General features: G+C 39.1%; 1 protein-coding gene across 2 annotated transcripts; it reads left to right on the top strand.

The window, feature by feature from the left end:
• The first annotated feature begins 15363 nt into the window (after nucleotides 1-15363).
• DNAJC12 (DnaJ heat shock protein family (Hsp40) member C12) lies at nucleotides 15364-56295 on the top strand. 2 transcript variants are annotated; one of them, XM_065922425.1, is made up of 6 exons: nucleotides 15364-15525; nucleotides 24126-24230; nucleotides 31102-31180; nucleotides 40435-40574; nucleotides 49281-49482; nucleotides 55753-56295. In XM_065922425.1, the coding sequence occupies exons 2-6, from the start codon at nucleotides 24153-24155 to the stop codon at nucleotides 55845-55847; spliced, it is 594 nt and encodes a 197-aa protein (XP_065778497.1). In that variant the 5' UTR covers nucleotides 15364-15525; nucleotides 24126-24152; the 3' UTR covers nucleotides 55848-56295. The 2 variants fall into 2 exon arrangements, with proteins under 2 accessions (XP_065778497.1, XP_065778496.1); XM_065922424.1 differs by having other exon boundaries at nucleotides 24131-24230; nucleotides 55753-56294.
• Nucleotides 56296-72089: the final 15794 nt, after the last annotated feature.

The raw sequence follows: 72089 nt of genomic DNA, 5'->3' as shown, positions 1-72089 counted from the left end.
GCATTCTCTTGGCAAAACTGTTAGCTTTTGCCCTCCTTCATTTTGAACTCCAAGACCAAATTTGCTTGTTACTCCAGGTATCTCTTGACTTCCCATTTTTTCATTCCAGTCCCCTATGATGATGAAAAGGATATCTTTTTTGGGTGTTAGTTCTAGAAGGTCTTGTAAGTCTTCATTGAACCGTTTAACTTCAGCTTCTTCAGCATTAGTGATTGGGGCATAGACTTGGATTACTGTGATACTGAAAGGTTTGCCTTGGAAACGAACAGTGATCATTCAGTCATTTTTGAGATTGCATCCAAGTACTGCATTTTGGACTCTTTGTTGACTATGATGGCTACTCCATTTCTTCTAAGGGATTCTTGCCCACAATAGTAGATATAATGGTTATCTGTGTTAAATTCGCCAATTCCAGTCCATTTTAGTTCACTGATTCCTAAAATGTCAATGTTCACTGTTGCCATCTCCTGTTTGACCACTTAGAGTTTACTTTGATTAATGGACCTAACATTCCAGGTTAGGTCCATGCCTGTGGGATGCAAAATACTTGTTCTTCTAAATGTTAGCATCCACGTGATCAGCTTGTGATCAGAGTCATCGGGTTTCTCCCTCCCTGGGCACAGGATTAGCGAGAGTGATGCAGATTCCTGTGGTGGGTCTAGAGCCCTGGGGACAGCATTAAGTGCTCCCTGGTGTTGGTTCCAGCCGAGGCGAGGCGGGGTAGGCCAGTCTAATCTGGGGGCAGTGTGCAGCAGTAACACCCTGCCACCAGTGATGGCGCTGTCCAGCAGGGAGAATCCAGTGCCTCTCAAAGGGTCCCAGCTTCATTACTGTGAGAATGAAATGTCAGGACATCTCAGCTACTTAGAAAAATGCTGGCACACAGCACAATTTCCCTAAGACTCATTTACTAGAACTTCAGTTGCATGATGCCAAGGTAGGTTTCTGGCCAGCTTTCCTCTTAAATCCTCAGTTCCTACAGTAGAACATGGAACACAACAGCTGTTCAGTAAATATTTGAGAAATGAAAAAATGGTGCTGTCCTTGTAGTGGTTCAACATCTGTTGGTTTCCATTAAGTTACCATGGCTCAGTCTCCAGGCGTTTATAATTCTGTGCATCTCTTTGCTCTTTCTGATAAATTTGTAGTCTGCTTAAATTAACCAAAGCTACTTTCAGTTATCTGCAAGCAAGACTATATATTTTTGGTCATAATAGATTTCAGACTTCCAATTAATAAAATCCTGGATAATGAACCTGCCCCAGGAGACCTCACATCATGACACAGGGCAACATGAAAGGTCTTTGTGAATTAAACTCCTGACCTGACTGTGAAATTATTAGGCTGTCTGGAGCTCCTAGTTAATTTCAGTTATTTGCCTATGTTTTAATAATTTAGAGACTAACACATGCACATGTTATTAATTTAAATGGTATAAGTAGATGTAGAAATAAATATAAAGATGATGGAAACAAAGGGTCACCCCTTGCCCTTTGTACTAGTGTTCCTCTTGATGATTAACAAGTTCTTCGGTTTTGCTTTTGTTTGAGCTTTAGCGTCCTTCACACAATGTACCTATATTCAGTTCAGTTCACTTGTGTCCGACTCTTTGTGACCCCATCGACTGCAGCATGCTAGGCCTCCCTGTCCATCACCAGCTCCCAGAGTTTATTCAGACTCATGTCCATAGAGTCGGTGATGCCACACAACCATCTCATCCTCTGTCATCCTCTTCTCTTCCCGCCTTCAATCTTTTCCAGCTTCAGGGTCTTTTCCAATGAGTCAGTTCTTTGCATTAGGTGGCCAAAATATTAGAGTTGCAGTTTCAGCATCAGTCCTTCCAATGAATATTCAGGACTGATTTCCTTTAGGATGGACAGGTTGGATCTCCTTGCAGTTCAAGGGACTCTCAAGAGTCTTCTCTAACACCACAGTTCAAAAGCATCGATTTCTGGGGGCTCAACTTTCTTTATAGTCCAACTCTCATTCATCCATGACACTGTAAAAACCATAGCTTTGACCAGATGGACCTCTGTCAGCAAATTTTTAATATGCTGTCTAGGTTGGTCATAACTTTTCTTCCAAGGAGCAAGTGTCTTAGTTTCAAGGCTGCAGTCACCATCTACAGTGGTTTTGGAGCCCACCCAAAATAAACACTCTCACTGTTTCCATTGTTTCCCTACCTATTTGCCATGGAGTGATGGGACTGGATGCCATGATCTTAGTTTCCTGAATGTTGAATTTTAAGCCAACGTTTTCACTTTCCTCTTTCACTTTCACCAAGAGGCTCTTTAGTTCTACTTCACTTTCTGCCATAAGGGTGGTGTCATCTGCATATCTGAGGTTATTGATATTTCTCCTGGCAATCTTGATTCCAGCTTGTGCTTCTTCCAGTCCAGCGTTTCTCAGGATATACTCTGCATGTAAGTTAAATAAGCAGGGTGACAATAGCCTTGATGAACTCCTTTCCAAATTTGGAACCAGTCTGTTGTTCCATGTCCAGTTCTAACTGTTGCTTCTTGACCTGCATAAAGATTTCTCAGGAGGCAGGTCAGGTAGTCTGGTATTCCCATCTCTTGAAGAATTTCCCACAGTTTGTTGTGTTCCACACAGTCAAAGGCTTTGGTGTAGTCAATAAAGCAGAAGGAGATGTTTTTCTGGAATCTCTTGCTTTTTTGATGATCCAACGGATGTTGGCAATTTGATCTCTTGTTTCTCTGTCTCTTCTAAATCCAGCTTGAACATCTGGAAGTTCTTGATTCATGTACTGTTGAAGCCTGGCTTGGAGAATTTTGAGCATTACCTTGCTAGTGTGTGAGATGAGTGCAACTGTGTGGTAGTTTGAACATTCTTTGGCATTGCCTTTCTTTGGAATTGGAATGAAAACTGGCCTTTTCCAGTCCTGTGGCCACTGCTGAGTTTTCCAAGTTTGCTGGCATATGGAGGGCAGCACTTCCACAGTATCATCTTTTAGGATTTGAAATAGCTCAACTGGAATTCCATCACCTCCACTAGCTTTGTTCGTAGTGATGCTTCCTAAGGCCCACTTGACTTTGCATTCCAGGATGTCTGGCTTTAGGTGAGTATCATATCATCATGATTATCTGAGTCATGAAGATCCATTTTGTATAGTATTTCTGTTCTTAATATCTTCTGCTTCTGTTAGGTCCATACCTTTTCTGCCCTTTACTGTGCCCATCTTGGCATGAAATGTTCCCTTGGTATCTCTTATTTTCTTGAAAAGATCTCCAGTCTTTCCCATTCTATTGTTCTCCTCTATTTCTTTGCATTGATCACTGAGGAAAGTTTTCTTATCTCTTTGTGCTATTCTTTGGAACTCTGCTTTCAAATGGGTATATCTTTCCTTTTCTGCTTTGCCTTTAGCTTCTCTTCTTTTCTCAGCTATTTGTAAGGCCTTCTCAGTCAACCATTTTGCCTTTTTGCATTTTTTTTTCTCGGGGATGGTTTTGATCACTGCCTCCTGTACAATGTCATGAACCTCTGTCCATAGTTCTTCAGGCACTCTGTCTATCAGATCTAATCCCTTGAATCTATTTGTCACTTCCACTGTATAATCGTAAGGGATTTGACTTAGGTCATACCTGAATGATCTAGTGGTTTCCCTTACTTTCTTTAAGTCTGTATTTGGCAATAAGATCAGTTCATGATCTGAGCCACAGTCAGCTCCCAGTCTTGTTTTTGCTGATTGTATAGAGCTTTTCCATCTTTGGCTGCAAAGAATATAATCGATCTGATTTCAGTATTGACCATCTGGTGATGTCCACGTGTAGAGTTTTCGCTTGTGGTTTTGGAAGAGGGTGTTTGCTATGATCAGTGCATTCTCTTGGCAAAACTGTTAGCCTTCGCCCTCCTTCATTTTGAATTCCAAGACCAAATTTGCTTGTTACTCCAGGTATCTCTTGACTTCCCATTTTTTCATTCCAGTCCCCTATGATGATGAAAAGGATATCTTTTTTGGGTGTTAGTTCTAGAAGGTCTTGTAGGTCTTTGTAGAATCGTTCAAGTTCAGCTTCTTCAGCATTAGTGGTTGGGGCATAGACTTGGATTACTGTGATACTGAAAGGTTTGCCTTGGAAACGAACAGAGACCATTTGGTCATTTTTTGAGACTGCATCCAAGTACTGCATTTCGAACTCTTTTGTTGACTATGATGGTTACTCCATTTCTTCTAAGGGATTCTTGCCCACAATAGTAGATATAATGGTCATCTGAGTTAAATTCGCCAATTCCAGTCCATTTTAGTTCACTGATTCCTAAAATGTCAATGTTCACTGTTGCCATCTCCTGTTTGACCACTTAGAATTTACTTTGATTCATGGACCTAACATTCTAGGTTTCTATGCAATATTTTTCTTTACAGCATCGGACTTTTCCCATCACCTGGCACATCCACAACTGGGTGTTGTTTTTGCTTTGGCTCCATCTCTTCATTCTTTCTGGTGTTATTTCTCCAGTGATCTTCAGTGGCATATTGGGCACCTACCGATCTGGGGAGTTCATCTTTCGGTGTCCTATCTTTTTGCCTTTTCATACTGTTCATGGGGTTCTCAAGGCAAGAATACTGAAGTGGTGTGCCATTCCCTTCTCCAGTGGACCACATTTTGTCAGAACTTTCCACCATGACCCGTCCGTCTTGGGTGGCTCTACACGTCATGGCTCATTTTTTCCTTTGAGTTATACAAGGCTGTGGTTCATGTGATCAGTTTGATTAGTTTTCAGTTATTGTGGTTTTCATGCTGTCTGACAGGATAAGGTTAACAAGCTTATGGAAGCTTCTTATGGATGGGAGAGACTGACTGAGGGGGAAACTGGGTCTCATTCTGATGATTGGGGCCATACTCAGTAAATCTTTAATCCAATTTTCTGTTGATGGGCGGGTCTGTATTCCCTCCCTGTTGTTTGACCTGAGGCCTAACTATGGTGGAGGTAATGAAGATAAAGGCAATCTCCTTCAAAAGGCCCCATGCATGCACTGCTGCACTGAGTGCCCCACCCTGCAGCAGGCCACCGCTGACCCACACCTCTGCCACAGACTCATGGACACTCACGGGCAAGTCCAAGTCAGCCTCTTTTGGGGCCACTGCTCCTTTCTCCTGGGTCCTGGTGTGCACAAGGTTTTATTTGTGCCCTCCAAGAGTCTGTTTCCCCAGTCCTGTGTAAGTTCTGGTGGGGTTAATGGTGACTTCCTCCAAGAGGGCTTATGTCATACCCAGGTCTGCTGCACCCAGAGCTCTTACCCTGCAGCAGGCCACTGCTGACCCATACCTCCGCAGGAGACTCTCAAACACAGTTCTCCTCAGTCTCTGTGGGGTCTCTGGGTCCTGGTGCATGGAAGGTTTGTTTGGGCCCTCCGAGTGTCTCTGGCGGGTATGGGGTTTGATTTTAAACGTGATTTTGCCCCTCCTACCATCTTACTGGGGCTTCTCCTTTGTCCTTGGACGTGGCATATCTTTTTGGTGGGATCCAACATTTTCCTGTCAACAGTTGCTCAGCAGTGAGTTGTAATTTTGGCATCCTCACAGGAGAAGATGAGCGAATGTCCTTCTACTCTGCCATCTTGCTCCGCCATACTTAAATATATTTGTTTTTATTTATTTGGCTGCACTGGGTCTTAGTTGCAGCACGCAGGATCTAGTTCCCTGATGAGAAATGGAACTAGGCCCCCAGCATTGGGAGTGTGGAGTCTTAGCCAGTGGACCACCAGGAAAGTTCCCACTGTACTATTAACACACATGATTGTTTCTCTGTTCTTACTTTCCTAAAATATGGGGATACTAGTTACATTTTTTTTATTTGTCTTTTTAAACTTAACCATATATTTGTGAGTTTCTTCCATCTGCACATGTGAATGTAATTGGCCTTAGGTGTGCAGTATTCTATTAATTGGCTAAGCCAGAATTTATTTAGCCAGTCTGCTGTTGAGGAAGGTTTGGGCCATTTCTAGTCTTCCTCTATGACGCCACCATGAAATCCTCTTTCTACAGTGATGCATCAGCCAGTGTCTGAATATACAGGATTAATTTTAAGAAGTAGAAGCACTGCCTAACAGAATATGTACCTTGTAGCATTGATAAGTCTTACCTAATCGCTCTCTGAAGTGGCCTCCCGATTTCCTCCCAACCCACCTCCAGAGAGACCTCAGCTGTGTCCTGTCTCCCTCCCCCACAATCCCTGACCTCCATCCTTGCCTCTCACTGCCCATTTTCTGAACATTATTATCACTGCTGCTGCCCTAGGAAACCAGATGCAGTGTGCAGTTATTTTCTCAGTTATGCTTCTAAAGAATGAAGGTGAGATAGAATTCATCCTTTTAATGCATACATATAAGTCAAGGGTTTTCTTTTTTACTATTAAAAATGTGGGGGTTTGATGCTGAAGTGATCACCACAGTCTATGTTAGAACACTGCAGTTGTCTCTAAAATTGAACGGGGCCCCTCAGTAGTCACTGCTTCTCCTCACCCCAGCCTCCAGCTTCAGTTCAGTTCAGTTGCTCAGTTGTATCCAACTCTTTGTGACCCCATGGACTGCAGCATGCCAGTTTCCCTGTCCATCATTAACTTCCAGAGCTTGCTCAAACTCATGTCCATAGAGTTGGTGATGCCATCCAACCATCTCATCCTCTGTCGTCCCCTTCTCCTCCAGCCTTCAATCTTTCCCAGCATCAGGGTCTTTTCCAGTGAGTCAGTTCTTTGCATCAGGTGCCCAAAGTACTGGAACTTCTGTATCAGCATTAGTCCTTCCAATGAATATTCAGGACTGATTTCCTTTAGGATGGACAGGTTGGATCTCCTTGCAGTTCAAGGGACTCTCAAGAGTCTTCTCCAACACCACAATTCCAAAGCATCAGTTCTTCAGTGCTCAGTTTTCTTTATGGTCCAAGTCTCACACCCATATGTGACTATTTGAAAAACCATAGCTTTGACTAGGTGGACTTTTGTTGGCAAAGTAATGTCTCTGCTTTTTAATATGATGTCTAGGTTGATCATAACTTTTCTTCCAAGAAGCAAGTGTCTTTCTCTATTTGTACACATTTGGCTGGCTGCTCTGGATATTCCATATAAGTATGATCATACAATATGTGTTTTTCGGTGAATAGCTTCTTATATTTAGCATAATGTTTTCAAAATAATATTTTATTGTATGGATGCATCACAGTTTGTTGATCTCTTCACTAGTTGATGGACATTAGATTTGTCTACACATTTGGACAATTGGGAATTATGCTGGTATAAACATTTATGTACAGATTTATGTGTGAACCTATGTTTTTTAGTTCTGTGGCCCATATGTGTTGGGGTGGAGTTGCTGAACCTTGTGGTAACCCATGTTTCAATTAACTGATGAACGACTGCCAGGCTGTTTCTCACAGCAGCCTTAACATCATTACTTCCCCATCAACACTTCCCCATCAACACAGTATGAGTGTTCCAATTCCTACACATTTTTGCCTCCACTTGTCTTCTTGTCACTATGGTCTGAGAGTCACCCTAGAGGGTGTGAAGTGGTTTTGATTTGTGTTTCCCTAGTGATTAATGATGTTGAACATTTTTTCAATGAATGAATATCTTTTCACTGAACATCATTTATTTCCTTGTTGGTCATTTTTATGTCTTTGGAGAAATGCGTATTCAAACTGGTTGCCAGTGTTTTAGTTAGGTTATCTGCCTACATACTTTTTAGCCATAAGGGTTTACATATTCTGGATACAATTCCCTGAGTAGATACAAGGCTTGCACTTTCTCCCATTCTGATTGGGGGAGGGAGTGGGGGAAGGTGGCTTCGATTTTCTCAGTATTTATTTATTTTTAATTATATGTTTGGCTGCACTGGGTCTTAGCTGTGCCATGTGGGATCTAGTTCCCTGACCAGGGATCAAACCTTGGCTCCCATTGGAGCCACTGGACCACCAGGTAAGTCCTGGGGACTTCGATTTTAATGCAAAAACCAATTTATTTTCGTTTCTTACACATTTTGCATTAAAGTTGCCTTTCAACTAACTTGATTTAGTATCCGTTTAAAGATAATCACTTTTCTTTCAGTTTATCTACTGACTACAGACAATTAAGAGATGCTTATTTTTATCCATAAAAATAGAGTGTAGCCAAAACTCTGAAAATAATGTTGTTGAAGCATTACTTACATGTAGACTTTTCTCATTAGTTGAATGGCAGACTTGCTTGTGATTAAAATTATTTTGTGAGGCAAATTGTTTTTCCTGACAATAAGCTCATCATCACAAGAAGAAATATTATTTGTCAAAGCAAGCTGTTATTTTGTTAGATTACAAAGAACTGGGGCTGTGCAAAGAAAATTAAAAGAAATTAAAAGATGCTTGCTCCTTGGAAGAAAAGCTATGACCAACCTAGACAGCATATTAAAAAGCAGAGACATTACTTTGCCAACAAAAGTCCACCTAGTCAAAGCTATGGTGTTTCCAGTAGTCATGTATGGATGTGAGAGTTGGACCATAAAGAAAGCTAAGCACCAAAGAATTGATGCTTTTGAACTGTTGTGTTGTAGAAGACTCTTGAGAGTCCCTTGGACTGCAAGGAGATCCAACCTGTCAATCCTAAAGGAAATCAGTCCTGACTATTCATTGGAAGGATTGATGCTGAAGCTGAAACTCCAGTACTTTGGCCACCTGATGCAAAGAACTGACTCATTGGAAAAGACCCTGATGCTGGGAAACATTGAAGGCAGGAGGAGAAGGGGACGACAGATGATGAGGTGGTTGGATGGCATCACTGGTGTGAAGGACATGACTTTGAGTCGGCTCTGGGAGTGGGTGATGGACAGGGAAGCCTGGCATGCTGCAGTCCATGGTGTTGCAAAGAGTCAGACATGACTGACCTACTGGTCTCAACTGAACTGACTGAACTGAAAAATAAAGTCTCTCACTGTTTCCACTGTTTCCCCATCTATTTGCCATGAAGTGATGGGACTGGATGCCATCATCTTAGTTTTCTGAATGTTGAGTTTTAAGCCAACTTTTTCACTCTCCTCTTTCACTTTCATCAAGAGGCTCTTTAGTTCTCTTTCACTTTCTGCTATAAGGGTAGTATCATCTGCATGTCTGAGGTTATTGATATTTCTCCTGGCAATCTTGATTCCAGCTTGTGCTTTATCCAGCCTGACATTTTGCATGATATACTCTGCATGTAAGTTAAATAAGCAGGGTGACAGTATACAGCCTTGATGAACTCCTTTCCCAATTTGGAACCAGCCTGTTGTTCATGTATAGTTCTAATTGTTGCTTCTTGACCTGCATAAAGATTTCTCAGGAGGCAGGTCAGGTAGTCTGGTATTCCCATCTCTTGAAGAATTTTCCACAGTTTTTGTGATCCACACAGTCAAAGGCTTTGGCATAGTCAATAAAGCTGAAGTAGATGTTTTGTTTTTTCTGGAACTCTCTTGCTTTTTCAATGATAGAATATGGGCTTCTATTTGAAGTGATGCAAATGTGCTAAAATTGACCTTGATGATGGTTGCACCTATGTGCAACTGCATCGATACTTGTGAGTATACTAAAAAACATTCAACTGTACACTTTGAATGAGTAAATTTTACGGAATGTGAAGTACATATCAATAAATCTATTTTAAAAATATGAAAAGATATTCAACTTCACTCATACTTAGAGAAAAGAAAGTTAAAAACAACAGTGAGCCACCATTTTTCATTCATCAGAGTTGCAGATATTTTCAGTCTATAACATTTAGGACTTGGGGAGGGTGTGGGGAAACTGTGCTCTTGTACACTGTGGTGGGAGCAGAAACTGCGGCAACTTTCTTGGAAGGAAATCTGGTAAGATCTTTCATGATTTAATATATATATATAGATCTTTTGATTAAGTCATTCCACTCCCAGAAATTTATTCCTCTGTACAGTTATCAAGTATAAAAATGATTACTGAACCATCAATTACAATAATAAAAATCAGAAACAACCAAAAGTCAATTAATAGAGAACTGAGCAAAATAACTGATAGATCCGTATAAATTATGAATACTATGAAGCATAAGAAGAATAAAGGAATAGAACCTTATACACATATATTATGCTTCTGTTTTATGAAAAAAGGGAAGAAAATAAGAATAAAAAATACACATTTGTGTGTTTGACATAGGAAGGATACACAATAAACTAATATAAATGTTTACCTGGTTGACTGGGGACTAAGTATATGGTAGACAGACGTGGATGTGAGACTTTTCACTGAATACCTTTTTACATTGTTCTACTTTTGAGGTTTTTGCATATCTAACTTAAAAGAAATTGAATTAAAAATTAAGACTATGACTGAAATAAAAGAATAAGGCTTATCTACAATAAGTAAATTACAACTTGTACAAGATACGTTAAGTGACAAAAAAGTCTCAGAATAATATGTACAACAGTCTTTTCATTTATTTATTTAACTAAGAAATATTTTTAGGTCCCTAATTTAGGTCCCTAATTTCTGGATACTAGTGATATGGAAGTACATCAGGCAGCCAAAGTTCCTGCTATCATGGAGGTTACATTTTAGTAGTGCATAAAGCCTCACAGATGGCTCAGTTCTAAAGAATCAGCCTGCCAGTGCAGGAGACGGGTTTGATCCCTGCGTCAGGAAGATCCCCTGGAGAAGGAAATGGCAATCCACTCCAGTATTCTTACCTGGGAAATCCTATGGACTGAGAAGGCTGTTGGGCTACTGTCTATGGGGTCACAAAGAGTCAGACATGACTGAGTAACTAAACAACAATACAGTAGGCAAACATCTAAATAAACAAGGTTAATTTCAAACAGTGATAGAAGCAGAGAGTAAACCTAATGGTGATGGAGAGTGACGTGGGATGGGGAATAGTTACTTGATGGGTATCACAAAGACCTCTCTGAGGAAATGATATATGAACTGAGTCCTGAATGAGGATAACCTGGGAGAAGTAAATGGTTCAAGAAGATAATGTAGTGAGTGCAAAGGTCCTGAGGCTGGAGCAGGTTGGCAAGCTTGAAGATCTAGAATATTGTCTGTACAGCAGGCAGAGCATGGTAGGGGGTGAAATCAAAATGCAAGTCAGGGGAAAAATCATGGGTTTAAATAAAAGAATAATACATATGTTTGTATACAAATTGAAAACATCTGGAAAGAGACACAAAATCTTATTAACATTATTAAGTGGCTATTTTGTGGGGATGATGGTTAGTAGGACTCTTTAATTTTCTATACCCCAGCAGGATCTGGATTTTTTTTTTTAGGGGGAGGTGGTATTCCAGCTTTTTAATTTTCCCCCTTTTACACAGAACAAAGTAGAAGAAATAATACAGGAGAATTTGCATTGTTAAAAGTATTTTAAAGTGCAAAAAAAAAATATGTTTCAAGGGAAAAAAAGTTAATAAGAGTATTGAGTAAGAATCTAGAAAGGTGAAAATTGTACCTAGAAGCTTGATGATTCCTTTGGTTCTAGTCCCTCTAGTGGCAGGGATGGGGCAGTCCTGGTGACTGAGTACAAGCACAAACATTCCATTTCCAGCTAACGTATCCTGAATGGAACTCTGAAACACTCAGACGTTTGAATTCTTGAAATCCTTGCCAAAGGGAAAGGATCCCTTTTGGGAAAGATCCCAAAATCTCTACAGTGATTGTTACAGTCACCTACTGTATATCATAAAGCAAGGGACCAGTAGTCTTTAGAGTTCAAAAGTAAACCATGAGGAAAACACTCAAGTGCAGCAGTCTTACAATGGTGTGGCTTAAATATTCAGGCCCTGATCACCATTTCTTCTGAGTCTCTGCTCAGGCCTATCCTGCTCTGTCTTTTCTCCATGTGAACAATCTATATCTTCCACCCATCTTGGCCAGCTCATCCTTCTACAAAGCTTCCCCAACAACTCACTTTGTGTGTGTGTTAGTTGCTTAGTTGTGTCTGACTTTGTGACCCCATGGACTATAGCCTGCCAAACTTGTCTGTCCACGGGATTTTCCAGGCAAGAGTACTAGAGTGAGTTGCCATTCCCTTCTGTGCCCCATCCTTAACTCATCCCTTGGCATTTCCTAACCAGGATAAAAATAACTGATGTTTAGGGAGTTGTCACTGGGTACCAGATACCATGTTAATTAATGTTACCCTGTTCAACCCTCAAATCAACCCTAGGAGGTGGTGCTATGATTGCTTCCCTTGTACAGATGGAGAAGGTAGACCTGAGATATTGGGCCATACGCCTACATATGGCTGGTTAAATGGTAGCTTGGAACTGAATCCCTGTCTGACTTGAGACCACAAGCATTTAGCCAGTACTTGAATATACTTAAATATAGTTTTTTATTTGGATACTGAACATATAATCAGTGTAGCTCATGGGGCATAAACTCAGATGTGTTAATAGGGACCAGGATGTGAAATATGGGGCCTTCTTGCTCTATTTTTTTGTTGCTCTACATTTGATAAAATGGGGATCAAAAATATTTCACTTTCCTCTTAACTTTATCATAAAAATATGTGATAACACCTGGCAACTGATTATTAGCTTCAGTATCAGAAAGCAACAGAGAGTTTGGAGACTGGCAAACTCAGCAACACGGGCCTCACATAAAGGAGGTATTTATTCCCAGCTCAGCTTCAGAAAAATGCTGCTATTGGGAATGATAAGTGAAGTGAAGGTCTCTCAGCTGTGTCTGACTCTTTGTGACCGCACAGACTATACAGCCCACGGAATTCTCCAGGCTAGAACACTGGAGTGGGTAGCTTTTCCCTTCTCCAGGGGATCTTTCTAAACCAGAGATCGAACCCAGGTCTCCTGCATTGCAGGTGGATTCTTTACCATCTGAGCCATGAAGGAAGCCCAAGAATACTGGAGTGGGTAGCCTATCCCTTCTCCAGCAGATCTCCTGATCCAGGAATCAAACTGGGGTCTTCTGCATTGCAGGTGGGTTCTTCACTAGTTGAGCTACCAGGGAAGCAAGTAAATCCCAAATCATCAGATCTTCCAATTTTTTAAGAGGAGATAGGATCCTGGAGTTTTATGCAAAATCCCCCAATTTTAAAATGTTGGCAATGAATTCACAACATTTTAAGAACATGGTTTGGCAGGACTGATTTGATCAGTGGATCACAAGTCCAATCTTGTCTCCTTAATTGCAATGCAAGTTCCTTGTGAGAAACTGCAAAAGCAGATTTCTTTTCTATCTCTTACAGTGGTAGGCACCAGTCAAGTACTCAAAAGATTTTTGCTGAGCTTTGAAACTGTTCATGAGTATTATTCTATATTTAGATTTCAGTTACTTTTGGCAAACAATACACTGTACTGTGAATTTATCAGAGCCAATGGATTCTTTGAATTTACTAAAGAGGATGATGGGGCCTAGGATACAGAAAGTATTCATTAGAAGTTTCTTGTTTTTATTCCATTTGTACTTGGAATAATCCTGGTATCAGATTGATATCCTTGGTCTAGGTCATACCTTGATGCACATTTTAATCTCTGGTGATAGCCTTAAAAAAATACCCATGCCTCAACCCCAGGAAGTCCATTTTAATTCCTCTAAAGGAGGGTCTTGGCACTGTTGTGTATGTAAATGTATATAAACATATGCATATAAATATGTGTGTGTTATATATGTATATTCACCAAGTGATTATTTTTGGCCAGGTCACATGGCTTATGGGATTGAACCCAGGCCCCCTGCAGTGGAAGCCCAGAATCGTAACCACTGGACCACCAGGAACTTCCCCACCAAGTGATTTTAATGTGCAGTCAGACTAGAGAGAGTCACTGGTCTGGTATCTGGGAATCAGAACTCATAAGACCAGATAATCTTGATCTTACTGCCAGAAGTTATCTCATGAGTTATCAGGCCCAGTTTCATGTCCTTAAGTCACTATTTTCCTAAAATTGCCATTATATCTTATTTGACTACTATACTGGTAATATAGCTTCCCTTGTGGCTCAGATGGTAAAGAATCTGCCTGCAATGCACGAGACCCGGGTCAGGAAGATCCCCTGGAGAAGGGAATGGTTAACCACTCCAGTATTCTTGCCTGGAGAATTCCATGGACATAGAGACTGGCAGGCTATAGTCCATGGGGTCGCAAAGAGTTGGACACAAGTGAGAGACTAACACTTTCACCTTACCAATATACTTGTCTGTAGTTCTATTTGAGAAGAGGGGGGGAAGGCTGAAACGTCAGGGAGATATTTAAGTGCTTGTTTCCCAAACATAATTGAGTGACTGTTCAAGGAATTTCTGTTTAAAAGAAATCTGTGATAATAACAGGAGGCCTAAACTAAAAACCTGGTGATTTCTGCCTTACTAACAAGTGACATATTAACCATTTTTCAATGATAATTAAAAATGAATGAAAAAATTAAAAATGAATTAATCATTTTTTAAAAAGAGAAAGCACACACACAGTGAAATTACGAAAGTTAGAAAAGTATAACTTTTACCTTCCATTCCTGTGTTTGGATCATCAAGTCTGCTCCCCTGAAGATAACTACTCTTAAGGGTTTCTTGTGTATTTTTCCAGAGACACTAGAGTCTACAGTTATTTTTAATTTTCACATTTTGGCTTCAGATAGGAATCTGTACTTCAGTCATTCTCCTTTTTGACATATCCTTCCATATTTCCTTAAGAGTAAAGGTGCTAAGATTAGAGGGGGAAAAAATGATCCATGATGAGTGTTAGAACTTAAAAGGATCTCAGAGGTCATCCCATCCTTTGCTATTTCTGGTTTAACAGGGACTTCAGCTGAGGACGTGTCAGAAATGCAGAATCTCAGACCTCCCCCAGACATCCTGAAGCAGAAGTAGTAGCATCTTCACCAAATCCACGTGATTCATGTGCACTTTTAAGTTTGAGAATCATTGCTCTGGTCTTGAATTCTCCTTCACAAATCGAGGCAGTGTGGCTCAACTACTAGAAATCAGGTTTCCTAACAGCCTTGTCAAGTGCGTTTTCTGAAATGCTGAAATTCTGGCCAAATAATCTGATGCAGTGCTTTTATGCATTATGTTCACTAACAGCTTTGGAGTCAGACACAGCATAGTTCAAATGCTAGCTTTATCCATGGCATATAGTAGGAGCTCAATAATGGTGATTATTCTTTCTGTTGTTACTGTTATTTTATTTTTAAAATTAATAAATAACTTTGAAGAGCAGTTTTAGGTTCACAGCCAAATTAAGCAGAGTTCCCTTTTATCCTCTGTCCCCCACTATCAATATCTGCACACATTAACAAGGGGATTACTAGCATTTGTCACTGCACTTTGCACTTGACTGAAGCTTCAAAGCAATGTTTCAACAGCCTTTAACGAATCATTTACAGATTCTATTTTATGTCTGATTTAACAGAAAGACTTTCTCTTTTCTTTTTTAAAAAAACATATCCTGTCTCAGAATGTTCTTTTGCCCTGGCAGCCAGGCCTGAAAGAGTGAGGTTAAGGTCTTGGCAGAATCCGTTTTCTTTCCACAGGATATTACGCTGGAACGGAGCAGCAGATTCTGAAGAAAAGACATTGAGAGGTACGAGCTAAATCAGAAATGAGATTCCGTTTTTAATCACAGCTCTCAGCTGATGTCCAAACCCCAGCTTGAGCAGGGAGGGGGGGGCCCGTGTTGTGGGAAATCAGAACGAATGATTGCAGGCACTTTCTGGAATTTGGGCTTTGGCGTCTTGGAAATTCGGGTTCCGAAGGACCGCAAGGGGAAGGTACCGATTTCGTTCTGCATAGCAGAACTTGGCGCGAGACTGGAAGGAAAAGGGAGTAGCTGCCAAGAGAGCTGCTGGTCTAAGAACGACTCTGAGAGTTGTCCGCGTGGAGCCCAGCTAATTTCTATGGGCTGCCTAATTTCTGTTCTCGCTCGGAGCTCCTGGGGCTTGGAAACTTTTCTAGACTTTCCGTTTGAGCTCTTATAGCTCTCCCCTTCCCCCCCTCCACTTAAAAGCCTTTGAAATCTGTTTAAAAAAAAAAACCAAAAAACTCCGGAGGGATATTTCTGGGAGACCGGAAGTAACTGGGCTTTCCTTTGTCGCTCCATTTATACGCCAATTTCCGCGGTGTCTTGTGGGAGCTGTAGTCCTGGGACGGCAATTGCCGCCTGGATCGTAGAAGACCCGGAGGTTTTTCTGGTTCCGAGGCTGGGCCTCTGACGGGCCTCATGCAAAGAGCTTTCGCTAAGTTGAAAAGCTCTGTGTGATTTCTATCTTTGGTATATGTATTTTTTCTAAGTTAAATTTTTTCTTTCTTTTTAACCAGCATGTGTAAATTAAATTATATTTGTTCTTTTAAAAAGCATCCCAAGGGAATTCCCTGCGAGTGCAGTGGGTGGGGCTCCCTGCTCCCACTGTAGGCGGCCTGGGTTCCATTCCTGGTGTGGGGACTAAGATCTCGAAAGCCGGGCCAGTAAGTAAATAGATACAAGTTATTAAATAGAATAAAAAGCATACAGAAAACAAAAGTGGTAGGATGTCTATATTAACTTCACACTAACAGTTCAGAAAGATGTAAACTGAAATTAAAGGCTTTCTGTACCTGTTCAGCTCCCTCCCTTAAAAGGAATCCGTATATTCGATTTTTAAAGAAAAAAATCAGGTGCAAATGTACATGTAGTTGACCCTTGAACAAAATGGACTTTGAAATGCAGGGGTCCACTTATACAGGGAATTTTTTTTTTTGTCAACAAATATATGAATTATGAAAGAGTAGGCAAAAGAGGTAATGACATCATACTCTTCTTAAACTTTCTTTTTCATTTGATAATTCATCTTAGAGATCTTTCCATAGTGCACAAAAAGAGCTATCTAACTCTTTTTTTGATGGTTGTATGGTATTTCATAACAGAAATACCATAAGTTATTCATTCATTGATCTCTCCTTCACCATCCCATTGAGGGACATTTTGATTGTTTCCAGCTTTTTTCTGTTGCAAACAATTTTGCAATGACTGCCTGAACATATTTTGGTGTAAATCCACAGGGTAAATTTGTAGAGGAAAATTATCCAGCCAAGGAGATATATGCTTTATAAAAGTTGAGAACTATCAACAAATTGCTAAACTGTACCAGTTTACACTGGAATTCCCAGTGGCTCAGTGGTAAAGAATTCACCTGACAATGCAGTAGACACAAGTTCGATCTCTGGGTAGGGAAGATTCCCTGGAGGAGGGCATGGTAAGCCACTGCAGTATTCTTGCCTGGAGAATCCCAGGGACAGAGATGCCTGGTGGGCTACAGTCCATAGGGTTGCAAAGTCAGACACAATTGAGCACACACACACCAATTTATAGTAGTACCCAGCGATGTATGAAGGTGTTTGCTTCCCCCGTTCTATTCTAGCTTTGGGTATCAACAACTTTAGAAATTTTGCCTCTCTGAGAAGTAAACAATATATCTTCCTTTGAGTGATTAGCAGTTTCATAATTATGAATGAGGCTGCACTTTTCTTGATACATTTAATGGCTATTTATATTTCTGAAAGTAATCATATCCTTAATCCAGTTTTCTATTGTGTTGTTAATCTTTTTCTTACTGATTTTTTTTTGTACTTTTTGTAAACTGGGGAACTCAGCCTTTTGTCTGTTATGGGAATTGTGAAATTTTTTTCCTTGTACATTGTTTGCCTACTTTCTGATTTTGCTTTTGTATTTTTTTTTTTGCCACTACACATCTGTGTAAATTTTGTACAGTCATGTTTATTAATTTTATCCTATGGTTTCTGGGTTATTTGGTTATCTGTAACTTACTTTCATTTAAGGAGGAACAGCTCTAGCTTCATCATTTTTTCAAAATACTAGCCAATGGCCCCAACGTGATTTTTATTACTTTTATCATTAGAGAGAAAAACCCAGTGACCATTAAAAATATACCCTACCATAAGATGCTGCTGCAAGTTTAAAGGTTAGTTTTGGGGAAAAGAGTAGAAATAAATAAGTGGTATTCTACTTTTCTCCAAATACATGCTTACCTTATATTATTGCTTTTTCAAACAATACCCCCAAAAGGTTGCTATTATTTATGTGTTTATACTATATTTATACGAAGTATTATTTATTTAATATTTATTAAGGTAATGAAGACTTCTAATCATTATACAACTTAAAAAATAAAAAAGTATGAAAATGATTTTTAAAATTATGAACGATAGAAGTAGAATTCCCTAATTGAGAGAGGGTTGTGTATGTTCAAATATAAAGCAAACTTTTCCCCCAAATCATCCTTTAGAAGAAAATGTTGGTACCTTGTACTTGTAACCTTACAGAGTTTCTCATACAGTGGAAGAACAGCACTCTTCTTAAATTAATACAGTTTTTCAAAATATAGTATTTTAAATATATAGGTTTAAGTAAATTTAAAAAGCTGAATATTATAGATCATTGGATCATTTTATATATAGCTAAATAATGAAAGTTAAGTATTACATGTAAGCATTTGTCTATTTTATATATAATATATACACTATATTGGAGAAGGAAATGGCAACCCACTATAGTACTCTTGCCTGGGAAATCCCATGGACGGGGGAGGCTGGGGGCTACAGTTCATGGGGTCTAAAGACTCGGACACAACTGGGTGACTAAGCCGCCACCACCACCACATATACTACATTCACGTGTAATATATACAAGTATGACCTCGAAGTCATGTTTTGGCGGGGGGCGGATTGTCTCACTGGTGAAACTTAGGCTTTTATTCAGGCCTGGATAATGTATTCTTGTCATTTTGGTATTGTTTGATCTTAGTGTGGATACAGTGGTACAATATGAAGAAATGCTGAAGTATAAGCATCATTTAAAAACATGGTGAAAAATACAAGAAGAAATAGCTAAATGTTTTACCATATTTGCCTCTAGGCAGAGGGAGATAGGAGGCAAGTTTTCTACTTTTCTGTTAAAACCTTAGAATACCATGTCCTGAGGCATGTGGGCTCAGAAGTTGTGGTTCTCGGGCTCGAGAGCACAGGCTCGATTGTCGTGGAACACGGGCTTGGTGCTCCGTGGCACGTGGGAGCTTCCCAGACCGCAGGTCAAACCGGCGTCTCTGCATTGGCCCACTGAGCCACCAGGGAAGCCCGTTTTTATAACAAGAAAAACATGAGGATGTATGATTGGGCGCTTCCTTTTAAGATTTTCTTTTTCTCTGATTATAAAATCACATTGTATTCATTTTCATCAAGACTTATCAAACTCAATATTTTATGTAAAAATATATAGGTGGCGCTGGTGGTAAAGAACCTGTCTGCCAATGCAGGAGACATAAGAGACGAGGGTTTGATCCCTTGGTCAGGAACATTCCCTGGAGGAGGGTATAGCAACCCACTCCAGTATTCTTGCCTGGGGAATCTCATGGACAAAGGAGCCTGGTGGGCCACAGTCCATGGGGTCACTAAGAGTTGGACACGACTGAAGCAACTAAGAACGCATATAAATATACTAATATATATTTAAATATATACAACTAAGTTATTTTACTAATATATATTTAAATATATACAGCTAAGTTATTTGTGACATGCAGTAATATATTAGTTTCAAGTGTGCAACAGTGATTTGACTTTTTTTTCTTTACCATACTGTGTGGTTTGTGGCATCTCAGTTCCCCAGTCAGGACTGAACCTGGGCCAAGGCAGTGAGAGCACTGAATTCTAACCGCTAGGCCACCAGGAAACTCCCAAGATTTGATATTTTTATATAATCACCACAGTAATCTGCTGCTGCTGCTGCTGCTAAGTCGCTTCAGTCGTGTCCGACTCTGTGCGACCCCATAGACGGCAGCCCACCAGGCTCCCCCGTCCCTGGGATTCTCCAGGCAAGAACACTGGAGTGGGCTGCCATTTCCTTCTCCAATGTGTGAAAGTGAAAAGTGAAAGTGAAGTCGCTCAGTTGTGACCGACTCTTCGCGACCCCATGGACCATAGACTACCAGGCTCCTCCGTCCATGGGGTTTTCCAGGCAAGAGTGCTGGAGTGGCGTGTCATTGCCTTCTCCGCCAGTAAGTCTAGTTACCGTCTATTGCCATGCAAAGTTGTTGCAATCAATATTTTTATTTTTGGGATATGATCTTGTAACCAAGTCATTCAGTACTACTATTAATAAAAATAGCAAAACCTCAGAGGCTTAAAACAAGATGGGAAGGAGCTTTGTACTGAATTCTGACAGTGAAAATAAATGTGGAAATATCCAAATGAGGAAAATAACCAGTAATGCCATGTAAAACTGTAACCTCACAACATAAAGAACACCTTCAGCTGGGTACTTATTGAATTATGAGCTCTTTCTTTTTAATCCTTACCTTTATCCTGAGGGGTGCTGTGAGTTGAGGGCACTAAGGAGGGAACCATTCAGAGCCAAGGTGTCAAACATGTAGGCCACAGTTTAGTAAATAATATGATAAATAACACAATGCAGGTGTATTCTATTTGTAGAACTGCTTAATTTTAGGTTATTAAAGAAAGGAATGAAAACCTTTAGTTGATTTTATTCTGCCACATACATTATGTTTACATGAAATAAAAATTTTGGTAAAACTCAGTTATAGGATGTAGGGTGAGTAAAAGAAATTATCAGAATTCTTTAAAAAAAAAAAGCAAAAACTACAGGTACTGTGTAAGTATATAGCTAAAAGGCTCTCAGTAAATCCCTACTGACTTACATATGTTAGCTTTCTTTTCTAAAAGATGTGCCAACATGAGTGAAAGAACCTAAGAACAAGAGTATTCGTTGCAGTATTTTTTTTATTAGAGCTGAAGATTTGAAGTGTCTGACACCAAGGAACTGAGATTAAAAAAAGAAATAAATACACACATACACACACACACACACATACATATATGTAACTGCATATAATGAATGCAAAAAAGACAGCTGGCAGTGGTTATCTTGGGTACCTCCAGGGAATAGAACTGGTGGCTGGAAGACCCGAGGAGGGAGGGACCCCCACCTTTCACGCCTACCCTTTTATAGCTTTAAAATTCTGTTGTATGTGCGTGTAGTGGTCATTAAGGGCTTCCCACGTGGCTCAGTGGCAAAGAGTCTGCCTGCCGAGCAGAGACGTGGGTTCAGTCTCTGGGTCGAAAAGATCCCCTGGAGATTAACCTTAAACCTTCACTTTTAACATGGCACATGCTTAAGAAGCTACAGCAGTTCGCTGTTGCCTTCACACTTGTTCAGTGTCCTCTGCCTGATCCTCAGGGCTCTCCATGTTCTGGCCCTCATCTTCAGGACTGGTCTCAAATGTTATTCTCTTTAACACACTCCACTGTAAAGTTGCTTTCTTCACTTTTCTCTGAATATTTTTCCTACAACAGCTTATGCATTTTGTCCCTTCCTCCTTCTCTTCATTTATTCTGTAAATGCTTCTATGGATTTCTTTAAAATTTCCCTCTAAACCGCACAGTTTAGCATTTGATTACGTAATATGCTGGGCTTCACTTGTGGCTCAGCTGGTAAAGAATCCACCTGCAATGTGGGAGACCTGGGTTCGATCCCTGGGTTGGGAAGATCCCCTGGAGAAGGGAAAGGCTACCCACTCCAGTATTCTGGTCTGGAGAATTGCATGGACTGTATAGTCCATGGGGTCGCAAAGAGTCAGACATGACTGAGCGACTTTTACATCACAGGTAACATGCTAAAGCTTAGTTTGAGTTAATCTTGCATTCTCAACCAAATAATTTTCTGATATGAAAGGTGTTGTCATTAGAGCATAGTTCTATTCAAGGAGTAAGGAGCAGGGTTCAGCAATGTCTTCATTGCACTGTGACTCCTGTAAGGAAAGGATCACTTGAGACAACAGTTGACCTACAGTGAGCAAGACACACGTGGCGGGGGAGTTCTTCGATGGCCGGATTAATTTCCTTCTTTGTCCAACTGCAGCACAGTGTAGGGTGCTTCGGAGGGTGAATTGTTCTTGCTGTTTTAGTTGCTAGTCGTGTCTGACTCTTTTGCGACCCCATGGACTGTAGACTGCCAGGCTCCTCTGTCCATGGGGTTTCCAGGCAAGAATACTAGAGTGAGTGGCCATTTCTTTCTCCAGGGAAACTTCCTGACCCAGGGATCAAACCTGGGTCTCCTGCATTGGCAGGCAGATTCATTGCCATTGAGCCACCAGGGAGGCCCTCTTGAAGAGTGAATAAATTGGCTTACAACATGCAGTAGAGCATGCAGCAAACCGAACCAACTGAAAAACAGATTCTTGAATAAGGCCCTCTGAATTGTCACCCTTTCTAAGTCAGAAAATAATAGCTATGTGATATTTGGCATTTTGCAGTTTTTACTGACTTATTTTTTGTTGCTTTGTTCTTATTACTAGAATAATATGTTTATCTTAGAAACCGTAGATGAGGAAAAAGAATAAAATATAAATCACCTGTGACTCCAATACCTGGTGTATATGGTTTTGCAAGTTTCATAAATATACATACCACATACAGATAGTCCCTAATATATAATAGTTCAATTTAGGATTTTTCAATTTTATGATAGTGCAAAAGAAATATGAGTACAGTAAAAATGGTTCTCTGAATTCTGAATTTGGATCTTTTCCTGGGCCAGGAACTTGTGGTATGATACTCAGGTATTTAATAAGTTATATGAAATATTCAACACTTCATTATTAAATAGGCTTGTTTTAGATGCTATTTCCTACTTGTAGGCTAATGTAAGTGTTTTGAGCACATTTAAGGTAGGCTAGGCTCAGGTATGATATTCAGTAGGATACTTGGGTTAAATGCATTTTTGATTTAGGATGAGTTTATGGTGTCAAAACCCCATGCTAAATTGAGGAAGAGCTGTATATTTATAAAAGAGGAATCATACCATACTTCTAAAACTTAAATTTTGTATTTCTTCCTTTTTAAATTGAGATATAACTTATGCCCAGTAATGTGCATGAGTCTCAATGCTCAGTGAATGTTTACATAATATGTATTGGTTGTTACTTTTTTTTCACCTAACAATGTGTGAACATTTCTCAGCTATTAAATATCTTTCTACATCTTTAAAATGACTACATGATATACTACTGTATGTGGATCATTATTTAAATGACTGTTGTTGAGTTAATTTTTCTACAAAACTTTCATTATTGTTAATTGGTAATGAGAACTATCATTATTGCTGTATCTTTGTACACATTCTTTTTTTTTGGCTCCACCATGCAGTATGTGGGATCTTAGTTTGTGGAGCAGGGATCAAACTCTCTTCCTCTGCATTGCAAGTGCAGTCTTAACCACTGGACTGCCAGGGAAGTCCCACAAGTCACTGTTTTAAATAATCCTGTTTGTTTGCATGTGTCTTGTCTGCCTCCCTCCGTTACACTGTAAGCTCCCTAAGAACTGTTTACCACATCTTTTTCTACAATCGTGCTAAGCACAAACTATGTCCTCAGTAAATATTTGTTGAATGAATGGATGATCAAATGAATTATCATATGATCTCTTAGTCTATTTCTTTCTACTCTTGTGTGTGTTAGTTGCTCAGTCGTGTCTGATTCTTTGTGACCCCATGGACTGTAGCCCTCCAGGCTCCTCTGTCCTTGGGATTTTCCAGGCAAGAATACTGAAATGGATTGCCATTTCCTTTTCCAGGGGATCTTCCTGGCCCTGGAATTGAACCCTGGTCTCCTACATTACAGGCAGATTCTTTACTGTCTGAGCCACCATGGAAGCCTGTCTACTCTTAAACTGTTTTAAAAATTATGAAATATTCTTAACACTCAGAAAAGTGTTCACTACTCCTATTTAACAAACGCTAAGATTTTACCATAATGCTTCAAATTTTTTTCTGTCCCTTAAGAAGAAAAAGGTGAAAATATATCAGAGGTGAAAAAATGGTCAATTTGAGGAGTATGTAAAAATGGATAGTGTTTATCAACTTCTAAAAGGAATGGTTCGTTTGCATCACTTACATAAACTCAAACTACAGATCCCAGCCAGCACTGCAACAGTTCGGCACGTGGGCTATTCTTTTCTCTTGTATAAACAGCCAATGAAAGCCAGAGTTAACAAAGGTTTCGGATGACAGCTGGCGTGCTGACTGTGGCCAGCCTTAAATCTAGTTAACTGCTGTAAACCAGATCTCAAAAGGCGTTTCCTGTTAATTCTCAGTTCATTGTGCCTCTTGTTTCAAAGGGAAGAAAAACGGGTTTAGTCATCTCAATGGATGCGATACTGAATTACAAGTCGGAAGATACTGAAGATTACTACACGTTACTGGGATGTGATGAACTGTCTTCGGTAAGCAATGAATAATGCTATTCTTTTTCACAACAGTATTTCAAGTTTTATTTAAGGTTTTAAAATTTTGAACTTTTAGTCACGTTGCCTAAAAATCTAATCATGTATTATTTTAAAGCTCTTTTTGGCTCAGAGAAATAAAATAGTGTTGGGTCTTTACTTGAATAGTGTCCTCTTTCAATTTTCTGGACTTTTCTGATTGAATATGTGTATTCTGACACATGGTCATAGACTCTTTTTCAAATATACTAAAAATATATATTTGAAATTTTATTGTAATTGCTATTGGCAGTGTTTCATAGTATATACATAAGCTATATCTTTATTATGGTAATTTACACTGTAATCGAGATGAAATTTAATTTTCTAGTAATGATTTTAAAACATTTCATTAAAATATGTAGTCTTACATGAGCAGTTAAATTATTTAAACCAAGAAATATCCTTTTGTGTTAATAATTCAAATTGTGTAAGAGGAATTACTTCTTTAAACTGTGGCTTCTGAAACAAAATATGTGACAACTCTGTAATTGTTCATTTGATCTATAATGGAACAATGTTTTAAAGGTCCCTATGGATAATTATAAGGTCGTAAAAGTTTTTCACATTATGGAAAGTTCATTTATAATTTTACCTCCCAAAGGTAACATTCTTAATGTTTGCAAATTAGTCTCCAGACTCTTTCCTATGTATGTATTTTTGAAGAATGTGTTTACTTTTTACCCATTAACATTATAATACGGATTTCTCCATGCTACTAAAGGTTCTTCATACATGGGTTAATGATTGCATAATATTTTATTTTACTATTGTACCCAAACTGATTATTCTCTTATTGTTAAACATTTCATTTACAGTTTTTTAAGCATTTTAAATGTTGTTTAGATGAGTATGAAATATATTTTATTACATTATTAAATATATTCACATTGTTTTATATTTATATAAGTATTAAAATATTTATTTTATTACTAAAATGTAGCTATTAATATTAAATACTTTAAAGCAAATTAGTTTTCTACTTATCTTTGTTTTATAAGGCTGGAGTTAAGTAATAAAATGCACTTAGTTTTGTTTGGCAAATAGAATGCGGTATTGGACACAAAGATTAAAATCTCTATCTTCATCACCCTGAGGAAGTTAGTTTAGGTACCTTGTAGTTAAACACCCACACACAAAAGAGGTTATAATATTCTCTTAATTACATATTTCTTCTTTAGGGTAATATGTTACTTTTGTTTTCTTTAGGTGTGGCTTACTTATATTAATTGAGAAAGCTTATCATGTGTTATTCATACTTTGAATTATACTCTTGCCGAATAATTTTTGAAGGAACTATTTAAATCAAAGGAACATACTTTAATTTGAACAGTTTCACAATTTGGATTTTTAAAAAATATTGTCATGCTAGGTTATAAAGTAAAGGTTGTAATATCCCCTAAGTAAATCTCTTTAGTCAGGCTTTTGTAGTTATGTTATTGTCTTTTCAGTTTACAAAGAAAGATTAGCTTTGAATAGACTAAAAAAATGATCCCATTGTTTATTCATAATGTTTATAACAGTTTCATTTTGTCATGACCAGTTATAGTCATACTTCTCTGTGTATACTGTGGCATATATTAAAAGGAGAATATGTAAAAAATAGGTGAATAAGAGCGTGGTCTTGAGATTTCTTCTTCTGGGTATATTTTACCAATTCTGTCATTGGTATAGCATGTGTAGCTAACAGGTACTTACTGTCACAATTTTATCAATCCCTTTTATACATTATCTTTCTCCTCTTTTTATATGCATCCTTCTCATTTACAAACATCTTCATGCTTTTTAAAACTATTATTGTGACATTTTCTTTACTTGATTTGCATTGCCTGAATTTTCTTTACTTCACATATTCCTTTTTTTGATACTCTAAAAAATTAACCAGAACTGTTTCTATCCAAAAGCAATTTAGTAGTTATAATTTCAAAGCAACTTGATATTTTGACACTACTTAAAACAACTGAGACACACACATAATTCTTTTGCTTAGTATACAGTTCTTACACTTTAAAGCTTGTGTTGGAAATTAATAAATGACACATGTAAGGCCATGGGAGATTTCCATGCTGTTGAGTAGAAAACAAATACTCCCTGTTCAGAAACATTTACCAAAGTTTAAGGAAAGAATGTCTGACAAGACTTCGGAGAATAGATGGCGTGTGAAGTGATTCTGCATCAAAATTTAGATGCATGGAGGGAGACACAGAGGGCATTTGTGTGGCCAGGGGAAAGCTAAAGATCCCTTCAACTGGGAATCAAATTAGTCCCTATTGCACATGAGTATTTCCTGGCACAGAGCAAAATACTGTGCTTTTAGGATAGGTAAAAGATAAGCTTTTAAGTTTTAAAATTTAATTTCTAAAGTTATATATGTTCAATCAGGAAATGAGGAGTATAAAGAGAGCATAGGGAAAAATGCCAACCCAAACACTTAATGTTTGGGACTATGATATATGCATGGAATTTATGCATGTATATATGTATAATTTTGTATAAATAACTACATGTATGTATGTATGCATATTTATACATTTATCTTTATATGTGTCTGGAGTCAGACTGCCTGAGGTGAAATCCTGGCTCTGCAACTTACTAGCTCTGAGACTGGGAAAATTACTTTCCTATGTTTTGTTTCCCTAATCTGCAAAATGGGAATATAATAGTACCCACCTTATAGAGTTGCTGTGGGAATTGAAAGACATGCTATATTTAAAGTACTTAGAACAGTGCCTGGCACACAATAGGTCTCAATAAATCTTGGCTATTATTTATAATTATTTTATTTATTTGGTGTAGCCTACAGAATCCTAGTTCCCCAAGCAGGGACTGAACCCAGGCCCATGGCAGTGAAAGCATGGAGGCCTAATCACTGGACTGCTAGAGAATTTCCTCATTATTTTGCATATACACACATATACATATATGTTACATAATTCCTTTTGAGTAAAACATTAATATTTTATACCTCACACAATGCTTTGTAGCTTACCTTTTTCTCATAGAATGTTTTATATAAAATTTCTCAGATTATTAAAAATCTACTACAAGAAGATTTTTTTAATGACTGCAAAATATGCCATCCTATAGCCCTATTACAATTAACTTCAACAAATATCCTATTACTAGCCACACAAGTTTTTGTTTAAGATGTATAACTTTTTATTCGTTGAACCTTCTTCCTATAACTAAATCCATTCCCTACCTTCAATTATCCTCTTAGCCAAATTCCTAGAATTGAAATGGTTGGATTGAAAAGTATGAAAAAAATTAAAGGATTTATATATTTTGTTGTTGTTGTTCAGTCACTAAGTCATGTCTGACTCTCTGTGACCTCATGGGCTGTAGCATGCCAAGCTCCTCTGTCCTTCACTATTTCCTGGAGTTTGCTCAAACTCATGTCTGTTGAGCAAATGATGCTAACTAACCATCTCATCCTTTGCTGCCTCCTTCTCCTTTTGCCTTCAGTCTTTCCCAGCATCAGGGTCTTTTCCAGTGAGTTGGTTCTTTGCATCAGGAGGCCAACGTATTGGAGCTTTAGCATCAATCTTCCAATGAATATTCAGGGTTGATTTCCTTTAGGATTGACTGGTTTGATCTCCTTGCTGTCCAAGGGACTCTCAAGAATCTTCTCTAGGACCATAATTAGAAAGCATCCATTCTTTGGTCCTCAGCTTTCTTTATGGTCCTTCTGTCACATCTGTACATGACTGCTGGAAAAACCATAGCTTTGAGTATATGAACCTTTGTCAGCAAAGTGATGTCTCTGCTTTTTAATATCCTGTCTGGGTTTTTCATAGCTTTATATATGTATATCTCAATTGATTTACAGAAAATTTGCTAAAATTTGCTAAAAATGTGAAAAGAACATTTAAACTCTTACCAGGAAAGCACAGGTGAGTTCATTTCCTTGTACCCTCAGTGACACTGGTTATAATAATCCATGGATGTTTTGACTTTTTGATTATGAGTAAAGTTGATATTTATTGTAGATTTATTGGCTAGTAGAATAGACAGCTTTCCAGACCATTGGACATTGTGTCAGAAATGCACAATTTGGTGGACTTTGACATGAAGGGCCTCAGTTATCCATGAGCTGCACGTGGCACCAGGAACATGAGGTGGTGATGCCAGGAGATAAATAGAATGTGCCCAGGACAAACTAAGCCACTTTATTGGTTGGTTTTCCCAGAATCAGCCCTACACAGGAGATCTGTGATAAATTTTGTGGTAGTAAAATATGAAAAGTAATGCTAGACTGATATGCACAATTCTTAATTTTTAAAAATTGGATAGGAATGAAATAAACAACAGCAAAACCTCCAAGCTCTCTACTTTTGATATATAGGTATAGTTTTTATCTATTTGTGCTATTAATGTCCCCAAGACATATACATAAGTATGTGTATAAAAATGTGTCTTGAAGGATTCTGTCATCTTAGGGGAAAAGGAGTAGAAGTTTTTTTAAAATTGTATTACATTATGTTTGGCTGCACTAGATCTTCGTTGCTTTTTGGGGTCTTTCTCCAGCTGCGGTGAGCGGGGTCTACTCTTTGCTGTGGTTCAAGGACTTCTCATCACTGGGGCTGCTCCCGTCGAGAAGCACAGGCTCCCGGCGTGCGGGCCTCAGTGTGTGGGGCACAGAGGCTCAGTAGCTGTGGCTCGCAGGCCCTCGGGCATGCACCGGCTGGTACACCGGCTTGGTTGGTCTGAGGCATGTGGAATCTTCTCCGATCAGATATCGAACTGGCAGGCAGATTCTTATCCATTGCACCACCAGGAAAGTCCAGGAATAAAGGTTTCTTTTAAAAAATATTCTGTATTGATGGAAATCTTTTCAAAGAGAGTTTGTGAGTACTTGTAAATTACTTGTTAATTAAAACATGCTTACTATTAGATTCTTTAAAATATTTAATATTTAAAAATTTAAAAACAAGTCCCAATCTCAATTTTCTTTGTTCTATTAGCAGGTCATGGTGACAGTTATAGGGAGCACCCAGCAAGAGGAAACATAACTATAGTTCTTACTAGGAAATCTATCTCTTCCTGTTACTCCAAGGGTCTCCCAGGACATAAACATATAAGAGAATAGAGATATCAATCTGGGCTTTAAACATACTCATAACTAACACTGTCTTTGATTGTAAAAGTGAAGATTTTTTTATGAGAGTTGATTAAGGATGCTATGGAGCTGATAAAAATATTTCTCCCATGATTCTTCTGACAATATTGAACTGAACTGCTTCAGAATTTAATTCTCAAACGAGGTAATTTGCTTTCATGAATTCGTGCATAGTAAATGTGGAACTTGTTAATAGGTCCTAAGCCTGAAGAGCTGGCCCGTGTAAAAGAGTGGTTAAGATGATGGGATTTGGGGATTTCCCTGGCAGTTCAATGGTTAGGACTCCTCACTTTCACTGTTGAGGGCCATGGTTTGATCCTTGGTTGAGGAACTAAGATCCCACAAGCTGTGCAGCCAGCCAAAACACTAAAAGAATGATTGGATTTGAATTCCAACTGCTTAGTTAACAAAAAACTCAGCTTTTTTTCCAGTAACAAGTTAAATGAGTTCAAGGAACTTAACAACTAATGTTTAATTAATAGCTATTAAGTTCTTACTCTGATCAGGCTTTGTGTTAAGTGCTGGAGTTACATTATTCATGAAATGTAAAGATGAGGAAATCTAGGTACATGGAAATTATATAACTTGCCTACACTGACAGGGCAGTACTGGGATTTAAAACAAAGCAATCAGATAGTCGGACATGACTTAGCGACTAAACAACAACAAAAAGTCAGATACTAAGAGCCACATAACCACTTTTACATTATGCTGTTGACATTACAATTATAATTAATAAAGCCAAGTCTTGATAATTCATGATAATAAGGATTAGATGGGTGAGTGAAACCCAATAAAATCATAGATGGCCTTCAAACCTCATTTTAGTTTGGGCAGAAGTCTCTGTTTATTCAATCAAAATCTCTAACCAAACTGTTCACTGGTAACAAAATGATCAAGTTTATCCTTTTTTTGTCTAAATTGTGAAAAAATTTTTTCTTTCCAACTTTATGGAGATATAATTGACATACAGTACTGTAAGTTTGAAGTACAGATTGCCACAAATTTACTGAACATTCATCATCTATATAAATACCAAATTAAGAAATAGAAATTTTTTCCTTGTGATGAGAACTCTTAGGATTTACTCTTTTAACACCCTTCATGTACTACATATAGTAGTGTTAATTATATGTATCATTTTTTACATTATATCACTAATACTTATTTAACTGGAAATTTGTGTCTTTTGACTACATTTATTTAACCCCTCCATCCCCAATTGTGAAATTCTTTTTGTGTGTGTGTGTGAAATTCCTAATAAAAAAGAAAAGGACAAAAAAAGAAGAAAGAACTTTATAATGGGTTATTTATAAACTGGACAATCATCTTGAGTAACAGAGGTGGCTAAACAGCCTTTGAAGAACTCAGATGTGTAAACACACCTTTTATAATTGTTAGGATAAACCTATATGACCACTTTTAATGTTTAAATATACTGAACTCATAGGTGTCTTGGGCCATCGTCTAAATACAGTAGCAAGTTCAATTGTCCTTACATACTACTATTTGAATAGGAATGTTTATTGGATACTTTCTGAATTTTGTGATTGAGAAAATAATTTCTTAGAGTAAAAAGTCAAAATACAAATAGGAATCAAAATAAAAAGGTGGGTGTTCATGGTGGCTTTTTTGGGAAGGACTGACACCCTAGTTTTCCCTTTATGCCATTCAAGTTGGATTCCTCATTTTAAACATTAATTTCTGTTTTAGGTTGAACAAATCCTCGCAGAATTTAAGGTCAGGGCCCTGGAATGTCACCCTGACAAGCATCCTGAAAATTCCAAAGCTGGTAAGTATTTAATAATGGTTGTTTTTCATGAAAATGTATAGCATATAGACCTAAAAAGCCAGTGAATAATAGCTTCATTTTCTTTTATCTATTTACACTCAAAATTATTCTTTCATTTAATGCTGAAGAGTGCTTTTGCGCTATTGAATGGAGGCTGAAGAGGAAACTGGGTAGGGTCTTTTTTCTAATAGCGATCATTTAACTCATTGATCTTTCTGCTGTAATGTGTTGCTTCATGGTTTACAATTTGTCCAGTTGGGACTTCCCTAGTGGTCCAGTGGTTAAGACTCCATGCTTCCAATGCAGAGGGTGTGGGTTTGATCCCTGGTTGGGGAACTAAGATCCCACATGACAAAATAAATAAATAGATAAGTAAATAAAATAATAAGAATAAAAAAATGTGTCCAGTTTTATGCTTCATTTCACCAGTTTCTGAAGGTTAATAGTGACTTCCGTTTGTAACTAGGTGGTTATCTTAATGAGAACCTTGCTGTGTTTTCTTCTGAATAGGTCTGTATATATTGTATAATAATATATTCATACATTTGTTTTTTCTTTATCATATTTTAAATTTCATGATCATAAATTTATACATATATGCTTTTGTGTATCTCAGCTTGAAAAAATACAGACAAAACAATAATTCTTTGTTAACCTATCTCCCACCTGCTTCTTCTCTATCTCTGTACTTCCCTTTGGAGCTAATTTTCCTGAAAAAGAAGTTCACAGTTGGTATCGCTACTTCTCTTTCAGCCAGTTTTCAATTTATCCCAGTTTGACTTCCTCCTCACCTTTCTGGGAAATGGCTCTTGTAATAGTCACCAAGAACTTCTTGGCTGCCAACTCCTTTTAGTCCTTATCTTCCCTGAGCTTGCATCAGAATTTGGAACTGTTGACCATGCTCATCTTCTTGACACTCCTTTTTCTTAGCTACCAGGATATGCCCTTATGCTTTTCCTCCTACTTCTTGGACTGTTCTTTCTGTCTCCTTTGTAACTTCTTCCCTTCTGTCCTAAGGTTCGCTTCTAAAACCTCTTTTGAGGACTTCCCTAGTGATCCTGGGGTTAAGACTTTGCTTTCCAATGCATGGGGTATAGGGTTGAGGCCTGATTGGGGAACTGAGATCCCATATCCCTTGCAGCCAAAAAAAGCAAAACATTAAACAGAAACAATATTGTAACAAATTTAATACAGACTTTAAAAATGGAACACGTAAAAAAATCTTAAAAAAAGTTTTAAACTCTCTTCTGGGCTTCCTCCCCACTTTTTCTCTAGAATTTTGTTGAAGTCTGTGGTTTTCAGTCATCAGTTATTTGTTGATGGCTTCCCATTTTATGTTTAACTCAGTTCTCATTCCTCAGTGGCTTTGACTGCTTCTTGAAAATATCCTTTTGAGGACATTTCAATGTCACTCTGTCAAAAACTGGCCTCACTCATTATTCCTCCTCCTCTCACCTCTTGTGTGCACGCTCAGTCGCTCAGTCGTGTCCATGTATGCACCACCCAGCTTAAAACTTCACCAGTGCAGCTGAAGTCTTTTGTGTATTCCTATCCTGATTTTATTCTCAGAGTAGGTAATACTATCTAAAATTTGATGACTATGGTTACTATAATATATATGTATACTATTGGTATATGTCTAGTATGTGTATACCTAAGTTTTTTTTTTTTTGGCCATGTCTTGGAACATATGGGATCTTCCCTGACCAGGGATTGAACCCTCACCCCCCTGTAGTGGAAGGGTGGAGTCTTAACCACTGGACCATCAGGGAAGTGCTCTATTTTCTATAAGGAATATTTTCTATAAGGAAAATATTATGATTAAGACCTGTGTGCTGCTGCTGTTTAGTCACTAAGTTGTATCCAACTCTTTGCAACCCCATGGAGTGTAGCCTGCCAGACTCCTCTGCCCATGCAAGAATACTGGAGTGGGTTGCCATTTCCTTCTCCAGGGGATCTTCCTGATCCAGGGATTGGACCCGCATCTCCTGCATTAGCAGGCGGATTCTTTACCCCTGGGGCCACCAGGAAAACCCATTAAGGCTTGTCTTTAACTCCACATTTCACAAATGGTAAAACTCAAATCCTTTTCATTAAAAAAAATTTCCCTTATCTTAAAGCTCTTAATTAATTTTCTCTAGAAATCACTGATCCCTTTGACTATTTAAATGGGTTGTTTTCCAATGTAGAGAGTCATCTTTTGTTAGATATTTAACTATTACCATTGCACATTTGATTTTCCCCCTTTTTATTAAGATGCAACTTACTTAAAGCAAATGTGAAAAAATCATAAGTATAAACTTGATAAATTTTTGTCTACATATAACCAGTTTAACCACTGCCCAGATGAAGAGGTAGGACATTTCTACCACCCCAGGAAAAGTCCCTTTTCATGTCCCATTCAGTGTCAGCACCCTTTCCCATTGTTGGATCTTTATCGTCATTGGTTAGTTTTGCCTAGTTTTAAATTTTATATACATGGAATCATATGGTATGCAGTCTTTTGTGAAGCTTCTTTTGCTTTACCTTTTGTCTGTAATATTTGCACCGTGACTGTACATGTAGCAGTGGTTCATTCTCTGTCGTTGCTGGGCCTTGAGGCATAAGCCCCTTCCTGTTGTGCCCTCCCCACATCCACCAGTCTCACTGTCTCTCCACCACCACGCTTGCAACCCTATGTTTCAGCCACTCAGAACTACTTTGGCTCCTAGAGACATTCCTGGTGGTTCGGTGGTTAAGAATCTGACTTCCAATGCAGGGGACATGGGCTCAATCCCTGGTCGGGGAGCTAAAACCCCACATGCCACAGAACAACTAAACCCGAGTGCCTCACCTTTTTGAGTCTGTGTGCCTCAAACCACAGAGCCCACACGCTCTGGAGCCTGTGTACCACAACTAAAGGGAAGCCCGTGTGTCGCAGTGAAGAGCCTGGGTACTGTAACTAAGACTCGACTCAGCCAAAAATAAATATTTAAAAAATCCCAGCATTTAAGGGATTATCTAAAAGAAAAAAAGAAAAAAAAAAAAAAAAAAAAGAACTACCTTGGCTCTTTAATGTGTCCTGCTGTCTACTCTAGACCTGTATACTTATTGCCTTTTCTGCCTGGAACATTCCTGAGGCCTGCCTGCCTCCCTGCCCTGCTTTGGATTGGCTGGGCCATGCTCCCGAGTCAGGCCTCAGCTTGGCCATCACTTCCTCTGGGATTCATGTGTTCCCCAGCTACCCAGAGCCCCCTATACGTATGTCAGGCGGCCAACTGTCTATTATATTGTTAGCTTGCTAACCGTTTGCTTATTAGTTATACTGGAGGCTCTGCGGAGCTGGTCTTGCTTATCTCATTCAAAATGGTATGCCTTGCGCCCAGAATAGTATGCACAGCACCTGCCATGGAGGACAGCTACTTTGTGCACAAACTTTCTTGAATCAGTGAAAGAATGAATTCATGAACATTTCTGTAGGAGACATATATTAGTTACCCTTCTAGAATTAATACTAAGATAGATATCCTAGCATAAAACTGTAAAAATTTGATAAACACTTGAAAAAATCACCACCACAGATTATTCTTTAACTGGGTTCTCTTCCAGTGAAGCATGGCATTGAGTTGTTCTTCTGTCATGGCAAATGATTTCCATTAAGGATACGTGATGAATCATTGTGCAATCATTGCCATTCTCGTTGCCATAGTGATGGGTTTCATGTACGGGTACCTGAAGGTTTCTTGTTCAGAGAAACACTGGACTGTGTAAATATTTTTTAAAATGAAAAGATACACAGACATTAATATCTTCCTTTGTCAGGCTTGCAATAGATAGATGATTCAACCTTTGGATAGAAATTATTTTCAAACATGTTCAAGCATCTATTTACTTAATTTGGATGAACATGACTTCCTGAAAATTTAAGTAGTTCTTTACATACTTGCAGAAGGGTTAAGGTTACTGATAAAAATACTTTAAAATGTGAAACAAAAATTCACCCTGATGCTGGTTTTAGCTTGACTGAAATCCAGAGTATATTGGACAGATTTTGAAACACATTTTATTAATGTGTTTAATAAAAAACACCTTAATAAAAGGTTTATTAAAAAGCTAAGCCTGTAGAGCAACTGCAGGTAGAAGAAATTAAACTTGTGTAATATGCCTTTTTGGCTTGCTAAATGTAGTCTCAACCATTGCCATTGAAGTGACTGATTTGGTAGTATGATGGAGTAGTAGATAAGAACACAGGTCTGTCTGTCTGCATTGCTCCTAGCTCCTACTTATGAGCTAGTTGATTTTGGGCAACCTCTTTGAGCCTCAGTATTCTCCTTGGCAGAATGGGAGACTAATAGCATATTATCACCTCTTGTGTCTCTGTGTGTGCTCAGTTGCTGAGTCGTGTCCAGCTGTTTTGTGACCCCATTGCCTGTAGCCCGCCAGGCTCCTGTGTCCATGGGATTCTTCAGGCAAGAATACTGGAGTGGGTTGCCATGCCCTCCTCCAGGGGATCTTCCTGACCCAGGGATCAAACCTGAGTCTCCTGCATCTCCTGCCTTGACAGGCAGATTCTTTACCATTGTGTCACCTGGGAAGCCCATGTATCTGCTGTGAGGATTAAATGAGGTATTTTGCACGTGGGAAGAACTCAGTGGATGTTGGTTGGCAGTTATAGTTCAGTGTACTTTTCTTGTTCTATGAAGCACTGCAAGATAAAAATTTAACAAAATGGGACAGTTTTTTGTAAGTAAACATTTGCTATTTCTCTCATTTAAAAAATCTAAATCTAAGACTTTTTGAGATCCTTGTTTTGCAGTGGGTGATGCAGGCAGGACTGGTCGTGCTATAGAAATTGAGTCACTGAGATCAAAAGTCGTTGGTTGGTGCTCATGCCAGTCCTGTATGTGTGTGTGTGTGTGTGTGTGTGTGTGTGTGTGTGTGTGTATGTGTGACAGTAATGGTTTCAAGTCAACCCTTTATTAACTTCCCTTTGACCCTGAAGAGATTTCAGACTAACTTAAGGACCTGTGAAATGATATTTTTGTTATTGATTTACAGGCTTTAAAGACTTCTGAAAATTTAAAGAAGGGGAACTCTTTGTCTTTTACTAACTGAAATCTTTCAATGTCTCAATGTTTTCCTACTTTAAAAACTCTTTATTGCTTTTTTCCCCTTAGAATAAAAATAACATACAGTATTAAATAATGTTGAAAGTGAAGGTCTGCTCTTATCTCTCTTTGCCAGAGAACCACTGTTAACAGTGGATATATTTTCTTCCAGATTGTTTTCAAAGCATGTCCTTCTCATTATTATTTCTCAAGTAATTTTAAGTGGCCTACATTTAAAATGTGGCTATTATAATAATATAATTTTTATTGTGAAATAGAAATTAAGAGAACCTCTGTATTTTCAAAGCAGACCTGGAGTTAAATTGGAATGTTTATTAAATATTCCATCATCATTTGCTCGTATAAGCTTATAAAATGAAATCTCTCTTCCCAGAATTGGTACATGTTTATCTTGTATGATTCATTTGATTAACTGGTATATTAAAGGACAAATATAAATCTAAGCTCATTTTTATTAAATGTGGTGAAGGTGTGGAACAAAGAAAAGGCCACCTAACAGGAAAGGTAAGGTCTCTTTTGCTTTCTGCTTATCATCTACTGTTGAGGGATTGACATAAGAATAATTTCTTTCATTCCGGAAACTCTGAAAAGTGAGGCCAACAATAATGTGCAAAGAGAAGGTGAATTGTAGATAAAAATGTAAATTTTTACAACCTCTGCTCTAGTAGTCACTGGTGTGTGCATCCATGGTAATAATTTAATGAGCTTTTTATTTCTGTTGGAAAAAGTGACATCTCATTTATACACTGGTACATTTACATTGTCGTCAGCAACAGGAAGGATTACTCACTCGAGCTGGCAGCTATTGCAAGATGTTTTTTATGTGTTTGTTAGCCCCACCTTTAGGATCTTCCTTTTAACCCGTCAATTGCTACTACCTCCAGTAGTGATATTAAATATTTAATGATATATTAAGCACCTATGCTGCCCAGCTTTGGTCAGGGTCCAGGAGGAACCCTGCCCCATGTTGGGCAGTATCTCTGGTTGCTGAAGGAACAGATGAGTAGTGGTTTTGGGGGATGAGAGTTCAGGAACAGTAGCCCTTTACCAGCTGGGGTACAGAAGTATTTCAGTAGTTTCACAGTTGGCATGGTGGTACCATCAGGACTGACTGTACATTTGTCTTAACATCTTTTGTTCCAGAGGATATTGATTACTTCCCATGAGGTATTTTTAAGCACTGTCAGGACAATTTTAATTATTTTTCCCACTAACAGTATTAAAAGGTGCCTAATTCACAAAATGTTTTAAGGGTATGTCACTTGTTTGGTGCTTGGAGCTTAGGTAATGGCATTCTATGAACATCTTTATATTCACATTCAGATTGGAAGCATTTGCTCATTCATTCATTGAACAAATACTTTTTTTGAGCACCTGCTACACTGCTTTAGTACAAGGGATGCAGCAGAAAACAAAACCAAGTCTCTGCCCTCATGGAGTTTGTATTCTCATGGAGAATTATAAACAAATAACTATACATAATGTCAGGGAGTAGGTACCATGGGGGATTCCCAGGTGGCACTAGAGGTAAAGGACCCCCCTGCCATTGCAGGTTAGACATAAAAGATGCTGGTTCGATCCCTGGGTTGGGAAGATCCCTTGGAGGAGGAAATGGCAACCCACTCCAGTATTCGTGCCTGGAGAATCCCATGGACAAAGGAGCCTGGCAGGCTATAGTCCATAACGTCGCACAAAGTCAGACATGAGTGAAGTGACTTAGCACACACTCGGGTACCTTGAAGAAAAGGAAAGCAGAGTGAGGGAGATAAAGGAATGGGCTGATGGGGTGGGCAGCTATTTTATGTAGAAGGTTGGAGAAAACTCCAGCAACAAGACAATACTCAAGCTGACATCTGGAAGAAGTAAGCTGTGTGAGTGTTTAGGGTAAAGTGTTCTTGGCAGAAAGGACAGCGAGTTCCAAGTCCTGGGGCTGCAGCGTGCTTGGTGTACTCAAGGAACATCAGGGCAGCTACTATGGCTGTAGCGAAGGAGGTGGGAAAAGTCGGAGGAAATGAAGTTGGAGAAGGAAGAGAAGGGTAGAGAGCAGGCAGAGCAGAACATGTCAGACCTAACAGCCATGGTGAGAATTTTCAGTTTAATTCCAACAAAAATGAAAAGTAAAAATGGAAGTGATTTTGAGCAGAGGAGAGATATTATGTGACTTCTTTTACTTATTTTCTTTTTTCTTTAAGATCATTTAAAAAAATATTTAATTTTATTTATTTATTTGGCTGTGCTGGGTCTTAAGTGCGGCACACAGGATCTTTAGTTGCAGCTTGTGAACTCTTAGTTGTGGCATGTGGGATCTAGTTCCCTGGTCAGGGAATGATCCCAGCCTCCTCCATTGGGAGTGTGGAGTCTTAGCCACAGATCACCAGTGAAGTCCCTCTTTCATTTTTTTTCCTCCCTTTTTTGGCCATGCTGTGTGGCTTGCAGTCTTAGTTGAACCGAGGCCCTCAGCTATGAAAGCATAGAGTCCCAATCACCAGACTACCAGGGAATTCCCTATGTAACTTATTTTTGAAAAGACCACTCTGACCACTGTGTAGAAGATAGAGCAAGGCAAAAGCAGGGAGATGAGTTGAGCAGCTAATATAATCATCCAGCTAAAAGAGGATGGTGACTTGGACTAGAGTGACGGCAGTGGAGGTAGGGGCAAGAGGTCAAAGCTGGGTATAGTTTAAAGATATATTGACTCTACAGATGGAGTCAACAGGGCTTGTTGATGAATTAGAAATGAGATGTGGAAGAAAGAGGAGTCAAGGATGACCCCGAGTATAGTGGAAACTAGTGAAGTATTTCTTGATTCCTCAAGCAGAATCAATCTTATTTCTGTATTTCTCTTTAGCACACTGTATTGAAATGATTTATTTATATGTCTGCTTCCTTAGTAGACTGTAAGTTTCTCAAGGGCACAACCTGGATCTTAGTGATGAATGATGACATTTTCATTATCCTCAGAGATGAAGGAGAAAGTGGGGATTAGAGGGTAACATGTACTGCAGGAAAATGGAAGGGGTAGGAGGCTGTCAAGTGTAGACTGGTGAGCACCAGCTGGGGAGCCTGGTAGGCTTGGGTTTGAATCGTGGCTCCATCACTTGTAGCTTAGGACAAGTTACATTAGCCTCCTTTAGCTTTAGATCATGTAAAATGTGAATGCTACTAGTATTAATACTATCCACTTGGTAAGGTTGTTGTGAACTAGAAACCATACTCATCCCTCCCCTCTAGGTAGTCACCCCTCTAGGTGGTCACCCCTCTAGGTAGTCACCCCTCTAGGTGGTCACAGAGTCTGCTTTGAGTTCCAAGTCACACAAAAAATTCACACTGGCTATTTATTTTACATCTGGTAGTGTGTATGTTTCCACGCTACTCACTCCATTCAACCCACCCTCTCCTTCCCCTGCCCCCTGACGGTGTCCATAAGTCTGTTCTCTGTGTCTGCATCTCCATTGCTGCTCTGCAGATAGGTTCATCAGTACCATCTTTCCAGATTCCACGCTGCTGCTACTTAGTCATGTCCAACTCTGTGTGACCTCATGGACTGCAGCCTGCCAGACTCCTCTGTCCATGGGATTCTCTAGGCAAGAGTACTGGGGTGGGTTGCCATGCCCTCCTCCAGGGAATTGTTCCCGACCCAGGGCTTGGACCTGGGTCTCCTGCATTGCAGGCAGATTATTTACTGCTTTCCAGTATTCTTGCCTGGAAAATTCCATGGACAGAGGAGCCTGGCGGGCTACAGTCTAGGGGGTCGCAAAGAGTCAGAGATGACTGAGTGACTGAACACACACACACACACACACACAGAAAAGATTGTAACTTATCCAATGTTTGCAAATGTCTATCCCATGAGATAAATTATGTCTGTTGCTCACATCTACATCATCAGCACCTGGGATAGCACCTGTCACATCACTGGAACTCAGTAAAGGGAGTGGATAAACTGTGAGCCAGGTACTTTGCATACATTATCTCACTTGTCCTTACGATGCACTTTATAAATGAGGAAAAGAAAGCTTGATGAAGTGAATTGGCCCAAGGTTACCTAGCTGGTAAATAACAGATGCATATTTCAGTGAGATCAGTTTGACTGGGCATTTAAAATAACTCCTCTGGGGCGTGCTCATTTTTTGATTTGTTTTCCAGTGGAGACTTTTCAGAAACTGCAGAAGGCAAAGGACATTTTGACTAATGAAGCAAGTCGAGCCCGCTATGACCACTGGCGAAGGAGTCAGATGTCAATGTCATTCCAGCAGTGGGAAGCTTTGAGTGACTCGGTGAAAATGGTAGGTTTCTCTCTGGGATGAAGGGAGTTTATGAAGCTCGGGCTGCTCTGGATTAGACTCACATAGTAGCTTAAAGGGGCTTCCCTTGTGGCTCAGATGGTAAAGAATCCGCCTGCAATTTGGGACACCTGGTTTCGATCCCTGGGTTGGGAAGATCCCCTGGAGGAGGGCATGGCGAGCCACTCCAGTATTCTTGCCTGGAGAATCCCATGGACAGAGGAGCCTGGCAGGCTACAGTCCATGGGGTCGCAAAGAGTTGGACACGGCTGAGCAAATAAGCACATACACAGCACAGTAGCTCAAAGTGTCAACGGACAAGAGGAGAGAGAAGACCAAGAAGCTGGTAGACTCTCGATACAATGCAGTACCCACAAAGTCTTGTGGAAGGAAATTCAATACATCAGGGTCAGAAGAATCTCTGACTATGCTTTTCCGTCTCTTTGGCTGTTTGTATATGTATGTGTAGACATGTATACATGTGTACGTATATATGTATGCTTCCTGTTACCATCTACTGTTTAATACATTCTGATAACTGTGCTTCTCAAGTTGCTCATATAGCACTTTTGAATTTTGAACCAATGCAAATTCATATGCTCCATCTTTTTAGTTCATATGAGCCTGCACTCTTCTCAAAGCTTAATAAAGTCAATAAAAATAGGACCTGATTAATCAAAGAAATCTGTAAATTATTCCTATTATTAATTTTTGTAAAAGAATTATTGGATAGATGCAGAGAGACTTTTAAAACCATTCTGTTATTTTCTTCCACGTCATTAAAAAATACAAAATAATCTCTATAATTTTTATGTTATATATTTATTTTGTCCTTCCATGGATCATTATAGATTGCAGAGAGAATGTAATTTTAAAGGTTTCTACATTCTTAGGCATGATTTACATGATTTTTTTAATCTGCTTTTTGTCCCCCTACAGGGATACTTTTCTATAACATGAGACTTAAAAATGGGGAAGTTACCTTATAAGGAAGTGTTCAGGGACATGTTAGAATAAGTGTATAAAGTGATTCACATCTCTTAAATTCCAGTTCTTCAGAGTTATGTTCAGATTCCTTCTTAATAGTTTTTATTTAAATGAGACTTGAGCAAATTGTTTTTTCACTGATAAATGACCTGTACCAGCAGGGGAGGGTCTTTGAAGTAATGGGGAAGAACAATGCAAAACTCTCAAAGTATATAGTTAAAGCCACTCTACATAACATGTAAATGGTTTTCTTCATTTCATTTTAGAATGCAGTGTATATTCATATGATTTGTTTATGGTTAGTTAATTATTTATGAAGGACTAACCATAAGACTGTTGAATATACATACAAAATAACTAGAGAGAATCTTTAAAATGATAGTGACTTAGCTTCACATACTCAAAAATAAGATTTTTCTTCTACATTGTGTATATCCAAAATTCCTTATTGACTCTGACTAAACATTGTTCTGCCACCTCTATATAACCATATTTCTATTCTCTTGAGTATTACACACTGTAATTGCTACTGAATTAGTGACCCTTGCTATTTTAATGCCTTTTGATTTATAGTTCATTTTTCTTGATGATCCACTGAACTGTATTACTTAATTTTAACTGCTAATATCAAGTTAGCTGTGGATTTTTCAAAAACTCTTCTCCAAGTCCCTGTTCTAATTTATATTGCAGATGTCTTTCCATTAAATACTAATGTCCTATCTCCAAACACATTATTTCTGCTTAGAATTTAGTTTAATTATGAACTGTTTGAGGGCTTACAATAATTACATTTCAGATCTTATTGTCTGCATTATTGGTCTTGTCAGCAATGTTGAAATACTATGCTGGGCTAGCGTTTGGTTCGGGATTTATTTTTATTAGTGGTACAAAAATGATAAAATGCATATCTTTCCATTTTAAATCAGCTGTGATATTTTTCCTTGCACACTCTTCTTTGTGTGGGCTCAACCGTGCTGTTTCTGTATTTCTTCCTCAGTGAACTTTGAAACCCCTATACCAAGTTTCATGTGTTTTCTACCTCATTGGATAGACTTTCTTTTTTTAAAAAATTTAATTAATTAATTTATTTTTGGCTGTGCTGGGTCTTTGTTACTGTGTGTGGGCTTTCTCTAGTTGTGGGGCACGGGCTTTGGGGCACACGGGCTTCGGTAGTTGAGGCACATAACTGCGGCACTCAGGTTTAGTTGCCATGTAGCACCTGGGATCTTTCTGGACCAGAAATTGAACTCGTGTCCTCTGCTTTGGCATGCAGATTCTTGACCACTGCACCACTAGGGAAGTCCCAGACAGACTTTTTGTAACTTCCTTTCATTCCTTTCCGTTCTAATTCTCATAGTGACTTCGTGGTAAGGTTCTCTATAACATTTTAGTTGTTGTTTTTTGTGTGTGTGTGCATTTTTTTGTCCATCCTTTCACACTCACTACTCTAGAGAAATTAATAACAATTGTCATACCTAGTATTGTTCATCATCTATTAGATCACTACCATCGTGTAGATAGATAGCATCATTAGGGTATTTGGACTAGATATACTACATATGCCATTCTGACAATAAAATGGTTATAATTCAGGACTTGAAATTTTAGGTGACATTTATCTAAAACACATCTGCATGTTTGCTTGCCCTGAGGACAAATCACAATGCACTTTTGCAGCATCAAGCAGGTTCCTATCATGAGAGTCTCCTAGAGGGAATTCCTCACACAGCTTCAGGGATGATACATTTCTATCATTCAGTGGTGATGAAACTCTAATTTTTTTTTTTCCCCACAGCAAGTCCTTGTCACTTAACCAGCTATTGATTTTACTCTTTCCTTTTTAGAAGCTCCTCCTGACAGTTTAATTTGTAAAACTTTTGATAAATCAGTCACCAAAAGGGGGGGGGATATATGTGTATGAATGGCTCTTTCATTTTTCTGTACAGTAGAAACTAACAACATTGTAAAGCAACTCTACTCCAATATAAATTAACTAAAAAAGAATTCCATCAGGTCAATGAGTATGTTGGAAATTTAAGTCTAGATATGTAATGTTGGTTTAAAAAAGGGAATATGAAGTAGGGACTTCAGTAACTGTGGCCTTCAAATCTTGGAATAACTTGAAAACAGACACCTTTCCAGCTTAAAGAATCTTAGGGAAATCATTACTGTCTTGTTAAATGGGTTTACCCCAAGGGATCCCCGATGTGAATAGTTCTTCCTCCAAAATGGCTTGAGGATGGTTCTGGGGAAAGGGTTACAGCAAAGCCACAGTCAAAATAAAATTCTGAGAAAAACATTCTCGTAAGCTGTTTAAAATGTCCCATGCTGTATCAGTTACTACAAATGCTTTCAGAGTATTTACTATAGGTCAGTCATTAATCCTCACCCCCTCATCTAAGGCAGACTGTAGGCGATTTTATTCTGAGAGAGAAGTACTGAGACAGAGAGTCAAGATACTGTATACAGGCCACCTAGCTGACCTGTGACACATATAACTCACGTTTTCAGTTCTCTGGGCGCTGAAAGCTTGCATTTCTTACTCTCAGTTTTTCACTAAGTTTCTCAATATCCTTTGCCCTCCACAGACAAAGCCACTGGCCAGCCTCCTCTAATCCCTTGCACATGCAAAAAACTCAAGAAACTAGGCAAACAAAACAATAACAACAGACCCAAACTGACCAAACTAAAACTAGATTATATTTTACACCAGCTGAAGCCATTGCCTCTTTTTTAAATTAACACTTTTATTTTGAAATAAAACCTACAGAAAAATGCTCAACACCTGCATTTATAATTTAGCAAACAGTTGTGAAGTGTATACCCGTAACCACTCCTCTCCCCAACACACATATTACTGGTACCCAGAAGCTCCCTCCTTAATATATTTTGGCAATCATAACTCCATCTAATTTTTATTTTGTTAATTTTTTTATTTTTGGCCACACCCTTTGGCATGCCATATCTTAATTCCCCGAACTGGGATCAAATTTGTGTCTCCTGCAATGGAACTGTGAAGTCTTAACCACTGCACCACTGGGGAAGTCCTTCATTAAATTTTTAAAACCTAGTTGTACATATATATACACTTGTCAGAGAAAATTTAGAAGACACCAAAATATAAAAAGAAAAAAAAAAAGACTTTATAATGCTGCCATGCAAAGATAACCCCATTAGTATTCTGATACATTTCCTTCCAGTGTTTTCTGCCCATCATTTGTTAGTGTGAGAGCTGGTTACATTGAATGATGACGTTGCTTTACGGGGTCTTTCTTTGGGGAAGAGGAATTAGGATGATGCTCCTTTGCAGTTGAGGAGAGACAGGTTGACTGTGGGAAGAAGTGAGTTCTCTGGTTGGATCAAGGCAGAAGGCTTGAATATCCTTATGGTTTTAGGGTGTGCACAAGGCTATATTGCCCTCTAGTATGTATATTTCATGTATGTGTATCTACATATATATTTATTTATCTATATTTGAATGTATCTTTGTATCTTTTAATTTAGTTGAGATCATCTACTTGTCATCGTGTGCATGCTCAGTCACTTCAGTTGTGTCTGACTCTTTGTGGTCCATGGACTGTAGCCCGCCAGGATCCTCTGTCCATGAGATTCTCCAGCAAGAATACTGGACTGTGTTGCCATGCCCTCCTCCCAGGATCTTCCTGACCCAAGGATTGAACCTGTGCCTCCTAAGTCTCCTACATTGGCAGGCAGGTTCTTTACCACTAGCATCACCTGGGAAGCCCATTTGTGATCATGTTGGCTGCTATTCATAAACACCATGTTATTAACATTTCTAAATTCTCTTAAAAAGTGATGAGGAACAGGTTTATTTAAGATTCCAAGGAAGCTTTTTACCACTTTGTACTTTCCCTTTTTTCTGATGAGGTGCTTCTCCTGGTTCCTGTCTATGTGGTCAGTGTTAGTGCTCCTGAGACAAGGGGTCAGAAATTACGGTATCACTGTCAGCTCTGTAAGATGCTGATGATCTCTGCTCCTTCCCCACCCCATCCCCCTGACGTTGCTTGGGCGAGCAAACATGGCCAAGTCCACGTGTAATGGGCCACCGCCTCCCTGTGTTGCTTTGTTCAAACTGGCAAATAAAGTGGTGCTCTGGGAAGGAGTTGGCAACTGCAGTATTTTGAGAGAGTTCAGACTTCAGGGCACTGCAGATGAAAAGCCTGATGTCCCTTGCATCATGGGATGTGTGTGTAGCAGAGGCAGTGGCCCCTTCTGTGATTTTTGGCACAATTTTTAAATGTCACAACATCTGAGTTTATTCACTAAGCCTTGGACTTCAGAAAATCAATGTTTTTGTTTTTGCTTTGTGCTCTTGCTTTGCTTTTATTCTTTTTTTAGCACAGGAAAACAATATCCTCATTATTAGGAAAATAATTTATTCTGCGGTTTTAATTTGCCCCAATACACGGCTTATGGGTTTTTCTTGGGTTTCTGAATAGCAAAGTTTACTGTTTAGTAGTGCTTTAGGAACAGCATCCCACAGTATCAGATGAGATTTCAAGAAACAGTTATGTTTATTATTTTGGCTTATGCCACAGCTAATTATTCTACTTGAATATTCTTGATACAGCAAACTCTCTCTCTTTCTTACTCTGTATTCACCTATTCTTCCTTTATCAACTCATCCATCCAGTTTTAAACATCTTAGTAGGAAATACAGAGAGTTCCCTGGAAGTCCCAAGGTTAGGACTGGGCACTTTCACTGCCACAGTCCAGGTTCAATCCCTGGCCAAGGAAATAAGATCTTGCAAGCCATGAAGCTCGGCAAAAAAAAAAAAAAAAAAAAAGGAAGAAAATACATATATAGGACATATGTGAAAAGGGTCCAAAAGCATGCATGGGTAAAAGTAATTGTCTGTTACCTCTGCCCCATTTTGAAGATCCATTTTTCACTTTTTCCTACTCCTGACATCACCATCAGTAGCCAGAGCTAGGTTGAAAAAATTACACAGTTAAATTATTTGGCAAAGGACCACTACCAAGTATATTGGACACCATTCTAGGATATCGGGTTTCCAGGGAGAGTTTTCAAGTGTTTTGAATCTTGTGTTTGTCTAAAAATATAAAAGTTTTACCAGAAGTCAGTGGGGGAATGCCCAATACTTGATTTATGGTCCCTGATTTTTTAAAACTGTAACTTAAAAAATAATAAAACACTTTTGTTTTTTAAAAAACAAACTAGTACAATAGGATATGTAATAAAAAGTGAGTCCATCTTTATTTCATACCTCAGTTTTACTTCCTTTTCCCAGAAAGCCACCATTGTAGTTTCTTGTGTTTTCTTTCAGAAACCTTCCATAACGTATACAGGCACATTCATAAAAAGTCTCCAGAATAATTCTGTTAATGAATGGGAGGAAAGTGAAGTCACTCAGTCATGTTCAACTCTTTGTGACCCCATGGACTGTAGCCCTACCAGGCTCCTCCGTCCATGGGATTTTCCAGGCAAGAGTACTAGAATAGGTTGCCATTTCCTTCTTCAGGAGATCTTCCCAACCCAGGGATTGAACCTGGGTCTCCCTCATTGTAGGCAGACACTTTACCATCTGAGCCACCAGAGAAGTCCATAGTATCATTAAGAAAAACCAAATGGAAAAATATTTTAAAAGTTCTAGTTATTTGATGGTAACTGGACTTGAAGTGAATTCACTTAAAATTAGGACAGATATTTCACAATAAATATTGACAAAGTTTCTGCCTTGTGCCATGAGTTTTCTTAAAGAAAACTTCTGCAAAACATGTATGCAGGTCAAGAAGCAACAGTTAGAACCAGACCTGGCACAATAGAATAGTTCAAAATTGGGAAAGGAAGACATCAAAGCTGTATTTGCCACCCAGCTTACTTAACTTATATGCAGAGTACATATTGTGAAATGCCTGCTGGATGAAGCACAAACTGGAATCAAGATTTCAGGGAGAAATGTCAATAACCTCAGATATGCAGATGATACCACCCTTATGGCAGAAAGTGAAGAGGAACTCAAGAACTTCTTGATGAAGGAGAAAGAGGAGAGTCAAAAAGCTGACTTAAAACTCAACATTCAAAAAACTAAGATCATGGCATCCAGTCCCATCACCTTATGGCAAATAGATGGTGAAACAATGGAAACAGTGACAGACTTAATTTTCTTGGGCTCCAAAATCACTGCAGATGGTAACTGCAGCCATGAAATTAAAAGATGCTTGCTTCTTGGAAGAAAAGCTATGACAAACCTAGACAGCATATTAAAAAGCAGAGACATTACTTTGCCAACAAAGGTCCATAGGGTCAAACCAATGGTTTTTCCAGTAGTCATGTATGGATGTGAGAGTTGGACTATAAAGAAAGTTTAGCACTGAAGAATTGATGCTCTTGAACTGTGGTGTTGGAGAGGACTCTTGAGAGTACCTTGGACTGCAAGGAGATCAAACCAGTCAATCCTAAAGGAAATCAACCCTTTCCAATATTCATTGGAAGGACTGATACTGAAGATTCAATACTTTGGTCACTGATACGAAGACCTGACTCATTAGAAAAGACCCTGATGCTGGGAAAGATTGAAGGCAGGAGGAGGAGGGGACAACAGAGGATGAGGTGGTTGGATGGCATCACTGATTCAATGGAAATGAGTTCGAGCAAGCTCCAGGAGATGGAGAAGGACAGAGAAACCTGGCGTGCTACAGTTCATGGTGTCACAAAAAGTTGGACATGACTGAATGACTGAACAACAACTGCTTGTGCCATGAGTTTTCTTAAAGAGAAGATGTATAATCCAGAATTCTAATATTTGCCAGCTCTGCATTGATCATGGCTGGAAGGAAGGTCACAATAGTAGTAGGTTTAATCTCTGGCATGGCTCAAGGTACACAGTGCAGCTGTTTGTTTTTTGATAGTAAAATACACATAAAACCTACCATTTAACCATTTTAAAGTGTCCGTTTCAGTGGCACTAAGTGCATTCCCAGTGTTGTTCACCCATCATCACTATCTAGTTTGAGAATGTTTTCATCACCCCAAAAGGAAACCCCTGTCCCTGTTAGCAGTCACTTCCTATTCTCCTCTCAGCCAACATCTGGTAACACTAATCTGCTTTCTATCTGTATGAATTTGTCTATTCTGGAATTATACAAAATGTGGCTTTTTGTGTTTGACTTCTTTTACTAAGCATAATATTTATAAGGTTTATCCACTTTGTAGTACTTTCTTCCTTTCTTATGGTCAAATAGTATTTCATTGCATGGATGTGCCACATTTTTGTTTACCTAATGAATTGATGGACATTTGGATTATTTTCATGACTGCTATGAATATCTGTGTGTAAGTTTTTCTTTGAACACCTATTTTCAATTCTTTGTATCTAGGAACTGAATTTCTGGGACATACGGTAATTTTATGGCTAATTTTCTGGGAAAACATCATTCTTTTAATTTCTCTAATGCTAGTCCCTCTCCTTTATACTAGGATATGAATTTCTCCTCATATTCTTAGTTTTCCAAATCAGTGAGGATTAACTGATTAATATCTGAATTAGTTGATTAATATCTGGCTAATAGTCAAGCCTAATGTTTTGTTAATCAGTACTATAATAGTAGGTTACCACAATATTGAACACATATTTTTGAACAGATTGAACACAATAATTGTTACCACATATTGAACTTTAAATATAGAAACTATATAATATGAATTTTATATTATACATCTGCTTTCAATTAATGTAGTCAATGCACTGGGCTGTCAGAGGGAAAAAGGATCTGATGTTGGAAGAATCTGACCAGACTCATACTGACAAAATTGAAAATGAGGAACAGGATGAGCAAAAAGAGATAAAGAAAGAGAAGTTTGGTCCAACCACAGAGAAAATGGAGCAGAAAGAATCCAAATCTGTGAAGTCATTCTCCCCACAAAATCCAGATTCTCCAGGTAAGTTATGTCATGTAGTTTGTAGAACAGAGAAGGTCTCAAATTAAAAGACCATTTTATATCATATGTATTCTCAACTTTTCCAATTACATAATAGTACCAACTATTAAGTTTGTTTTGCCACCTTGAAAGATACTTACCATCGACACAGAAACTAGATATATTCCTTAACACATTCCTTGCAAGCGAAAACTTAGACATTTCTGGGATCATCTTCTGCTTTACTGAAACAACTCTAGCTAGCATGTGTTGGGTATATATGTATATATTTATTTATTTTTTAACTTGTTTTTGGATTTTTTAATGTGGGACCATTTTTAAAGTCTTAATTGAATTTGTTACAATATTGCTTCTGTTTTATGTTTTGGTTTTGTGGCCTTGAGGCAGGTGGGATCTTAGCTCCCCAACCAGGGACTGAACCCACACCCCCTGCATTGGAAGGCAAAGTCTTAACCACTGGACCACCAGGGAAGTCCCTGTGTTGGGTATTTACTGTGTGCAGTTATTTACATATATTATTTAGAATCTATTATATTATTTAATATTAATTTTACATGAATTAATTTATTTAATCTTCACTACAAGTATTATTCTCATTTTACAGATGAGAAAACTGAAGCCTCGGGAGGCTGAATAATTTTCTCAAGGTTATCCAGCTTGTATGTGTCAGGGAAGGGGTCTGAGATGAGACGGTTTGACTGCAGAGTCTGCATTCTAAGGCACTGCACTATCCTCAGAAGATACATTATCTGTAGGTAGCTCTGTAGACATCTGACCCATGTATAGGTCCACTGAAGCAGGGTATTACAGAGGTTAAACTCTTGGCTCCTAAGCTAACCCACTTGGGTTGACATTCCGTGTTAAGTTGCTTCAGTTGTTGTCCAACTTTTTGTGACCCTATGGACTGTAGCCCTGTAGCCTCCTATGTCCAGGGGATTCTCCAGGCAAGAATACTGGGGTGGGTTGCCATGCTCCTCTCCAGGGGATCTTCCCAACCCAGGGATCAAACCCAGGTCTCCTGCATTGCAGGCAGATTCTTTACTGTCTGAGCCATGAGGGAAGCCCCTAACAATCCAGATGCACATGAATGAGCTCAAGCAGCAAGGGCGAAGTTGGATGCCAGGTGGTGGTCCAAAGGCCCAGAGCATGCATCCAGAGGCCCAAAGTCCTTCGCAATAGACACCGAAGGAGACCATGTCAGCTCACTTTCTAGCTCTGCCATTTATTATTTATATTACTTGGAATCAAGATTGCTGGGAGAAATATCAATAACCTCAGATATGCAGATGACACCACCCTTAAGGCAGAAAGTGAAGAAGAACTAAAGAGCCTCTTGATGAAAGTGAAAGAGGAAAGTGAAAAACCTGGCTTAAAGCTCAACATTCAGAAAACCAAGATCATGGCATCTGGTCCCATCACTTCATGGCAAATAGATGGGGAAACAGTGGAAACAGTGGCTGACTTTATTTTTGGGGGCTCCAAAATCACTGCAGATGGTGATTGCAGCCATGAGATTAAAAGATGCTTACTCCTTGGAAGGAAAGTTATGACCAACCTAGACAGCATATTTAAAAGCAGAGACATTACTTTGCCAACAAAGGTTCATCTAGTCAAGGCTATGGTTTTTCCAGTGGTCATGTATGGATGTGAGAGTTGGACTATAAAGAAAGCTGAGCACCAAAGAATCGATACTTTTGAACTGTGGTGTTGGAGAAGACTCTTGAGTGTCCCTTGTACTGTAAGGCGATCCAACCAGCCCATCCTAAAGGAGATCAGTCCTGGGTGTTCATTGGAAGGACTGATGTTGAAGCTGAAACTCCAGTACTTTGGCCACCTGATACAAAGAGCTGACTCATTTGAAAAGACCCTGATGCTGGGAAGGATTGAGGGCAGGAGGAGAAGGGGACGACAGAAGATGAGATGGTTGGATGGCATCACTGACTCAGTGGACATGGGTCTGGATGGACTCTGGGAGTTGGTGATGGACAGGGAGGCCTGGCGTGCTGCTGTTCATAGGGTCATAAAGAGTCGGACATGACTGACTCCTTCACACTTTAGTTTCCTCATCTACAAAACAGAGATCTAAGTGGTACCTTCTTATAGAGTAACCAAGAGGATCAAATGAGGTGATTCATGGAAAATGCTTAGGGCAGTGATTTGCGTATAGCAGGCTCTGGGCAGTTGTTAGCTATGCTTATCAATTCTTTGTCTATCTGGCCATCCTACTGTATTTATACAGGTGTGTTATGTATCCATACTCTAACTATCCACAATACCCCAGTAGAATTTAGCCTTTAAGTACAATATTGCTTCTGTTTTATGCTTTGGATTTTTGGCCATATGGGATCTTAACTCTCCCACCAAGGATCGAACCCACACCCTCTGCATCAGAAGGCAAAGTCTTAGTCACTGGACTGCCAGGGAAGTCCCTAGCCTATAAGTAGAAGTTTCCTGAATGTCCTCAAACACTTCTTATAAAAAAGAAGGTAATTAGATAGGTTGTGGTGAACTATAGTCTTTCTAGAAATAGTCACTTCTAACTCTTTGATGAGAATTTTTACATGCTAATATCTTGTTGGGAATGAAGATTCTTGGTGCTTCATTTAGGTGCCTCTGCTGGTTTTCCAAGAGATCCTTTTGTAGAGCCAGCAGTCGATTGCATCAGCCTCATAACTGGCAATGGTTATAATATAACAAATGGATCAAAGCAGCAGACCAGATGTCCCAAGGAGTGTTTCAGGGAAACATACACATATAAACACCCACCCACCCACCACAGTTTGCATATACAGGCAAACACGTGACTGCTTCCCCATTTATCCTTGGAATGTTCAGATCTGTGCTTCCTGAATCTCTAGGCCCTCCCTGTGACTTTTTGTTTCAGATTCAGGCCTGTTCTGAGTTCACCAGAATTGAGGGGGTTGATCATGTCAGAGCATCACACTGAGGTCACACTTAAACCCCTTTCATAAGATTCTATAAAATTTTCTCTTTCTTTTAAAAAAGTTATTTAGATATTTAAAAGCCTCAGAGTAATATGAGCTTATCATTGAAAATTCAAAGAATCAGAACATCCCTGGTGGTCCAGTGGTTAAGACTCCCCACTTCCAGGGGGCAGGGGGCTCAGGTCTGATCCCTGGTCCGGGAATTAAGGTCCCACATCTCGAGCAGTGCAGCCAAAAAATAAAAAAAAAATTTTAAAACTTCGAAGAATCATACATAGACAATAACTTAGTGTCTGCCCTAGTATCTCATTGTTCTCTGCTTCTACTTCCTGAAGTCAGCAGTGCAAATGCCCAGGTGTGTCTCCTACACTGGTTCTCTATGTTAACAAAGGCATGCATAAGCATGTGTTTGTTTGTGAGGGTTATACTGCGTACATTCCCCTCTGTCATACAGTAACTAAGGGTACAGACTCTGTAACCAGAGTCTGGCTTTTTCCACTGCCGAGTTGTGTGACCTTGGGCAAGCAAATTAACCTCTTTGTATTTATATCTTCTTATCTCTCTATAATGGTTAAAATATCAGTGTCTACCTTATAAGGTCTTTTTGAGAAGTAAATAACATATGTAACTATTTAGACCTGGTACATGGCCAGTGCTTTTTTAGTGTTAGCTTTTATTACTATGGGGTTTCTCCTTAGACCCTTATATTTAGAATGAACTCATTGGTTTTAACAACTGATACATATTCCATAGTGTAGATATATTGTCATTGACTCTGAACAAGTTGTGATGCCAGTTTTGATACCCTCACGTCATGAAGTATATTATACTGTGGTTGAGGAAGGAAGTGAGGGGGTGAGAGGGGGAGAGGATCAGTGTTCTGAAAGCTACTACTGAAGAATAAGAATTAGGAAATTTTGCTGAAGGCTGCATATACCAGTATTTTCTTAACGTTATTTAAGAGATTATTGGCTGTTCTCAGTAGTGCCTTAAAGTTGGGTTTTCATATGCCAAAGTAAAGTTACATGCTTATTTATAATTTCATTTGACTGCAATGAAAATTTTTATAATGTCAGCATTTAAGAAATATTATTCATGTCAGCTTTACTAAGCCCCAAGTGGCTTCCCACATAACTTTTCAGCATTTTTGTTGATTTCCTCAAGCAGTGCTTGGTATTTACTTTGAAGTTTGCCTTTTGATGCCTCTTCTGTGATAAACATCCATCAGATATCCCCCATCATTTCCGACTCTTCATTGCAACCAGGAAAAAAAGGAACACAGCATCTGAAAACCCACAAGCGAGACAATCCAACTTTTACTTTATTTTCATTTAAATATGCAATAAATGTACCTTCTGATAAATACAGTTCTAGAATCAAATAGTATTGCATATCATCCTGGAGTCAAAAAAAAAAAAAAAATCAAACACAGCAGATGCCGTTGATGTGCCAACATATCCTCTGGGCATCTGCCTTCCCAGGCATTGCCAACCATACGGCTCCCACCAGAGGGCTTTCACTGGCAGTGAATCTGGTTTGGCAGCAAGTGAGCGGACAGTTAAGTGCCAGGGAGTAAATACCCTGTGGATGTAGCCATCACATAATGAATGTGAGTGGGAGGATAAGCTCTCCAACACCTTCATCCCTCAAGTGGAACAACTCTTGAATTTTTATTTTATTTCTTTTAATATTGTCTCCCAGGGCTCCCCAGGGGATCAAACCCTAGCTGTTCAGAGTAGTAACTTCCTGAAAATGTACCTTTTATAGACTTGGCTCCTTTCCCTACTTCCCTACCAGGGTCTCTTGGGATCACCTCTCAAATTAGCCACTTGCATTCAAATTCTTGTCTGGGGTCTATTTCTGGGTTAACCCAAGAGTGAAACATATTTTTTAAACTCCAAAAATAACACATATTTAGTGTAGAAACGTGAGGAAAATATGGTCAAGTAAAAGGAACAAAATACAATAACTTGTAGTCTTACCACTTAGGGAAATATTTATTATTGCTATTTTGGTATATTTTTAAGATATGTTAGTATGCCTAAAATGAAAAGGATATCACTGAACATATTTTGTGTGTGTGTTTCAATTGCAAGTTGTTGGAAACAATTTTCTTTTTGCCTTTTTCCCCAAATGGAAATTCTTCAGATTTTTTCTCTGATAATTCTAAAGAAAGTGCAGATCCTATTTTCCTGGGATAATCACTGTCAATATTCTGTGTATATTTTTCCTGCTAGATATTTAGATAATATTTTAAATATTAGTGGAACTATGTATTATTTATTATTCTGTATTTTAAGTATTATTCTGTAACCTGTTTCTTACTGGCAATATTTTAAACATAGAAAATAATACAAAGCATACTTGTTCATTGTAGAAAAATAAGAAAGTACAGATGAACAGAAAAAGAGTATAAAGAATGAAAATCTTATGTATTCCAACTCTTCAGTAATAGCTACTATCAACATTTAGGAGTAATTCATTGTAGACTTAAGAAAACTTTTATGTAAATACCCATGTAAATAATGAATTTATGAATGATATCATGCTGTCTAAATTATTTCCTAACTATTAGTTACTTAGTAATATATTATGAACATTTTTCTATAATGATAAATATTAAAAAATTGTTAATGACTATATCAAAGCCTTTTAACCATTTTCCTGTTATTGAAGATTTAGATTGTTTCTTTGAAACATTTATAAATGGTATCACAATAAATACCCTTATAGTTAAACCATTGGGCACATCATGATTATTTCATTAAGATAAATTTCTAGAAGTAGAATGATTGGTTTAAAGGTTTATACATTTTAATGAGTTTGATAAATGTTGCCAAATTACCTGCTAGAAGAATTTTGCCAATTTACCCTTCCTCTAGTAGAGAATGAACATGACCTTTTTTCTAGTTTTCAACATAGTTGTTTATTAGAATAAAAAAAATCTTACTATTATAGAATAAATTATTTGTATTTCCAGGGATTCTCTCCATTGACCTTTTACTTTTGGCAGCTGTTTAAAAGTAGTTTCCAATTTCTTTGCAGATGAATTGTCAAAATTCCTACCACTGGAAGCATCTATAAATATCCTTTTATTCTTAAGCATTTAAACATGTGAAGTCCTCTCATCCATATAAACCAATTCCTGTTCATAAGGATTCAAAAGTCTGCTTATCCATTTATGTAAGATACTAAAAACTGACACCAATGATTTACCCTTATATTTCATTTATTGCTATGAAATCTTATGAACAAGCTGTTTTACTACGATAAGCTTGACTTTTCCTATCTTTGATTTAAAAATATCCCCTTCTCTCTTCTACAGGTTTTGCAGATGTGAACTGTTGGCACCTTCGTTTCCGCTGGTCTGGGGATGCTCCTTCAGAACTCCTGAGGAAATTCAGAAACTATGAAATATGAAATATCCCTGTTCATAGAGGAGAGAGAAAAAGAAAGAAAGAGAGAGAGAGAGAGAAGAGAGAGATCATTTCTTGTGCTGCCAACTTGCAGTCTTTCTTCAGATCTTAAAAATGTCATATTTGTGAATTGCTGAGTACCAAATCATTCCTCCATCCTGAAACCCATTCTCTCAATGTGTTTTTTAAATGAGAAAATTTTCAGACTAGTTTCTTTCAATATTGAAGTAAATTAAGGCCCTTAGATCCAGAATAGATTGTAGTATGTGTATTTTCCTGTTAATGTTATTTATAGAGATCTATTAAAAATCAATCCCTGTAGTTAAATATTTCATTGATGTACCATGATCTTTATTAGTGCTGGATATACAAGAAATGTTTTGTGACTCTGAACTTAAAGTGAAATGTGAAATTACTTGTGTAAATTGAATGAAATAAATAATCTTTTCAAAGTTCATAATGAATTTTATATTTAAAAAATTTATTTATTTGGCTGGATCAGGCCTTATCCCTTGGAGAAGGAATGGCAACTCACTCCAGTATTTTTGGCTGGAGAATTCCATGGGCAAAGGAACCTGGCAGGCTACAGTCCATAGGGTTGCAGAGTTGGACATGACTGAAGTGACTGATCATGCACATACATTGGGCCTTAGTTGCATCATGAGAGATCTTTTGTTGCAGCACTCAGATTCTCTAGTTATGGCAGACGGGCTTTCTAGTGATGCTTGGGCTTAGTTGCTCTGAGGCATATGGGATCTTAGTTTCCTGACCAGAGATCGAACTTGCCTCCCCTGCATTGTAAGGCTGATCCTTAATCACTGAACCACCAGGCAAGTCCCCATAATGAATTTATAATTCAGTTGTATTTTGAAAATAATTTGAATAAGTATTTCTACTTCAATTTTAATAATTATAAATTTAAAACTTTATTCATTTGAGAAAATGTTTTTACAAGATTTCTTTTATTATATAGCAGGTGATGCATTTATAAGCTATATTCTAACTATGAAAATGGACCTATGAGGTAATATGTCCTTTTTAGGTTGGAATTACTAGGTTTATCATGTGTGTAGTTGATGGTCACTTTTTAGTGTGGAAATAAGTGAGTGAAAAGTTAAAAAGAAAAATGATTTTAGAGCAGGAGTTCTTTGTTCAAAGCAGAGTTTTCAATGTTCTATAGCAAAGTGAAAAAAATAAAAATGTAGGAAGGTTTTTTTTAAAGCAAAATAATTCAGAAATTATGTCTTTCCTACCTTTGTGATTTAAAATGTTCTTTCCTTTTATGAAATAGTGTCATAATGGATTGTATTGGTTTGTTGGGATGCCATAACAAAATACCACAGACTGGGAGGCTTAAACAATATTTCTCAGGGTTCTGGAGGTTAGAAGTCCAAGATCAAGGTGTATGCATATTTGGTCTCTTTTGAGGCCTCTCTCCTTGCCTAGCAGATGGCTGCTTTATCCCCACAAAAGCCTTTCTTCTTATAAGCATCAGTCATATTTGATTAGGACCCCCATATTCTAAAGGATTCCTAAAAGCATCTTTTAACTTATCCCTTTAAAGAGCTCATCTCCAAATAAGGTTACATTCTGAGCTACTGGGAGTTGGGACTTCAATAAATGAATTTTAAGGGAACATAATTCAGTACCTAACATAGATGAAAACCTTTCTTTAAACAAATACAACCCTGTATTGGTTCCCTTAATATTATTTGTAGTTTTGTTGTTTTGTCAAATCCAAAAATCAGGGCCAGCCATTTAAATAATTATTTCTATCAACATTTTACCACTTCAGTAAAATGTGATTTGGCATTGTTATCATATCTACAAAGTTTATTTAAAAAACAGAAAGTAAATTCAAAAGAGGTTGTGTATTAAATTAATAAAATGAGCTTTTGGACTATAGTTGCCTGTCATAATGCCTGCCTGGCCCAAGTAGGCACTTGAATAAATACCAGATGGAATAACTGAATTTTTGAATCTAAAGAATCAGGGTTTTAATTTTTTCCTCTTTTTTCACCTAGACTGTCTGATTCATAGCACTGATGACTTTTAATGACTTGTGGAGGGGAAAAACATTCTCACTCCCCCAGTCTGCTCTGCTTTTGTCACAGACATATTTCCCAACTGTTGATAAGACTGAGCGTTAGCTCTTGTTTACTTTCCTCTCCTATGATGTTTGAAGCCTCTAAATAAGAAATAGCCTCTAAAGAAATAGTGCCACTTGAATAGGGATTTCAGATAGGTCAGCCTTGTGCTAAGCACTTTATTTACTTGATTCCATCTAACTTAGTAGATCTTTCACATTAAAACAGTTAAGAACTCTCCTCAACTCAAGATTTTTTTTTTTTAATTTTATTTTTTCATTTATTTTTATTAGTTGGAGGCTAATTACTTCACAACATTGCAGTGGGCTTTGTCATACATTGACATGAATCAACCATGGAGTTACATGTATTCCCCATCCTGATCCCCCCTCCCACCTCCCTCTCCACCCGACTCCTCTGGGTCCTCCCAGTGCACCAGGCCCGAGCACTTGTCTCATGCATCCCACCTGGGCTGGTGATCTGTTTCACCATAGATAATATACATGTTTTGATGCTGTTCTCTCGAAACATCCCACCCTCGCCTTCTCCCACAAAGTCCAAAAGTCTGTTCTGTACTTCTGTGTCTCTTTCTGTTTTGTATATAGGGTTATCATTACCATCTTTCTAAATTCCATATATATGTGTTAGTATGCTGTAATGATTTTTATCTTCCTGGCTTACTTCACTCTGTATAATGGGCTCCAGTTTCATCCATCTCATTAGAACTGATTCAAATGAATTCTTTTTAACGGCTGAGTAATATTCCATGGTGTATATGTACCACAGCTTCCTTATCCATTCATCTGCTGATGGGCATCTAGGTTGCTTCCATGTCCTAGCTATTATAAACAGTGCTGTGATGAACATTGGGGTGCACGTGTCTCTTTCAGATCTGGATTCCTCAGTGTGTATGCCCAGAAGTGGTATTCCTGGGTCATATGGCAGTTCTATTTCCAGTTTTTTAAGAAATCTCCGCACTGTTCTCCATAGTGGCTGTACTAGTTTGCATTCCCACCAACAGTGTGAGAGGGTTCCCTTTTCTCCACGCCCTCTCCAGCATTTATTGCTTGTAGACTTTTGGATAGCAGCCATCCTGACTAGCGTGAGATGGTACCTCATTGTGGTTTTGATTTGCATTTCTCTGATAATGAGTGATTCAACTCAAGACTTAAAAAGGAAGGTGACTATACTTTGATAATACAGTCAAAAGAGAGTGTTTCTCTTTGAATAAAAAGTAAGAAGAAAACTGGACAACTTTCCTCAGTAATTTGTTTGAATTCCCCAGTGTTTCCAGCACAATCACAATTGTATGTATGTGTAACAGCACATTCTCAAAGCCACTTATTACTGGATTACGGCTTGAATTCATGGCATAGCAAAATGATTATGAAAAGATAATTTTACATAAAAGTGATTAAGCTCTTAAGTCAGCTCCAAATGGTAAAGATAGTTTCTCTTATATTTGATATTGAATGAGTGAATTAATGAGGCACATATTTCTTGAGCAAATTATGTGATAAATATTGTACTAGCAATTGGGGCTTCCCTGATAGCTTAGTTGGTAAAGAATCCACCTGCAATTCAGGAGACCGTGGTTCGATTCCTGGGTTGGGAAGATCCACTGGAGAAGGGATAGGCTACCCATTCCAGTATTCTGGCCTGGAGAGGAGTCACAAAGAGTCAGATACGACTGAGTAACTTTCACTTTGTGTAGGATATAAAAATGCTTAAGGTGGTGCGCGTGATAAAGAACCCGCCTGCCAATGCAGGGGATATAAGAGACATAGGTTTGATCCTTGGGTCAGGAAAATCCCCTGGAAAGGGAAATGGCAACCCACTCCAGTATTCTTGCCTAGAGAAGCCCATGGACAGAGATGCCTGGAAGGCTGCAGTCCATGAGTTTGCAGAGTCAGACATGACTCAAACAACTTAGCACACTTAGGACAGTTGATAATTTAGTGAAGTAAGACAGATGTCTGAATATCTCGTAGTTTAAAAGGGGCATGCGGTATTAGTTTAGGTATGTCATGTGATTGGTACATGCCTGGCACATAGTAAGCACCAAGTGTAATATTACTATTCTTACATATCAAACCTTGTGATAATCAGTTAACAGAATTGTGGCCTCTCTCCCTCCTCATTACCTTTCCTCCAATTCTCCGTCTCAGAAGCACTTCCAGACATCCTGTGCATTACACACACACATGTGCTTCTGTTCCTTTGTCTACTCAAATGGAAACACTATCCTGTGGCATACCTTTCATTTATTCCGTTTCTATGTCTTGGAGATTTTTCCATGTTTAGTATGTAAGTTCTACCCCTTTTTCCCCCCTTAATCTGCTACATGGTTTCCATTGTGTGAACCATAATTTATTTAATTGCTCTACTTGAGCCTTTCAGGTTATTTCAATTTCCCCCTGAAACACAAACAGCAATGTAGTGAATAGCTTTACATACAGTTTCTTGTGTGTGAAATATACTGTAAGATAAATACTTCTTATTGGAATGGACCAAAGAGTGTATATGTACATTTAGAATTAGATTGGGCTTCCCTGGTGGCTCAGATGGTAAAGAATCCACCTGCAATGTGGGGGACCCCGGGCTGGGAAGGTCCCCTGGAGAATGGAACAGTTACCCACTCTGGTATTCTGGCCTGGAGAATTCCATGGACAGAGGAGCCTGGTAGGCTACAGGCCATGGGGTTGCAAAGACATGACTTAGTGATTTTCACACACACATAATTAGATTACCATATAGTTCAGCAAACAACAGATGCAATTTGGTAAGTTGCAGATCTTAGGGCCACTGAATTATAAAACCCAGAAAATAGTTCATGTTCATTGGGATTCTTGCGTTTAGTCTTTTCCACTCTAGGATAGACTTTGTTGAGTACCTCAGTTTGAAGCTTATGGAACAATTTACCAGTCATCTCTGACCCCCTGCCATAGCAGGGATTGCCCAAGATATAAAGCAAAAATAAAATCAGAGTATACTTTTTTTCTAGTACCTTCCACAGAGACAGGATGAAGTCAGGGTATTCTTTTCAGTGTTGTGGCTTCTGGGTGTCCTGAAATGTTGAAATACAATTCTAAAACATTTTTGCTCTTTTAAGTAAAGGGCAACCCAATAGAGCAAATCTTGAAAACTTAGGCAGAATTCACAATTTCCTATGATCCCCAATAGTCCCTAGTCTCCCATGGACATATACCAGCCTGTCAAAAACATGCCCTTTGATAAGCAAATTAGAAACGCAGAAAAAGACTTTGCAGATATTTCTCGTAAAGAGACAGCTGGATCAGGGGAAGATAAGGTTGCTTTCCCGCTTATGAATTTTCATATCCTTTCTGTGCCCAGATCTGATTGTGGTTACAAGATCAATCATAGCAGCAAGTGTGGATGACTAATGCAGTTATTGAGAGGGGTCTTTAATTTCCTGAAGGCAAACACCATTACCTACCACCTCCATTATCACAGACGAGGAGATGCCAGGGCTACTGGGGACTCAGTGATGGAAGAAATTATAAAACTGATGCAATTACTGAGAAAATGATGAAATGTCTCACAAGAAAGGCTTCAATTCCCTTCAATTTCAGGTTTTGTGATATGCCTCAGTGTGGCTGTGTGTTTAGTATTATTCTCAGCTCCCTGTGAAGTCTTACCCTCATGGTGGAGAACATTTTGTATCAGGCAGGTCATTCTCACCCTTTCTCCTCCCACCTCGGCTCTCATGTCTTCCAATGTTTTGTTTTGATGACTTAGGTGTTAATCAGCAGCCAAGAGTAAATGTTTTCACAGTGGAATCTAGGTTGGGTTGAAGGAGAATTAGATCTTTCTCTGGTTCTAACTTATTGTGAGATTTAAGGCAAATGACTTGAATTCTCTGATCCGTTTTTTTCTCTCTGAGGCTGGAATTAAGAATCTCCCCTTTACTGAACATAGACTCTTGGCTCAGGACCAGGTTCAGAGTTGGCCTGTCCAGGGCTCTGGTGGGGGCCAGGAGGGTGTGGAAACACAGGCAGTGTGTAGTCCAGAAGAGGAAGTCAAAGATTAGTGAGGACAGGAAAGGCAGAGGAGAATGTTCCTTCTCCGTCATTTTTTCTAATAACTCTTCCTTTCTTACTGTTCATTTAAGTAAAAGGGCAGAGATAGAAAAGGAGAGATTACAATTAAGTATGTATTAATATATCTATACACATAGCCTCAAACACCTCATCTTTTTTTTTTTTTTACATTCATTTGAGTTCAGTGCCATTCTTGATAGTATCCCATCTCTGAAGACAATGGTGACTTGTTTTCAGAGTATATTAAAGTATTTAAATACTTTCCAGCTCACTAGACTATCAGGAGAGGTTCTAAAACAGCTAAAATAAAAACAACAATAATAATAACTCTTACCTTTACCAGTTTCCAAGGCATTTTCTCATGTATCGTGTTTAAATCTCACAACTAACTCCACTTCCTGGAGGAATTTGTAACTTTTTTTTTATAACCTAAAACCCACAATAGAATGGAAAACAGATTTTTAAATTTATTTAATTTTGTGTGTGTGTGTGAAATCATTTTTCTCAGTCTTGCAATCTGCCTTGGGAATGTGCACCCCCCTCGATGTCTGAGTCTCAAACTCAGAGGTTCTGATTTAACTGGCCTCTATGTCTATCCCAAGGGTGCTGGGTTTTCACAGCTCCAGGTAATACTGAAGTGCCACGTGTTGAGGGCCACGTAGCTTAAATAGGTTACAGATGAAATGGTTAACATCTTGATGGCTCTACCTGCCTACAGGAGATTAGAGTTCTCCCTTCCTGCCACTGGTCATTTTTTTAGGTTCCCCTGGTCCCAGAAGCACTTCATTTGGGCTCCCAACAGGTCTGTGAGAGGCAGTCACCTTCGAAGCCAGTTGCCTTCCAGGGTTCCCTCTGGTTTTCACCCCAGCCGAGGAGGCCGCTTGGAGCGCCCCCTGCTGCCGCTGCCGCGCGGTGAGTACCTGCTGGCGGGAAGAAGGGCCTCCTGGGGTGGCTGCTTCGGAGGCTTGTTCTCTCTAGGCTCGTTTTATTATTATTATTCTTTTTTCCATTTATTTTTATTAGTTGGAGGCTAATTACTTTACAGTATTGCAGTGGTTTTTGCCATACACTGACATGAATCAGCCATGGATTTACATGTGTTCCCCATCCCGATCCCCCCTCCCGCCTCCCTGTCCATCCCATCCCTCTGGGTCTTCCCAGTGCACCAGCCCTGAGCATTTGTCTCATGCATCCAACCTGGGCTGGCGATCTGTTTCACCCTTGATAATATACATGTTTCGATGCTGTTCTCTCAGATCATCCCACCCTCGCCTTCTCCCACAGAGTCCAAAAGTCTGTTCTGTACTTCTGTGTCTCTTTTCCTGTCTTGCATATAGGGTTATCGTTACCATCTTTCTAAATTCCATGTATATGCGTTAGTATACTGTATTGATCTTTATCTTTCTGGCTTACTTCACTCTGTATAATGGGCTCCAGTTTCATCCATCTCATTAGAACTAGGCTCGTTTTAAACAATTCCTCAGCGGCTGCGACTCGCCCTCGCCTGACTGGGAGCACAGAACCGGCTCCCCCAGACCGTCCTTCCCCTCCTCACCTTGGCCTCAGCCCCGTGCCTTTCCTCTGCCAGATGGAGAGGAGTGGGCGAGGGACTGGCAGGGGAGCCGTGGGCTCGGAGCTCTACGGCTCTTGCTTCAAGAGTGTTTGGACAGAACAGACCGAGGGACACACCCCTTCAAGCCTCCTCCAACATTTTTTCCAGTCGCAAGCTCTGGGATCAGTTATTCGGCTACCCTCAGCCGCCAGGACATGTTAACACCATGTTTTTGAGCTTAACTCCTTATTACCGATCAACCGTGAGCTCCCGGATACCCCAGAATTATCCCACTGACATGGAGGTTGTCTCCAGCCGCCTGGCCAGCAGGGATCTGCGGCCTCCTTCATCTCTCTCTCTCTGGGCCTGTATTTCCACCACGAAGGATATGGCTCTGGAGAACCTGGGACACTATTTTCCGGCAGTTGGCTGAGGAGAAGCACGAGGGAGCCTCTCTTAAAAATGCAAAACCAGCGGCAGTAGCCACTCGCAGGAGTCGGGTAAAACCCAGGACCGTGTGGAAGCCGCCATTCTGATGTCTGCCCGCGGACTCCCACCTCCGTGACTTCTCGGCGAGCGGCTTCCTAGACAAGAGGGTGAAACTCATCAAGAAAATGGGGAGCTACCTGACCAACCTCCACAGGCTGGCTGGTTCCCAGGCGGGGCGGGGCGGGTATCTCTTCCAAAGGCTCACCTCCAGCATGACTGGTAGCCCCCGAAGCCCAGCGGCCTTTGGGGAGCCCCTCTGGTGACGGGGCTTCTGCCTGAAGCCCCTCTCTGCAGCCACTAATAGCTTTTAAGCACTCTGGAGCTCTCTCCCAAGCCTTGGACCAAAGGGAAATGGTAAAGCTTTTTGCAGAAAAAAACAGAAGGAAAGGAAAGAAAAAAAGCCTGCATGAAGGTTATTTACCAGATCATACTTAAAGAGAAATGATTAGCTGTGTGGCCTCAGGCAAGTCCTCTACTTCTCTGAACCCATTTTCTCTCTTAAAATGAGATGTGGAAGGAAAGCAGGAAAGTTGGGAATCCAAAGTAAACTGTTCTGCTTTTGATTCTTATCTTCCAGTTTAAATTCAAGGAATTACGAAGTCTTTACATCAAGGCAGGGACAGAATACTGGGCAACATCCATGGTGACATCATCCATGGTGAGAAATGTGTGGTTAAGAAGGTCGCACTGGAGACAGAAGTTACCTTCACAGTAAGTTTAGGTAAGTTCATTACCCTCCCTGTGCCTCAGTTTCCTCATCAGTAAAATGGGATAATAACTAATATCAAACACAAATGTTAACTATTAATAGTAATGACTGGGGAAGAAAATCAGAGAGTGACTAAAAAGATATTTTTCCAACTCCATCCCATTCCTTTGGTAGTCCAGCATCACCCAGCTGCTTGTTACAAATGCAAACTATTGGACCTCACCCTAAACCTACTCAGTCAGAAACCATGAGGGGCAAGGCCTAGGAATATGTTTTGGAATCTTTCTGGAATCCCCAGGTGCATGCTAAAGTTTGAGCAGCACCGTTCTAAAATCTTCCTTCCCAAAATTTGGACCAAACCCCAGAATCACTGGCATCATCTGTGAACTTATTACATAGACAGTCAGAATCTTGGGCTTCACTCTGGAGCTGCTAAATTATAATCTGTGTTTTAACAAGATCACCAGTTTAACAAGATCACAAGCAACTCGTGGGATGTTCGTTCCCTGACCAGAAATTGAACCCATGCCCTCAGCAGCGAGAGCTCAGAGTCCTAACCACTGAACCACCAGAGTTTTCTTGCTCCCCAATGCCCCCTCCCTCCCTAGGGTATTTCTGTGCAAGTTAAATCTCAAGAAGCTCTGCCCTAGAACTGCATCTCTAATACAGTAGTCACTGGCCATTAAAATTAAATATTAAAATGAAATAACATTAGAAATGCAATTCTTCAGTCACACTAGCCATATTTCAAGTGCATAAGAGCCACATGTGGCTAGTAGTTACAGTATTACAGTATTGGACACTGCAGATTATAGAACATTTACATCATCTCAGAATGTTCTATTGGACAGTGATGCTCTAGAATAATTACTGTTATGTAATTATTATTATTTTTTGTAGCCACAGAGCATCTAGATGAAGCAGATTACCTGGGACAAGGGTGACAGACTCTAAAAGTCAAGTAAGTGACGTAAATGGATGAAGCAGACCAATTATAAGGGAATCAAGAGCACAGGTGCAATGGTAAATGGCCAGTGATACTCCAGGTCCGTGGCAGGACTCCAATTGGGAGTGCTGGGGACTGTGATAACTTGAGAAAAGCATGTTCAGATTCAGCCAATGTTGTCATGGAAGAGGCTAAGCCTACGCTAGGATAATTGTTTCATTTTTGTTTAAAAAGCTAGACATCTGGATTTTATGTGATTCATAAATTTTGATTACTAGCCACACATGGCTCTTAGGCACTTGAAATATAGCTAGTGTGACTGAGGAACTGCATTTCTAATATTGTTTCATTTTAATTAACTTTAAGTCAAAATTTAAAAAATGTTGTGCTTCCCTGGTGGTTTAGTGGCTTCCGTGGTGGTCCTGTGGCTAAGACTCTGCACTCCCTATGCTGAGGGCCTGGGTTCAATCCCTGGTCAGAGAACTAGATCCCATATACTGCAGCTAAAAGATCCCACATGCCACAACAAAGATCGTAGGTCCTGCATGTACCTCGACTAAGACCTGGTGCAGTCAAATAAATAAATAAAAATTAATATTAAAAAAAAGATGAATTCAGTTCCGAGGATCCAAGTACAGCATGGTGATTACAGTTAATAATATTGTTTTATATACTTGAAAGTATATGAGAGTAGATCTTACATGTTCTTACCACAAAAAGGAATTGGCAGTTGTGTGAGTTGATGGAGGCATAAGCTAATGGTATGATGTAATCATTTTGCAGTGTGTAAATGTATCCAGTCAACTCTTTGTACACCTTAAACTATCACAGTGTTATACATCAGTTATATTCAGTAAAGCTGGAAAAAAAAAAAGGGAAAGGGGAATTTGGATGGAGACATGCAGGGGAAATGCCAGGTGACTGGCAAAGGCAGAGACTAGAGTGGTACAACTGCAAACCAAGAAACACCAAGGATTGATGGCTATCCCCAGACTAGACAGAGGCAAGGAAGGATTCTCATCTGATGACGCATCAGAGGGAGCATGATCCTAATAACACCTTGATTTCTGGCCTCCGGGACCACGGGACAATAAATGTTCTTGTTGACTCAAGTTACCTACTCTTTGTTTTGGCATCTCTAGGAAGCGAACGCATTCCATACTAAAAAGTCAAAAGAGTAAATCTATAAATTAAACTCTTCTTCTTTTTTGTCTTTGCTTCTTTTTTCTACCACAACATAATCTAAACATCTTCGGTATATGTTCATCTTGGGTACGATCTTCTGTTGCTTTGAATAAGGAGAATGCTGGAGAACTGAAAATCTAAACAAGAGGGAGAGCTTGAGGTGGAGGTAAGGAGGGCGGGATTAGAAATCTAGACAAATGCATACACTGCCTTACTAATCAACACAGCCCCATGAGACAGCATTGAATTTCCTCAACAAGCCATGCTCCTCTGGGCCATTGTTAGTTCCTTCGTGGGAATCACAGATGTGGTTTTGGTCTTGGAGCTGCCATTTACTAACTCAGAGACATTGGGCAAACCATTATATACAGATGATTTAGTGAGTTGGCCAAATAATTTGTTTGGGTTTTTTAATAAAATGTTATGGAAAAATCTGAATGAACTTTTTGGCCAACCGAATATCTTCCTCCTCAGTAAAGTGAGGGAGCTGGGTTCCACCAGGAAGCCTCCCTTGCTTGCCCTGCACTGAACAGCCTCTGAACCAGTCTGCACCTGCTGTAGCGTGTATCCTTGCTCGTTCTTGGTTATTGCCTATCGCCGCCACAAGACCGTGAGCTCCTTGAAGCAGGGACTATCTTGTTCACCACCAGATCTCGTTGAGCCCCTGACCTCACACACAGCAGATCAACAAAAAACCTGTTACAACAACACTGTATTTATGATAATCCTGTACAAACCTATGGTAAAAGATTTCTTTTAGAGAGTTAGAGGGAAAAAAAATCTGTGTGCATGTAACTGTTTAACTCTTTACTGTGAGTGCTGCCAGGGACTGCTCTTCCATTTTCTATTTGGCAATCAGTCTCTGAGAGCCCCCCTCCCGGCGGTGGCTTCCACCTCACTGAGCTCTGACACTGTTTGTGCATTTGGTACAGTGCCCAAAGCTGTGCTGAGGACAACTAGAGTGCCTGCCCAGGGTAGATTTTTGTATATACGTGTATGTGTGCTTGATGTTTTGTGCTTTTCAATGATGAGAGTAAAGCCTTACAAGTAGTGTCAGAGAGGAAACAAGTGACACAGTACTGGAGGTGTCTAACAAGGGTTTGGAAACAAGGATTTTTCCTTTGCTCAAGGGAAGACATCAGAACTGTAGATATGCATGTATACCTGAAGACCTAAAGAAAAACGAGCCAGGGAGAGCACTTCAAACACAGGAGGTTGGTTTCTGCAATGAGTATCAAATGAAATCTTTCCTTCGGAGTGATTTCTTTTCAGGATAAAGAGGAATTTCACGATGCACAGTTACTGTGTGAAAAATGTATAATGTGGTCTTTAGCAATTTTTGCAGAGTGATAGACACATCAAGGTGTTGGCATTTTGGTGAACTAGTTTTACAAAAAGCATGGCTGTTTCTTCACAAGGTGATTTCTAAAATCTTTTCTGTTCTAAATTTCTATGCTTATCTGAGTAGGTTTTTTTTTCTACTTTCAGAATTATTCAAAGTAGGTTTTATCCAAGCTAAAATTTTATAGAAGATGTGAGAAGAAAATGATGGGCTTTCCTGGTAGCTCAGCTGGTAAAGATGTGAGAAGAAAATGTAAAGACTTCTTCCCGGGGACCAATATATTCACATCCTTCCCTAAAACAAAAGCTTAAAATCTATAAGCTTGCATTGCCATTCCTTAGATGGCCACAAGATGGCAGCCTTGGGCCAGGAGTAAGAGACAGGTCCGCGCGCCCCCCGCCCCAGATGTTTTTGCTAGTCACTTTCATGCATTGGAGAAGGAAATGGCAACCCATACCAGTGTTCTTGCCTGGAGAATCCCGGGGACGGGGGAGCCTGGTGGGTTGCAGTCTATGCGGTCGCCCAGAGTCGGACACGACTGCAGCGACTTAGCAGCAGCAGCAGCAGCAGCGCTGTTGGAAAAGACACCAGATTTGGTTGTTTCTTTGCTTCTGCACCTCTGCAGTGTGGTTAGCTGGTATCCTTGTCCACCACTGACATTTCCTGAATAAAACCTAAAAGAAATCTTAAACAAACCTGCAATTTTGAAAGTTGCTCTGGCTGTACTTTGACCACCTTCTCCACTCAAGTCTGACCTTATTTGCAGTTTCCTCCACATTGACACTTTTGGAGAATGGGCCCAGAGGGAGCTCTTAATGGCCTATACTCCCCAATCTCCCCACTTCTAGCCTCTTTTCTGCATCTATATTGAGTATTTTCAATACAAATTTACTTCCTGTCTCAAGGATCTATGCCACTGTTTTTTGGTCATTAGACTCCTCTCCTTCTCAATCACTTAAAAACAGTATAGATTCCTGGGGTCACCTCATATCTACTAAATCTGAATCTCCAACAATGAGGTGCAAGGGTCGTGAATTTAGTAATCTGTCATAGGTGATTTGTCTACTTTTTGAGAATCTCTGATATAATAAGAACCCCTTCACTGCCCTGGATTCTGGTGGGTCAAGGAAGATATTTCTTCAAATAACCGTGAAGTAAGGAAAGAGAGAAGATGATTGATGATGATGATAATAATATCATCTATGCCATAATAGACCCATATATATCTCAGAATCAGTCAGTCAAGGCCAGTATCTCCGGGGATGGATGCTGGATCATCATATTGCCAATAAAGAACAGAAAGTAACACGGTTGGCTACTGCAGTCATTCAGACTGAATTTAGTTTTGCGAAAGTTCTTTCAAGTGGTGAAACAAGGGGCAAGAAGGGTACTAGGGGAGAGGTGGATATATCTTGTAATCCAGTAGAGTTAATGATAAACTTCCCAGAAAAGTAGATGTTAAGACCATAAACACTTAACTTGAGATTCATTAGCCTTTTTCCTTTGAAATTACTGTCTTATCACCATGACACTCAATTGTTTTCAGTGAGGATTCCTCCAAGAGTCAATTTCAGCAGCAGTTTTAGGGACTGGTAGCTGATTCAATATAAAGTCAGAAACTGAGCAGCAAGTATAACTAGTAAACAAATATACAGTAAAATATAGAGACTGTAATAGTAATCAAAGAAAAGCAGATTAATAAAAATGAGTAGCATGCCACCTGTTAAACTAGCAAAAACAAGTTGCAAGTGATAATATTCAATGTAGATAAGGATTTTATGATTTCAGCTTTCTTATGCATCACTGTAGCACTAGAAATTGGCACAACTCTTTAGCAATGTAATTTAGAAATATGTATTTGCAGCTACAAAAGTGTTCATATCCTTAGCTTCAATATTCTCATTCTTGGAGATGTAGATCCTAAAGAAATAAAATAAAATATGGAAAAAAACTTCTATCACAGAGATATACGTTACATTATTTAACATTGCTGTTTAGCAAAAATTAAAAAGGGAAGCAGTCACAGTGTATCATTGCTTCATTAAATTTGATGCAGCTACTGTTTAGTTTATTACAGAGACATTAAAAATCATGATTATGAAGGCAAAGGAAAGCAAAAACCTTATGAAATAATTTAATGAAAAATATAAAATATACTATTCTTATGAAAGAAGCAACAGGCCTCAAATGAAGTTGTGTGTGCTAAGCCCACATCACCAAACTGACACTTAAAACCTAACCTAGTTGCAGTTTCAGTCTCTCCCAGGAATGTAGTTTTAACTGCTCAGTTTGGAATTTTCTGGTCAGCAGCAGTGAGGCCATCTGCCACAGGAGACTTTTCCATCCTCCAAAGGAAGATGAGATTACCCAGTCTTTCCTTATCTCTTCCCCCTTTTGCCTATAAAAATGTTCCACCTTATATAGCTTCTCAGAGCACCTTTCTCTTTGCTAGATAGGTTGCTGACCAATTCGTGAATTGTTCAACAAAGTCAATTAGGTCTTTAAAATGTACTTGGTTGAATTTTGTTTTTTAATATTAAATTACTGTAGTCTCTCCCATCAGGAAGCTTCCATAAGCCTTTTATCCTTATCCACCAGAGGGCAGACACAGTGGAAACCACAATCACAGAAAACTAATCCAGTTGATCTCATGGACCACAACTTTGTCTAACTATTAGTCATGCCGTGTAGGGGCACCCATGATGGATGGGTCATGGTGGAGAGTTCTGATAAAACGTGGTCCTGGGGAAGGCAAAGGCAAACCACTTCAGTATTCTAGCCTTGAGAACCCCGTAAACAGTATAAAAAGGCAAAAACGTATGACATTGAAAGATGAACTCCCCAGGTTGGTAGGTGCCCAATATGTTACTTGAGAAGAGTGGAGAAATAACTCCAGAAAGAATGAAGAGATGGAGCCAAAGTGAAAACAACACCCAGTTGTGGATGTGACTGGTGATGGAAATAAAGTTTGATGCTGTAAAGAGCAATACTGCATAGGAACCTGGAATGTTCCATGAATCAAAGTATATTAGAAGTGGTCAAACAGGAGATGGCAAGAGTGAACATCGACATTTTAGGAATCACTGAACTAAAATGGACTGGAATGGGCAAATTTAATTCAGATGACCTTTCTATCTACTACTGTGGGCCAGAATCCCTTAGAAGAAAAGTAGTAGCCCTCATAGTCAACAAGAGTCTAAAATGCAGTACTTGGGTGCAATCTCAAAAATGCAGAATGATCTCTGTTTGTTTTCAAGGCAAACCATTTAATATCACGGTAATACAAGTCTATGCCCCAGCCCACTAATGCTGAAGAGCTGAAGTTGAATGGTTCTATGAAGACCTACAAGACCTTCTAGAATTAACAACCAAAAAAGATGTCTGTTTAATCATAGGGGACTAGAATGCAAAAGTAGAAAGTCAAGAGTTACCTGGAGAAACAGGCAAGTTTGGCCTTGGAGTACAAAATGAAGAAGGGCAAAGGCTAATAGAGTTTTGTCAAGAGAACGCACTGGTCATAGCAAACACCCTCTTCCAACAACACAAAAGACAACTCTACATGTGGACATCACCAGATGGTCAATACTGAAATCAGATTGATTACATTCTCTGCAGCCAAAGATGGAGAAGCTCTATACAGTCAGCAAAAACGAGACTGGGAGCTGACTGTGGCTCAGATCATGAACTCCTTTTTGCCAAATTCAGACTTAAATTGAAGAAAGTAGGGAAAACCACTAGACCATTCAAGTATGACCTAAATCAAAACCCTTACGATTATACAGTGGAAATGACAAACAGATTCAAAGGATTAGATTTGATAGACAGAGTGCCTGAAGAACTATGGATGGAGGTTCGTGACAATGTACTGGAGGTAG

The sequence above is a fragment of the Muntiacus reevesi genome, chromosome 2, assembly GCF_963930625.1.
Source record: "Muntiacus reevesi chromosome 2, mMunRee1.1, whole genome shotgun sequence".
Classification (NCBI taxonomy): Eukaryota; Metazoa; Chordata; class Mammalia; order Artiodactyla; family Cervidae; genus Muntiacus; species Muntiacus reevesi.
Note: the sequence above shows the minus strand (reverse complement) of the source record. Positions and strands in the feature narration are given on the sequence as shown.

What these genes read in the sequence shown, in the direction of transcription:
- DNAJC12 (XM_065922425.1), top strand. Translation starts at nt 24,153, where the DNA reads ATGGATGCGATACTGAATTACAAGTCGGAAGATACTGAAGATTACTAC. An exon ending in TGAGTGACTCGGTGAAAATG is followed by an intron (nt 40,575 to 49,280) that starts GTAGGTTTCTCT and finishes CAATTAATGTAG; the next exon opens with TCAATGCACTGGGCTGTCAG. An exon ending in ACAAAATCCAGATTCTCCAG is followed by an intron (nt 49,483 to 55,752) that starts GTAAGTTATGTC and finishes TCTCTTCTACAG; the next exon opens with GTTTTGCAGATGTGAACTGT.